This window comes from Mesoplodon mirus (genome assembly GCF_964341445.2).
Source record: "Mesoplodon mirus genome assembly, chromosome: 3".
Classification (NCBI taxonomy): domain Eukaryota; kingdom Metazoa; phylum Chordata; class Mammalia; order Artiodactyla; family Ziphiidae; genus Mesoplodon; species Mesoplodon mirus.
Window position 1 is genome coordinate 103,730,065 of NC_138978.1, and position 70,898 is coordinate 103,800,962.

A 70,898-nucleotide genomic window follows, 5' to 3' on the forward strand; every position below is an offset into this window, starting at 1 on the left:
CGCGCAGGCTTTCTCTAGTTGCCGCTAGCCGGGGCTACTCTTCATTGTGCGTGGGCTTCTCACTGCGGTGGCTTCTATTGTTGCGGAGCACTGGCTCTAGGAGTGCAGGCTTCAGTAGTTGTGGTGCACGGGCTCAGTAGTTGTGGCTCACGGGCTCTAGAGAGTAGGCTCAGTAGTTGTGGCACACGGGCTTAGTTGCTCCGTGTGGGTAGAGTTTTAGTATCAGAAATAGTATTTCATGAACAACGTATATAGAAAATTCCTTTTACAGTGGTGGTATGACATTTTCTTAGAGTAAGAGCAGCAAGAAATGGTATCTTAATAGTTTTAAATATCTCAGCGAGTAACTGTGAAGAAAGTATTATTGAACTTTTATGTTCAAATTATCATGCTCTACTAAATATGTGTATTTATAGATAATACTTTATAAACATTTCAACTAATATTTTAGTATTGAGGAATTATAAGTGGCACATACTTAGGCATTACCTTCTTTGGTCAGGGTTGGTGAATATTGGAAGACCTAAAAAAGTTCATTATCTTTAACAACTACATTATTGCATTATAGCAGATGTGTTTTGCGGCTTTAATTTGTTTGTTTTGATTCTTAGGTACTTTGCATCCTCTTTTTCATTTCAATCTAGATATTAAAAGTTTATGCCAGTTTGAGTTAGAACGAATTTATTATAAGATAACTGCGTACAATTAAATTAGCTTCGTAATCTTGTAACACTGCCAAGAAGCCAGGGTTGTCTGAAGGGGAAAGTGTAGGGTTTTCTGTCAGTTTGTGTTTGAGTTATGACTCCTCTACTTACTGGGTGTTTAATTACTTTGACCTTAAGTTTATTCATTTGTAAAATAGTCATCATAGTATTTTCTTCTAAAGTTTGTGAATATTAAATTAAGATTAAATATGAAATGTGTCTGCCTCAGTGACTAGTATGTATTAGATGCTGAAATAAAGTTCTTCACCAGCCTACTTCTCCAAACACATGCTAAGCCTGTTTGTTTCTTCTTTGTCCCATGGGATGTCTTGAGGGGGAAGGAGATAGAAAATCAGTGTACTCTTGCTTTTCTTGAAACCCTGTATCTGTCCGAGATAGTATGTCTAGATTATGGTTACTTAGAAATGTGTTAACATCTTATAATATTGTTCAAGGGCAGGAGTAAATGAATAGGAACATTTAAAGTTAATTGTTAATATAGTGAATACATTAGTTATGAAGTCTTTAGCTTCCTGTAGTCTAGGGAGTCAGTCTTTCTTGATCCACACCGCCCAGGTTTAGAGGGGCTATTAGCATGGAGTAGGATGAAGAACTGCTCTGTTGTGTAAGAGTCATAAAGCCTCTGTAAATCAGAATTCAACTTGGAGTTCTTTAGTTGGTTCTACTTTTACTGTTTTGTGGGTTATTTTTTTTTGGCCATGTGGCTTGCGGGATCTCAGTTCCCCAACCAGGGATTGAACCCAGGCCATGGTAGTGAAAGCCCTGAATGCTAAGCACTAGGCCACCAGGGAACTCCCTGTAGTTGGTTTTGCTTAAAATGTATAGTTTGCTTTCATAGGAGGAAAGAATCTAGTTGCCCTAGGTAGTTAACGTCTTTTGAGAACAGTTATTGCTCAAGAGGGAAGGGGGGACGGTTGAGAGTGGTTCCTAGTAAATCATTGATTTTCTTAATCTTGTGCTTTGATGTAGAAAGAAGAAGAAAGGAAATTATCAGCTATTGTGTATGAAGGGTATTTTCCTTGGTAGAAGTATGTTTTCATTTAATCCTCATAGTATAGCTGTGAGGTAGCTTGGTGGTATCCTCATTTTACAGAGGAGGAAATTGGGACTCAGAGAGGCTAACTTTCACGAGGTTATATAGTAACAAGTAGCAGAGCTTGGATTTATTATTTTTGCTGTTTGTGTGAGGTTGTACTGTTTCTGCTCTATTCATATTGTCTTACATCTGAAATGTAAAAAGAACGTTAGACATTTACATTTAAGTGTAAAACCTATACATTTTAAATAGGACCAACTACAGTTTTTAAGATAACCCAGATTAATTTGGTTCCAGAATTGGTGCTGGCCCTTGGGAAATACATCCATCTTGTTGATCTTGCAGACTGATGGAAAAGATTGACATGTCAGCTCATATAGTGCTCTGTTAAAAGTTAGATGAGATTACAGAGGAGAGAATGACAATGCTGGGGGAGGTTTTCCAGAGGCTTTTGGTGAGTCAGATTGTGAAGGATAAGTGAGACCTTGCCTGGTAGAGAACGGCAAGCCATTGGGATTGTAACTGGTGGCACAGCTTGTACAAAGGCACACGTAGAGAGTGAGAGGGCGTGGCATTTTGGAGCTAAAACCAGGCTTTCAGTTTAGGATTTTTCTCTATAGGGAATTAATAGATATTTCAAAGCAGAGAGGAATGGAAAGATGGAATAATAATAGTAATAATCGTCTTGAGGACCATTCTGAAGGAGATTCTAGAGGAGGTTGGTATTGCAGAGAACTCTAGGGTGGTCTGTTTTTCCATTTAAAATCACCCAGATAATGAAGAGTTCTCTATCCACATGTAGTTGCTTAGTCTAAGTGACATTAACTAGTTAACATAATTATTCCATATATATATATATATATATTTTTTTTTTTTTTTTTTTTTTTTTTTTTTTTTTTGCGGTACACGGGCCTCTCACTGCTGTGGCCTCTCCCGTTGCGGAACACAGGCTCTGGATGTGCAGGTTCAGCGACCATGGCTCACGGGCCCAGCCGCTCCACGGCATGTGGGATCTTCCCGGACCGGGGCACGAACCCGTGTCCCCTGCATCGGTAGGTGGACTCTCAACCACTGCGCCACCAGGGAAGCCCCAGCTTTCATATAAAACTTGTTCTAAAGATATGTCTAGATATTTAGCTTGAACATTCTAGATAATTAGATATAGTGAAAAAGTAACATTGTTTGGATGAGTAGGAATACTATTCAAATGATCTTGCAATAAAGGTTTGTTGTTTGTGGGGTTTTTCCTTTTTTTTAGCAGTTCTTATTTATTTTTTATTACATAGCAATACATGTTTATTATAGAAAATTTAAGAAACAAAATAATGAAAAGAAAACAAAGATTATCTCTAGTTAAGAAGCAAAGATAAACTATTTGGGGGGTGTATACTCTTCCAGTCACTAAACAATGTTTCAATGTTCATTCAGATTCCAGAGTTCAATGGCTCTGTTTAATACTGCTTTATATGAAGGAAAATGGTTTTCTGTCTTTACACATTTTTGCGACTGAATTACCATGGCACAACTGAGAGTTTGGTTAATTTATTATTACAGTACATTCTGATTTTCATTTAATATCTAAAGTAACTGCTTCAGCTGATTAAAATTTTAGCCTATTTGATTAAATACTAACAGTTTAATTTAAGTTGCTATTACTCTTTTCTTACCACCAGTTAGACATTCTTCAGAGTGCTAAAGCAAAAAGGAACCTTAAAAAATTATGTGGTTCACCTTCTTAGTTTACAAATGCGGGTACTTTTCTTCCATGCTTTTGTATCCAGTGACTTTTAGTTTAGACTTTCTTTTGTTACGCTCTCATTTGATTGCAGTCCTCTCTCTTTCTGGTCAGACTGTTTTTCCATCTCTCAGCCAATGGTACAAAGAAAAGGGAAACTGAAGAGAGGAGATAGCATATGCCCGAGAAGTAGAAGGAGCCGGTGTATGTCTGGGTATAATCATATAACCAGCCTATACGGAAGGAAGGATTTCTGTTAGTGATGCAAACCTTTCCATTAGTAGTTCTCAGACGTGAACCGTTCCTTGAAGGAAGGAGCCTCCTGTACTTACTAGTCTGTATTGTGACCCATTAGAAAGTTAGTCAAGCTGCTTACCTGTCTTATATTCTATTGTTGAAGTTAAATCAATACCATCTGAGTTAGGGGTTTAAACCTTGGGTTAAAAGTAATTGTGAACCCAGAGCCCATCTCCAGTCTTGTAATGGAAGTTGGAGAAAATTAGGAACACGTACCATTTCATTTTACAATGAATTTTATTAGAAGACCACTATACTTGTGAAGAAAAATATTGTGAATTACTATTTTCCAAAGAAAAAAGTGAGGACTGATTATTATCTTTTTTTCCTTCCCTGAACAGACATTTGAATTCTTTCTATGTTCCCAGCAACGTGCTAGGTGTTAAGGATATGATAATGAGCCAAAACAGACATGGTCCCTGCCCTCATAGACCATACAGTTTAGTGGGGATTTGGTATTAACCATGTAAATTACACCTGCGATAAAGGCTGTGAGGGGATGGATGGTTCAGGAGGTTATGAGAACAAATGAAAAGGAACTGACTTACTTGGCCAAGTGGGTTAAACAATGATGATAATTCTCCCTGAAATCAAAGTGCTCTTTTAAAGCAAGAATTGGGAGGGTCCTCAAAATCATTTGGCTAATGGCACATACTAGAACTTCGTAGGTGAAATGCTTTTTTTTTTTTTAAAGTGTGAGTTTGTGGTGGCAAAGAATATTTGTGCAAGGCACCAACGTTTATACATTATTGCAAAAGTCAACCCTGTGAAAAAAGGCAAATAATGTCTCAATATTGTTATGAAAATAGTTTTGACCTCAGGCTGCCTAAAAAGGGCTCAGGACCTCTCGGGGGGGGGGGCGTCACAGTCTTTTCTAGATTATTGTATGCATATTATGTTTGTAGATGCAAACTTACAATGTGGCTTTTATAAGTTTTTATATTTAAAATCTTGAAAACCTTAAGTCAAGGATGTTATTCTGATCATTTATTCAAAAAATTTTGGTACTCTATGCCAGCACAGTTCTGGTTACTAGGGGTAAACCCATGGACAAAAATGGATGAAAATATCTGTCTGCATGGAGCTTACATTGTATCTTTTGATTTTCACTTATATCTTGGAACATGATTTCTCACAGGATGTGTAGAGTATACCCTTTTTTTTTTTTTTTGTCTGATTGTGTATGTCTCTATCTCCTCTCCTTTTTATTCTCTTAATTGGCTCTGATAGAGACTTTCAATTTTTGTTTGCTTCATTAGCTTTTTGTTTCCTTTTCTCAATGTAATGAATGAATGGAATGTTTTATTTAAATTCATCTAACTTTAAGTTGCTTTTACTTGTTTGATCAGTGACCTCAATTAAATGTTTCTTGGAGTTAAGCAAAATAGTGAAACCGACTGGGACAAGTCTTTGTATTATGTTGATTGACCTTTAGATATCTAAGAAACGGTTGACCAATCTATCAGTTTTTCTAGAAATTTCTATGAAGGAGGAGGAACTGTGGAAAGCAGCAGCAACCCCTCTTATCCTTTGTCATTCTTGCCTTCGTCCCTTAGTATAGCAATTTACCAGTTTATATATAACCTGTGAATTGTAAGACAGGGGTATTTGAAGTAACACTCTAGGAAAAGACTTACAAACTCTTGGAGAGGGAGGTAGATAGTGCTGCTAAAAGGTCAGGAGGGTAAAGCTAAAAATAGTGAAACTGAGTTGTTTTATAAATCCTGGAGGGACTAAAACAGTTTAAGAGAAAACTGCTTATAAGCCTTTCATTTCACACACACTTAAAGTCAGAATGTTGTTTCTGAAATGTGAAAGATTAAGATATATTTAGTGTATTTTCTTACCAGGGCAGGGAATTACTTAGCATGCGTTAGAACTGTTTCCATGTATTTCCATGCAAAGTTTTTATTTATTTATTTATTTATTTTTGTCCTGTCGCACAGCTTGCAGAATCTTAGTTCCCCAACCAGGGGTTGTACCTGGTCCCCTGGCAGTGAGAGCGCTGAGTCCTAACCACTGGACTGCCAGGGGATAACCAATGCAAAGTTTAATGAAATAATTTGTTTTAAATCTGTTTCTCTCATTCATGCTTGATTATTGACAGATTAGTATATTTTAAAATTCTGTCCCTAAGATCTAATTGCCATTCCGTACGATAATAATGTGCAGTTGAGTATTTAGTTTTAAGATGTTATTTATAATAACAAATATGAGGTGAAATGTAAGATGCAGGACTATATTGTACTATTATTAATTAATTGTCCTGTGAAATTATTAGCTTCATAATCAAGCTTAAATTTAAGTGGCTACTAGGTAAGTTAAATTCATAGCTTTGCTGCTCTAACCAAACATCTCTACTTGGTTGGAATAATTAGCCTTTCCCCACCATTGAAAGTAAAAGAAGACTGTATAGGGAATTCGCTGGCAGTCCCATGGTTAGGACTCCTCGCTTCCACTGCAGGGAACGGGTTCAATCCCTGGTCAGGGAGCTAAGATCCCATATGCCACGTGGTGTGGCCAAAAAAAAAAAAAAAAAAAGAAGAAGACTGTATATTTGATCTGATTTTATTAGGTCTTTGTACTTTTTTTATAATAGCATGAAATAGATGTATACAAATGCACTTTCAGCCCTAAACAGTTTCAGGGTTATTGTTGGTAGTTCAGAAACCACTGCATTCTAATCATTTTCAAATGGAAATACACGCATAAGTTGACATTCAAAAGACTGGGTTTCTTTGTGGTCATAGCAAAAGCATTGTGAGTGGCAGAGAATACCAGCCACAGTCCAGGAAAGCGAGTAGTGATCTGAGCTTCCACTCCATGGTAAGGAACACTGTATGTAGCCAGCATTCTGAGGAGTACACTGCCTACTGGTGCAGACTTCCTAAGCTGAAGTCCCCTCTAAGCATTTCCTTGGTGTCTCCAGACTACCTGCATCAGATTCGCTTAAGATGCATGTTAATTGTGCAAATTCATTGGCTTCCTAAGCGTACTTCCTCCTAGGTGGCACCCAGTTGATTCTTACGTACAATAAAGTTGTTGTCCAAATTACTTCTTTATAGCTGTAACCCTTGTTCTGGGTAGGAATATCTAATAATGTTTCCTGTGATAATTTAAAACAACTAAGAAGATAGGCCTCAGCTTCCTTAAACAGTTTTGCAAACCAGTTTTCTTACAGTCAACAAAAAAGGGATTGGAATAATCTTTTAAGTTTGATGTTTAATATAGAATCTAATTTTTTTAAATGTCAACATTTTAAAAATGATAGGCTATATAATTTTATGGGTTAAGCCATACATGTTTAAAAATGAGTTTAACATCTTGTCTAAAAAGTATTCATATCTGATATCTCAGAAGTTGATTTTTAGCTGAGTAATGAATCCTTTTCAATAGGATTACTGCTGTAAGTTTATTATTGGTCATCTTGTTAAGATTTGAAATACCCCTAGAAGGCCCTTAATTCCAAAGTTCCTTGATGGTAGTTCACATTAGTTGTTGAGGATTCTGTAAGTGACTGGCCAGTGTTGAACCAGAGCTTCTAGCTGTTAGGCTGTAGAATAGTGGCAGACTTCCAAGGTGTGCAAAGACAATGAACTTCTCACATTCTTGGGGTCACTGGAGCTGCCCGCTGGCTGTTAGCAGCCTTGTCATTTTACTCTGGGTGTGCTGTACAAATATTCCCCGTACGTGCCATGAAGGGAAAGATCTTGGGAAACATGGTTTAGCAAATATAAACCTCAGTGCCTTTTGAGACAGGAATCCTCTAACGGCCTCATGATAGAAATTTGCCGTAAGATTTACTGGTAGTGCTGTAAGTACTGGCTCTGTGTTGTAAGGTTTATTAAGAGGATTGTGGACTGTGTTAGGATTTTGAAACTTGATTCCTTGGCCTTGAAAGGGAAGGACTACCTCCCCCCTCTCCTTTTTAAACCACAATAGAGAGCTATTTGGAATTTATTTTGGATGCTTTTGTAGGGATTCATTAATCCTAGGAATGCTGTATCAAAGTAAAATTCTGTGGGGTTTGTTGCTTACGGGGAAAATAGCCACTGGATAAAGAAATGATTTCCATTGTTTCCTCTTGCCTCTTCAGGGTATAATATATTCCTCAGGATTTAAAGGACAGAGTACTTTGTTCTGCCTTCTCACTTGTCCCCCATATCCCCAATCTCCAAAATGGATTTATAGCAGACCAAAAGGTTGAGTTGCTTGTGTGTTTGTTTTCCAAATAAAATTTCAGGCCGTAGAGAAATTCTCAACTGATAGGCCAAGATGACTAATAAAACTGTAGAGGGCATGGTTGATAAAAGGTGGAGTGAGGACTGGGTGGATTATTTGTTTAACATTGTATCTGAAATGAGGATGGAATAGAGATAGGAAATGACCTGTCATTTCATGAGGAGATGAACCTGTCTGTGTTAATGGGACAGAGACAAGCTTAGATGGATGAATTTCCATTTTAGCCATTGTCTTTTCTTGTAAAACGCAGATAAAGAGTTAATGCAGGACTTCCCTGGTGGCGCAGTGGTTAAGAATCCGCCTGCCAATGCAGGGGACACGGGTTCGAGCCCTGGTCCGGGAAGATCCCTGATCCCTCATGCCACGGAGCAACTAAGCTCATGCGCCACAACTACTGAGCCTGCACTCTAGAGCCCGCAAGCCACAACTACTGTGCCCGCGTGCCACAACTACTGAAGCCCACGTGCCCAGAGCCCATGCTCCGCAACAAGAGAATGAGAAGCCCGCGCACTGCAGCTAAGAGTAGCCCCTGCTTGCTGCAACTAGAGAAAGCCCATGTGCAGCAATGAAGACCCCTCTCAGCCAAAAATAAATAAATTTATAAAAAAGAAAAAAACTTGGAAAAAGAGTTAATGCAAAATTACCAGTATTGCTCCATGGTGTTTCTGATGAATTGTGAGGTTGAATAAAAATAGCAAGAGAGAGATGTACTTCTTCTTTAGGAACTAGTTACCTTTAGCTTATTCTGGAATACAGTCAACTTATAGTTATTTGGCATTAGAAATAACTTTCCTTGAATTTATTGAAAAAAATTATTTTTGTGAAATATCTGCTTGATTGAGTGAAGCTTTACTATATTTTAAGGTCATTTTTATTATACCAAAGCTTAGGGTGCCTTCATTTAAAGGTAAGAAAATGGAGACATGGGTTACAGTGGCTCAACCAAATTTTCAATTAATGAAGTGGAAGAAGAATGCAAATTCTAACAATTCTCAGTTTTAGACATTTTAGACTAAGTCCTAATGTTAAGCAGTGTATGTGGCTGACAGAGTGAATGCTATACCATGATCCAATAAGGTATGAAAGAACATTGAACAAATAATTTTGTCTTCTCTGTGTCCATGTGGCAGCTAGTAGAGTTCTATGCTAATAAGTTGATTAATAATTATTGAATGAATACTGAGTTATAATCAACTAATTATTTGTGAACCAAACAAAAACAAAATAAATGAACAAACCAAACCAAACAAACATGTAGATACAGAGAACAGAGTAGTTGTTATCAGAGGGGAAGGGGCAGGAGGGAGGGCTAAATGGATAAGGGAAATCACCTGTATGGATGGAAAATAAATTTTTGGTGGTGAAAACAAAAACAAAATTATTTATGGCATTTTAAGGGAGTTTTCAGAGATTTGTGATTTAAATTTTTTATATTAAAATAAATATTAGCATAATATATGCACTCATCAGTTGGGAAAGGGGGGGTGTATGTGGAAGAGAGGGGAACTACATTCGGTGGTTTTGTTTTATAGGCAGCTGATATGGGTTGTTGGTGGTTTTATTTTTAAATGAAACTGAATAGCCCTTAGAATTTTGAGCTCATACGTCAAATACCTCGGGTACAAGACTAAGAATTTCACATAAGTAACTTATATCTGTCTTGTACATTGGAGAATATGATTATATACTTGCTTTTTTTGCCCAAGGCACTATTTTTGTATTTAGATTGCTTTCTGCAGGTGTACTTTTGTTAACAGGGATCTATTAGAAATGTATATTAAGTTTTAAAAATATTAATACTTTTTATTTTTCCACAACCTTCCAAGGCTTCCATCATGGTGTCAGTGTTTAGTTCTGGATGCCATCTACCAGCAAAAAACAGCATTTGGGTTTGGATGAACAGTGACATTTGGCCTACCCTTGGGTCTACTGACCACTTACCTAGGTCAGGAAACTAGAACAACCCCAAAACTGATCCAGTCTGAAGCAGGCCATATTATTAACTAAAATTGAATTTGTTGCTGAGTATTGGCAAGAATAGGGAGGGCTGTGGGGTGGAGCGGGCAGGGTGGTCGCTTGTGGGGAGGCGGGGGGATAATTTTTAAACTATTATTTATTTCAATCCCTGTCAATTTTAACCGAGATCTGATGAAGAATTTTGTTGCCACTATATTTCTTATCATAATCACCATTACAAAAGATGTATAAATAATTTTCTTGACCATATGCTCTATTTATGTTTTTTTAAAGAAAAAAGTAACTTTAAAAAATCTCAGTTATATGATTCCTTGGGTTTCCTATGCTTTATTTTCCCCTTTCCTTGAATTTTTAAAATATGCTGTATAGAACTAATTTGTTTTTCTTTTTCATTTCCATACAGGAAGGAGAAAATTATTATTCATGTACCATTTTTAACTAGTCTTTTTTTTTTTGGTGGTACGCGGGCCTCTCACTATTGTGGCCTCTCCCGTTGCGGAGCACAGGCTCCGGACGCGCAGGCTCAGCGGCCATGGCTCACGGGCCCAGCCGCTCTGCGGCATGTGGGATCTTCCCGGACCGGGGCATGAACCCGTGTCCCCTGCATCGGCAGGCGGACTCTCAACCACTGCGCTACCAGGGAAGCCCTTAACTAGTCTTTTGACTGAGGACTATTGTGAAACATTTTACTGTTTGCTAGATTCCTCATTTTAAATGCCTGTAATCTTTTATAGGAATTTCAACTTTTATAATTTGGTAATAACAAGTCTAGGTAAGTAAAAAATGAGGATCTCATACAGTTCGGAAGATCTAAGTTTGGTTTAGAATTTAATATTTTATAACCAGTAAGCCTTTCGATTTAGTTAAAGCTAAAGACAGTAACATAACTTGCCTGTACCAGTTGACGGTTGAATGGATCTGTAACTCAGTATTTCTGACGTTCTTTACTAGTTGCTGCTGGAGTCAGAAGTTAGGAACAAATCTAATGGACTTTGTAAAACCCTCTTGTCACTTCATAGAGCAAGGACCTACAGCAAGGGCTCTCCCGAAGTCTCCCTTCAGCAAGAAGCCTAGCACTACATTGTAGTCAATGAGAGACCATGGTACAGAGCAGGCAACTTAACTGAATTATATATTATTATCATAATCTTGTTTAAGATACTCTGAGCAACTCCCAGACTAAAAACCTGTACTTAAGCTTTCAGCAATAGCCTTATCACTTCCTTTGACTTTTTTGTAGAACTTAAAAAATTTATGATTGCCTAAATAATATTTTCAGAGTTAGTAGGTAAAAATTCTACCATGAGCTCTGTCTTTATCCTCACATACAGTGCTAGGGTATCATGGACATTGGGTAATAAAAGGCTTGTAACTTTTTTTTTTTGACTCACTAATAGTAAGAAATGTGTTTTACATCACATATGTTTTCTGTTACACACAGGTGTGTGTGCGTGTGAAATAAGTTTCACAATAAAGTGATGCACTCTGATTTCTAATCTGCTCGTGGTCCTTTTTTATTAAAAAGAAAATTTTAAAGATCATGACCAACAAATTGGTTTCAAGACCCACACATACATCTATAGCTTTTTCCTTTTAAGTAATACTCCTCACAAAACTTGCTTTGTCTTCTCATACGTTGAACTTTTTAAATATTTTTAAATGTATACAAAAACATTTATCTCTAAACATGTTGTAGTTTTGTTATTTGCCTTCATCATTTGAATAAGATATTCTGTACCCTGGTATTTGTTACTTCCCTACACTTTCGGCCTAATAGACTTGCAAAGTTCCAAGGCATCGTTAGGACAGCCAGTGAAGAAGGGTCAAAATTGAAAAAATTCATCAGCAAACTGTATTTGAACTCTGTATTTCACTGACCTGGATACTAGCCATAGAGTAGCTAGCTCTAGCCACCTCTGGTGCTTGGTCTTTTACCACTCCCTGTATAACAGTTCTGGGCTATGAAATTCTAGCCTGTTTTCCAGTTACGAAGTATTGGCTGAGTTAGAGCTCACGGGAGGAGGTGTGTTCATAAACGCAAATAAGGACTTAGTTGTGTATTTGTGTAATTTTTTCCTTTAGATAGGTATATCTAAATTGAAAGATAGTGGTACATTGTTGTACCTTCAGTAATAATTTCTTTTATTAAGTTTTTATACTTTTGATATTTGCCTTTATGTCTTACGTTTATAGAGGTGCAAATCTAACGTCATTATAAAACTTAGTTAAAAAAATGATAGTGGGACAAGATCAGACCCTTTTTCTGTCTTACTTCAGGACTGAGGGAAGCAGAAGTAAGTTTTAGGCTGAATTCCTTTTTGTGGATGATTGGAAATACTGTAGTAATTTGTAATTCAACTATATTGAGAACCTATAGTGTAAGATACTAAAGCTTAAGTCTGTCTCCTAAAGAAATTTGTGTGAGTAGGCAGTCTTTTAATACTCTTAGATTAAATGTTCAGCAAGCACAAAATGTCCCAATAGGTAAAAAGTGAATGTAAAACAATGCTTCAGCCTTAAAGTTACCTTAAAAACAGAACTCCCTGAAGTTTTACTCTACTTGTATTTAATGTTCCCCAGTGGCCCCACATATCCTCTCCACAGATTCTGGCCTTTAGTCCAAGACAGCTTTTGTTTGTTTTTGTTTTTAACCATCATAGGTCTTTGGGCATCTGATAAAACTCTGGATTGTCTCCCCAGAGAAGTAGATATGCACACAATCTCTGTTTTAAGACTCCCAAGAGAATGTAGGAGTCTGCCTAGTGCACATCTGTTGAATTAACCCTCAGATTCTCCTGGATTAGTGATGGAGTTGTGAGAGTTGGTATAGGAACAGCAGAGATAATCATCAGTAACGTCCTTACGTGTTGCCATTTATCATGGATCAGCATTTTGTTTCATTGCTGTTGAAGTTTACTCAGAGTGTGGGTAAGCTGTTACCTGCTAAAGGTGGTCCAGAAAGGACAGCCATCCCAGCAAAGAAACTGGCAAGCCCCAAGAACCTGTGTACCATAGAATTCCCAGACAGATCAACCTGCAGGGATTAGAATCCAATGTTAGCCACATTGAGGGTGAAATTCTGTGGAGACCTTTTCCTACAGAGGGGCAAATACTGTGTATGTCATCTGAAACTGTGAACAGTTGACTTCTGAGGTGATTTGGATGGCATTTTACCCTGATACTATGAAAGAGCTGAGGCAGATAGGGAATAATTTCAGTAGGCAGACAGTGTTTTCATTTTATTAGTAAGGAACGTTGGTTTTTGTTTCTTTTTAAAAATCTTTAAATTGGTTCAGGGATACTTTTTTCCCCTGAACCTCACTGCTCTTCTCTGTTAGGAAATGGTATTTACAGTTGGAGCTGACAGTGGTATTATTGAATCCACCTATGGCTGAATACCAACCATTGGTTTATAAGAAATCAGATATCACAGGAGTTGATTTCAGCTTTAGCAAGTTTGCTTTTTGCTTAAGCCTCATATAAGATCCTGCAGCACTTACGCTAATATTGATATCAGGTCAGAAGATTCCGGGGGATTCTGTTGCAGCACACTGGGGGCCTAGTTCTAAGAACCCATGGGATTCCAAGAAAAACCCAGAAGTATTTGTATAACTCAGTTCCATTCAGGTCTAGGACTTTATGTCAATTTGGGGTAAAGATGGAGAGGAGTTAAAAACACAGCGTCCTTATTAAAGTATACAGAACTTCTCTCAACAAGAGAGAAGCCAGTGCTGGTCAGGAAGCCCTTTTTTCTTTTAAGGAACTCTTCCAAGATGTGTCTTAGAACCAAAGAAATTTCTGAAGCTGAAGGAAAGAAGTGAACTGAAGTCTAACCTGGGAGACTGATAAGCAAAATGGAATCCTTCTGATCCCTATTTTGCTCTTCTTTCCTGTCCCACGTGGATAGTCCTCTCACCCCCCGGCCCCACCCCCACCAAGGTAAGATGAATAGCTGGATAAGATATAGCTAAAAGGTTTCTGAGTATGTTTTTAATTATAAAATTAATCCAAAATATGTTTTCTCGTTTGGGGAGGTGATTGTTAACACTTTTACTAAATGGTGTAAGAACATTAATGAGTGCGTCTACTCACCAGTACAGGAAGTATCAATGCCAGGTAACCACCGGAGAAAATGGCAAAGAAGATGGTATAGGTCATAAGTAGTGGAAATGTGGTGGCAAAAGGAGCAAGCAGGTTAGTGATGCCGCAGAGGATGAGGTAAGACTTGTGGTAATGATACTTCTTGATCCAGTTACGATCAGCAACCCATCCGGAGATAATCTGACTGACTGTCTCAATGATACCTGGAACAATATTGAAAAGGTCTTATGAAATCCTAATTCCATTTTCCTAGCCCCTTTGAAAACTGTAAATGCATAAGGCATCTTTTCTTAAGTAATATGACTTCATCCTGAGGCTGGGACATAAGGGAAAAAAAACGGTTCCATTTGTCTGTCAATAGATTCTTTCATTTACTTACCTATTCCAGACACATCAATAAAATACCAAAAAGCCTCCTTCAGAGTTGGGTAGAGGACTCACCAGTTGTTTTTTCTGATTGTTTTTGGGAAACTCATACCACCAAACTGGGAATACCAGGTTATAGAGAACGCTGGGCTCAGGCCTCCCTTGAAGAGGTGAGGAAGTGAGATTTCTTGAAGATTAGTAAACCCACAGGTTAGTGTCCTGGGGAAGTTATATGGTGGATGACTGGAGTATAAATAATAAAGTCTTATGGTGAAGAAAAAAAACAGATGTTGAGACTCATAATTGTATATGAGGTTTTGGTAATTAAGTCCAAAGGCTATTATGCTTAACTTGAAAATATGTAGAAAGTCTGGAAATGGGAGATCATCTCTTGAACACTGGAACTATGGTGTAACTTGAATAAAATTTAAGAATAACATTTTTCACTTAGTTTTATGATAACAGAACATTCTTATCCTTTATCCTATTATATGTTAATATAGCAGTTAAATACTGAAAGAGATTTTCACCAAGAGGAGCATGAGCTGCAGTTGTTTTATACTTAAAATTCTTCCTATGGTTTAAACATAAATTGCTCCACAAAAAGGAATTAAAAATTCATACTACCATCTCTATATCTATTTTTACAGTTATTTCCTAGATTACATATTGAAACTTTATTACGTTCTTTGGTCCTGCTATAAAGCCCTAATCTGATCTAAATTGATACTACCAGACACTTTAGTGGAAAAAAAGTCAGTTTAGCTATGTATCTTTTTCTTGTGTACACAAGTTTTATTTGACTGAAGCAGTTGGAAATGGGGTGCAATCAGTTTTGAAAGGGCTTGGTAAATAGTCTTTTCCAGAAATTAGCAAGAGAAAAGTTAATGTTGAGCTACTGAGAATTTCCAGATAGAGCAAACCAGTTCTATTTCATTCATTTTCATTTTTTTAGACTCCCTATTTTGTCAGTTGAAAGAATCCATATCTTCTAGATCAAGCATTCTGTTTCCATACATTTTTATAAGTACTCAACTAAAATGATTGTTTTTTTCATCCTAGTTCATTTTAAATGTCAGCCTACCCATTAATGACTAGCCTTAGTATGCTTATTTATCTTATCCTCTTACTTTGAGTTAAAGGGGGAAAATTTTTTAGCTACAACTACTACTAGAACATTATTGAATGCTTACAGTAGTTCAGGTACTATACTGAACTCTACATGCATTACTTGCTTAATCCTAATCACCTTCTGAGGGTAGATGCTATTATTCATATATTACACACAAGGAAATTGAGACACAGAGAAGGCAAGTAACTTGCCCAAGGTCACACTGTCATACACTGCAAAAGATTGAACCTGGAAAGTCTAGCTCCAGAACCAATCCTTTCAACCACTGCACTGTGCAGCCTACCTAGGATTGTTTTTGCTTGCTAAAATGGCAGTTGTCACTGAGCACCAGGTTTCTAAAGTTCGGTATCCAACAAATACTTAGATACTGACATGAAAATAAGACTTGCTTTGGGGTCCGCTGTCTGGTAGGGAAGAGCCTGTGTGCAAGATGCAGTGACAGGTTGGAGGGAAAGTCCTGCTGTTCCCACCAGCCTCAAAAAACTTGCTTTTCTGGCCTTCCCAGAACTCCTTTTTTTTTTTTTTTTTTAAAAATATCCTTCTTAAGCTTTTTAAAAATAAAATTTAATAAATTTTTGTAAAATTAAGTTCATTTCTCCTTTTGAGGGTGAGGTTTAAGTAGACTTTCTTACCAGCTACAGAAACGAGGTAGGAGGCATCCATGATATTAATCCCCAGTGTTTTGGCTCTGGCTACCAGGTGAAAGGTAGGGATGAAATATGCCAACTGACTGAGGAGAAAAGACCACGTAAATATGTAGAAAAAAGGATTCTTAAGAAGAGAAAAATCAAAGAGTTTTTGTTTGCAGCTCCACAAAATACTCTTATTCCCATAACTTTCTTCATTAGTTTTTCGGAAGAGTCTGTTCCTGTTAGGTTCATTGTCGAACTCTTCATTTTGATTTTGTGAGACTGTTAAACTTATACCAGGTTGTCCATCCTGCATAGTATTGTCCCTGATGGCAGACTCTTGTATCTCATTGCAGCATGATGTTTCTGTCCCACACGCTGCCTCTGGACCACTTGCAGAAAAACTGCTACTTTTATCTTTAATATCGGAATTGCTCTCGCTTTTGATATGGGTGGGTCTCAAGAGCATACTAGAAGGCACCAAATGCAATGTGATTGCTCCAAATAATATAAGGGCACCTAAACAGGAGAGAGAAATTGAGAAGTTAAGCTAAAAATTACCTCTCTCATTTCACAATACTCTATATGCTTACGCTCAGAAGAGGCCCCACCACTAAATATTCAATCATAGTGCAATAATTCCTGAAAACCCTGCTTTGTCCTTGTATTTAGCTGAAAGTATTTAAATTCATTGACTTAACTGAGCCGTACACACTGCTGTATCCTTGTGAAAACAGGGAGTCCTTGGAGATGGAAAAGGGGAAAGCTGTGCCACTAGGGGGCATGGAAGGAGAGTTATTTGTGCTAAAGGAAAAAAATGGGGTGGGGGAAGTCATTTCAAATGTTAGAAAATTACAATGTGTTTTAAATATCCTGAAGTGAGGGTGTAGATTTAGGTACAGAAAATACAGAATTAGGTAACGGGAATCATTTGGAAACTGCCTTAGAAGAGGAGATAGCCTGTCATCCTGTGATGTTTTAAATTTCCTCGAAAGAAGACATGCCAGTGTTGCCTTTGAAGCTGAATAGTTGCTTGACTTCAGCATGTCCTGACCAGAGCTGTGACTTGAGTGTGTTGCTTCTAGAGATAGAATTAGCTGTAGGTTCTGCTATCCTGTCTTATGGATTTGTCAGCTGGTCTTGTTCACCATGAGACTACTGGTGTTTTTTTTAATCAGGAAAGGAAAAGTTCAACAAAACTGCTCTGTAGATAGGAATAGGCTTATATATTCATGTATATGTATATATACATAGATTTTTTCCCCCAATACTTTGAGGTTATTTTAATCCAAATGTTTTATCTCAGGTATGAAGAAAATTGTGGAGTGAATGGTTTTTATTCATTTCTGAAAATTTATAGTTGACAGTATATAAAAGGTTAAGTATTAAGGAACATAATCCTCTTTTCACTCAATTTTTTTCCATCTATTTTAGTGAATCTGATGGAGGAGACTTTTTTAAAAATGCAGATTTTTTTCTTAAAGAGAAAATTTGAAGAGAATGCTTTGAGTAGAGGATCCTTGTTTCCCCAGGAGTACCGCTTTCCCTGCAAAGGTGTGTTTCCCCAGCCGCATAGATTGCCCTCCATCCCCTCAGACTTGAACTCTATGGTGAACTTTGAGTTGCCTGCGTGGTGGGCAAAGCCTGCAAGTAGTTCAGAGTCTCCTTTGCCATATATTCTCCAAGGAAGAATACTTTACTTTAGAATCATGCTCACTTCCTCTGTAGTCATCAGAGAGAGGGCTCAACATTAAATCTTACAGAGTTGATGGTTCAGAAACTTAGAATGACTCACCTGTCCAGTCATATAGATCTATCAGGACTTTTGTGAAAGGCGCTAACAGAAATGTCAGTCCCATCCCTGAACGGGCAATAGCTGTAGAAAGAGCTAATCGTTTTTTGAAGTATTTGGTAGTGACCACAGCAGCGACTTGGTACAAGAAAGCAGAACCCAAACCTAAAAGAAAAACATAATAGCTTGGAATCGCTTTCACATTAAGTGGCTTGGTACTGGACAAGATATTCTCCTGGACCTGAGATAATATAAGTAGGCCTTTTGAACTCATGGAGAGTAAAAGGGAAGGTTCCTGCTTCCATTTTTTTTTAAGTCTTAACTTTTACAATGGACTCACCAGGTAAAAATCCCATAGTCACACAAAGAAAGGGAATGCTTGTAGCCCAGCTGCTGATCAGATATCCACCAGTAACAAGGAAAGCCCCAAGAATGGAGGCAGTTTTCTCTCCAATTATGTCACAAATAACAGCAACTAGGGGACCTTGGGAAAAGAAACAAATGCTAGTTAAATGTGCTCTGGCATCCCTTAGCTTCTGGTGTGCAATTTAAATGGGCAACTGAAGGGAAATAAGAGGACTCTACATTTGTGTATCCTTCAAGAAGGTGTCTGTATTGAGTTTCTTAATATTCCAAGCCCCACACTATTTTGCTTTTAGGAAGAAGTTTTGTTTTTTGTTTGTTTTAAAGAAAAGATTGTAAATAAGCAGGTTTGGAAAGGAAGCTTGGTGAAAATTCATTATGAGACCTCTGCAAAAAAAGGTTGCCTCTAGTGACCTATGACTAGAACAAAGTTCAGTTATTTATCTACACCATGTTCTAGCTCCAACTAGAACTAAAGGAAGAGGAATTGGTTCTGTCTTTTAGAGCTTTATGGTCAGAGCTTTATGGTCGACATTCCAGTTGAGAGACTGGCTCACTGAACCTATATTAAGACACTGTTGAAAGAAACAAGGCATGAAAATTGAATCATGGAATTAAATAGTTGGATTCTTCACCTTTCTTTGTTTAAGCACTAATTTTTCTAGTTTGTCCAAGTCAAGCGGAGGCTAAACACTGCAAGTCCTTTTCTCAACTTTACATATTGATAAATGAACCTGAGTTTTAGCAAAGCTTCAGTCTTGATTGACTGACAGATGAGTCTTCTTGGAATTGCCCTTTGGTGGTCCTTTTCCTTGGATAGCAAGCTTATTGATGGCTTTATACCTGCAGAAAAACGAAGTGATGACATGATGGATCCAATCCAACCAGTTTGCTCTGAGGTGCCTTCAAACTCTTCTTGAAAAACCACAAAGAAAATTGCAAAAGTCTTGGTCATCCCCATCACGAATACATTTACCTAAATCAAAGCAGACCAAAGAGTCCAAGTCAGGTGGTGAGTAAGCCATTACAGGGGAGGTTGGAACTGCTGGAGGCTCTGATTCTCTGTGTCACCTGTATTTTACCAGTTTGTTTGCCAGTTCCTCTTTGTAACATTTTATATTTTGGGGGCAGGTTGTCCACTTAGAGTGTCTAATCACTTTACATGAAAGCATCTCATTTAATTCTCATTACAAAGGCATGGAATAGGTGTGTCAATATTGTATTAGAAATTCAGGAAATTGAGATTTAGCTTAAAAGTTGCTCAAGATGGGAATGCTGGAGCTAAGACTTGAACCCAGATAGACTGACTCCAGACCAACCACTATACCATCCTGTTACAGTAGCATCTGTTAAAAACAGCTAATTCCAGTTACCTTTGTGAGAGATGTGTGTTGGTCCAAAAGAATTGTTCTGTCAGTCCTTAGGTTAGCTTTGCTTTAACTCTGCTTTTGAGCTGAGTACCCTCCCTCACCTGGTATATAAATACGGCAACCATAATAATTTATCACCCAGTTGAAGCTCTTTGAGAGTGAAAAGTAGCGCTATTAATTGATGCCTGGGCAGCAAGGGTAATGAGGATATATGGTCACCTTACGGTTGGGTCATGTGCCCCACCCTTTTTTTCTGTCCCATCTAACCCTTTTGCCTGCACCACCCTCCTTCCTTCCACTAGGGGGAGCTCCTCTTTTGAGGTCAGGTTTTCTTTCAGTGGAGTACCAGCATTTGTTTCTTGGAATTCTGATTAGAAGGGGGGCAGTGAGGAGCAAGGTTCTGAGGGGAACTAGAAGGGAGGCCTAGCCAGGCTCTGCAGTCAGTCAAAGCCCAGGAGCCACATGTACTCACTCTTGTCTCCAGGGGCTTCCTAGTGGTCCCTTTCCTTTTTTTTCAGTGGCCTTGGTGTTTCAAGGCCACTTTCTCTGCTTTCAAGTTGTCTATGCATTGTGGAAGGACCACAGATCCTGGGTTCCTTTTCACTGATTCTTTCTCTGTTCACCTGGTAAATATTTCCCCCTGTGGTTCTGCAGTCATCTCACTTTATACCTGCCCCATAGACAACCATTATATCTCAAGGTTTTAATTACCACCCTTGAACTCATGGTGTAGTTGTGAATACTGTGTTCCATCTGCAGTCAGCCTGCCTCGGCCAGAATCCTGGCTCTGCTTCCTATTAGGGGTGTGACCTTGGGCAAACCACGGAAGTTAAGCTTCCTCTTTTATAAAGTAGAGGTAAAGTAAATGTCACCTAGCTCATAGGACTGTGAAGAATGAGAAAATTCTGGTAAAGTAATACTTAGCACTTAATACTCAAACTATTAACTATGTTTTTGTTATCATGTGTAACCATTCTGCTTTCCCAAGAGCTCGAGACTCATATTAATGTCTACCATATCTTTCTAACTCAGGTTAACTTATCCAAAACTAAACTCATCTTTCTCTTATCCCATGCCTACTCTTCCTTTTCATTTCTCTTGATTGGTACCATCCACCCACTCACCCAAATCAGAGACCTGCCTCCACTTAGGAACCTCCTTCCCTCAGCCTCTACCTACTGAATAAAATAACCAAGGCCTTCCCCTCCATCCTTTCCGCTAGACTCTTACTTCAGACTAGTATTATTTCTTGTCTGGAGTAAGGGACTAGGAATCAGTGGTGGTGCTCCAAGGTTGCAAAGATGGGGTGGTGAGGAGGAAGTCCCTTAATGTATTTTTTCCCATTCTGATTTGATAGAAGCTACAAGACTTTCCTTATTTAGAGTGAACAATGCTATGGACACCAGGGCTATATACTCAAAAATGAAAAAAGCATTTTCTCAAGCACTTTGTAATCATAACGTGCCTCAAAGGCACCTCTATCAGGAAATGAGGCTAGAGAATATACATGAACCTTAAATGACCCAGACTTGTTTCTTTCAATTTAAAATACAGGGCGGTGATTGCCTCCTCTCATGAGCAGGGAATGTGACAATGAGGCGTCATTCTGTAAACTTACCCTTCCTCTTTTTCTGTGGACATGGGTTCTGTGCTGGCATCTACACGGTGCTGGCCTCTATGTTCTTAGCCATCTGAGTTTGGCTAGCTACTGGTCCCCCTCTCTCTGGTCTTTCCTTGGTGTCTGGGCATAGCAGCTGTAAGTGGATATGACTTGTCTCTAATAACTGGGTCTGTGCCTTCCACTGTGTATACCAAAAAGACCAAGGACATAGCCTTTGTAGCCATCCTGCCTCCCTCCCTTAACTTGTAACCTTCCAACTTTGTTTCTGTTTTGACTCAGAACTATTAAAAATCTTTTCCCCAAGGTCCAGATATTCCCTTAGTTAACTAAGCAGACTAGATAAATCTATATTATACTATTTCATCTCATGTTTTGGACCAAGGTTGATGGGTTTCAGTCCTGTTCCAGAGTCCACATCAGACACTGTAATGGGCTTACCCCATCATCCATCCATCCATCCTCCCAATTGTCAACAGGTATTTATTGAGTGCCTACTGTGTTCTAGGCTATTTACTAGGGCTTACAGTGGTGAGCAAACAGACATGGCCCCTGTGCTCATGGAACATTCAGTCCTGGGACACAGGCTGAATACAGAAAACAATCATGCAAATATGTAGTTATAAAGTATGGTAAGTTAGAATGAGTCATTTTTTTAAAAAAAGTAGGGAGCTCCTGAAGAACATGTTGTTATTGGGTTGTTCACTCACCTTTTCAGGAGCTCATCTATTATAGAAAAGTAGACTTGTAACTTATGCAGACGCAAAAGCATCGTCATCTTAAGTACCCACATTACCGCTGTGGGTGATTGGCCTGAGTTAACTGTTAACATTTTGAGGACCCAAAATGTTTTTTTTGTGTGTGTGATTTTATAAGTAGCATCACACCCAAAAAAGTGGGACATTGTTTATTAATCTGGTTGTTAGACAACTTTTCTTACCAGCAACTAAATTGGTCAAATAACTTCCTCTCCTCAGAGGATAATACAGGAAAAGGAAGGGTGGTTATTGGGGAGAAAGGTGGGAGAATTAGAGATCCTCACCAACAATGCCAGTTATGCAAAGCCTGTGATGTGGGGAGGTGGCCCAGTCACAGGAAGGCTCTCAGACTCAGGGTGTCCTTAGTTTCCTTTTTAGTAACACTTCTGGGAGGAAAAAAAAGAGATTCCACATTCTTTGGTAATGAAGCTAATGTTTAACAAATAGTCCTGTGGTTTGGAGTTTTGTATTATGTATATCCTGGCTGAGGACTTCTTCCCCTCCTTTCCCCTTCTCTGTCATAAGGGAGGAGGTGTGGTATTTCTACATTGTGGGCTTCAGGGTAGTTAGTAGTCACCAGGACCTGCACTCCCTTCCCTGGGAGCTTCTTACTATAGGGCTGGGCTGGGGAGGAGGATCAGGAGGGAAGGGTATCTTTGTGAATACATCTCAAAGTTAACTTACTTGGGAACACTTAAGAGGAATTGGGGAGCTGGTGCCATTCTCAGGGTTGTTTGGGATATAGCTGTGATGGGATTCACCAATCCCATCAGAATGAGCATGCTGATTCACATCACCACTGTCTCACATAACGACCCCAAGAGCTTCTGGGAGGATGAAGGAAAGAAGTTAATTAAAAAACAGAGTGCGGAGTCCAGCTGCTTATGGATGAAGGAGAAAAATCAGGCTCCAGTTTCAGAATCCACATCATTCTCTCCCTTTCCAGACATGTCAGAAATATACACTGGGCCTAACTCTAGCATAAGTTATGGTTGGCAGGGATGGGTTGGGAAGTGGACAGCAGGCAGAACAGAAGAAAAGTCCCTGCCCCCTAGGAGAGACGGAGGTTGCTTCCAGCACGGTTACGTCTATGCTGGGTTGAGCTGGGGAACCCCCTCCCCACCCACCCCTGCAAAAGCACTTTTTAGCAGTTTCCAGTGCTACTTCTGGGATGGTTAAGTGTACGATTGTCCCCAAATCCTAATTGCCATGCAGCCAGGGCAGAGCTGCTGATGGTAACCGGAGCACTCTGTAGGTTTAAGGAGGGGTAGGAGACAGGATGGAATCCTTCTGCTTTAACTCAAGGAGGACATTTTCAACTTTCTGTTGGGTTCATTGGCAGTTCCTGGCCTTGCTGTAACCCCCTTTCCATTCAAATGTCAAGGATTTCATAAGTGATCTTAGTCTGCTCTGAGCCTTTCTCAGGGAGCCTTCTTTCAGGCAGTAGCAAAGGGAAAGTAAATTCTTACCAGGAAGAAATGAAACACAACCATCCATCCCCAACCTCCATCCAGGGTTTTCGTGTAGGGTCGGACCTTCCCCTCCCTCTTCAGCATGATGCTTCGTTTGTTTTAAATGCAGAAGATCCCTGTGACGAATCCAAGACAGAGTTGACTCAGTTGACAAAATGTCAACTTTTATTTCCACTTGTACTGCAATTTTTTTTCAGCCTACCTCTAAAAATAGATGACTTCTCCTCATTTCTAAAGTTTACAGACTCTCTGGAGTTTATAGGCTCTCTGATCTCAACCTCAAAAATACAAGCAGGGCTTTATACCATTTGGGGGATTTTTGTGGAGGTCTGCTGCCTGGCTTCCCCTGGAAGTCCACAGGGAGCTGACAGTTCTCTTGGAGTATGTCCTTAGTTACATATAAAGTCTGCCCGACTAGACTGTCCCCTTATCCTCGTTTATTCCATAATCATGATCCAGGCAGAACCATGGGAGAAATGAGAAAAAGATAACAAAAGGCTGTGATGTGAGGGACATCAAAGCCACCACAGAAATCTCTCTTCCACCAGTTTGAATGGCCTCTGAAAGATGACCACTCAGTTCACTTCAGGCAGGAATAGCAAAAGAGTTGATTGCAAAGCCTGACCTCACTGATTGTAGAGTGGCCATTCCTTGCACTATTCTCCCCCCAGGTCTGCAAACCAAATCCTAGGGCAAGCTGTGCACCACCCTCTTGTCCTCTGGGTAAGCTCTTGACTTTAGAGAAATAAAAAAGGGATGGGGAACTTCAGGTTTGGAAATTCCCTTTCACAGCACTTGCTAAAATGAAAATATTCTAATGGACTAAATAGACATGACAACAGCATGCAATGACTGTTCCTCGAAAGGATCCCAGGCCAGAAAAAAGTTGGAAAGGACTTTAGGAGCTGCGTTGGGGAAATTGGAATGAGGACTGTATAGCAGACCAGGTTAGATCTCTTGGGGGTGATGGTGGTCTCGTGGTTCTGCCAAAGAATGTGCTTGTTCTTAGGAGGTGTGTGCTAAGAAGCTCAGGAGTGAAGTGTCATAGAGTCTGCTACCTTCTCACAAGTGGTTCAGTAAAATAAATATATATATATAGAAAAAGCAAAGAGAAAATGTAAATATTCTGAGAGAGAGGGCGGCATTCTTTATTTGCCACCGGCAGGTAGGCAGGCAGGCTGTTTCTTCCTGGGAAGGAGAATCTGCCGGCACGGTGTGTGATATGGCTGTCTGTCTGGTGAGCAGGCCGCGCAGGGAGAGATGCCGGTTGTTCAAAACATAGAGGACCAACCCCAACACACAGTCCCATTTTCATCCTACCTTTGATGTGGTGTAGCAAGGGAATCCTCCACAGACTTGAGACAATCTGGGAAGAAAAAGAAACTATACAATTTTCCAGAATGTTGCTCTTTTTCTAAGGCGTTTCATTCTTCTGCCCTGTGAAAACAAGCAAGCATTGTGAGAGCCCAGGGTTAGAGCCAATTTAGGCACTCCTGCCAGTGGACTTTACTTCCTGAGGGGAGGAGGAAAGACTGTAATTTGACATCATCTTAGGCCCTCCCTCCACCCAAAAGCAAGCATCAGAGTAAACCAAGTAGAAAATCCTTTGGGTAACTGTTGTTGATTAAACCTGGAGGCCGTCACACTAAGGTGGCTCTAATGCCAAGTTGGCCTATGTCAGCAAACCAAAATCGAAACAGGGTTATGAAATGGAAACCTAAGGATGACCAATCACAAACAGCCAGTCAGGAATTAAGCTGTGGCCCATTAATGACTTCCTTGCTTCGCTTCTCCTTTCTCTCTATAAAAGCCTCTCCCTGAGCTCCCGTTGGTGGAGCGCTCCTAACGTCTTCCAGTTTGACACTGCCAGGTTTGAATCCATTTTTGTTCAAATAAACTCTTAAAATTTTTAATATGCCTCAGTTTGTCTTTTAACAGTTCTGGTGTCAGAAGAGGGAACAAAGGAAGGAGACCCCGAGCAGCCAGAGGTAGGTATCTGCAGAGCCCATTGGCTTGCTGGTTTCTAGCTGCCTCTGGAGGTGTGGGTAAGTCCCTCTCCCACCCCAGCTCCACAGCTTTTGCAGTATGAACTGTCAGACTTTAGTTGAGCCTTTCTTTTTCCAGACTGGGTCCAGAAACTGGTTGGAGTCAGCCTGGGTCTGGGGTCAGACTGGGTTGGACTTAAACTGGGCTGGTCCTGTGTGAGGTCTCAGGTGAATGAAATTTTGTTTTAAGGTTGAACAAGTAGGCTGTCCTTACCCAAGATAATCTTGTACTACAGTAGCCACAGTTTATCCACTTATGAGGTGCCCTAGAGAAAAAGGGATCCCAGCCAACCCTTAACGATAAGGGTAGAGGGAAAATTATTCTTTCTCCTCTACAATTTCTGGTGACCAGGATGACACCTGCTGGGACACTCCACTTGCTTTAGAGCCTGCTGATGGGATCCCGGGAAAGCTGGCAGAAGCCCATAAAGGGTGAGAATTCTTACCAAAGTCAGTTCTCCTGGATCTCCAACTGTGGTGCCTGGTTGAGAGAGGAAGGTACAATTTCACAGTGTTCCTTCCATTCTAGATTCAGTTTGGCAGGAGAAAAATGTTTGTAAGAATTAGATCTTTGGGGGCTTCCCTGGTGGCATAGTGGTTAAGAATCTGCCTGCCAATGCAGGGGACATGGGTTCGATGCCTGGTCCGGGAAGATCCCACATACCGCGGAGCAACTAAGCCCATGCGCCACAACTACTGAGCCTGTGCTCTAGAGCCCTCGAGTCATAGCTACTGAGCCCATGTGCCTAGAGCCCGTGCTCCACAACAAGAGAAGCCACCACAATGAGAAGCCCGCGCACCGCAATGAAGAGTAGTCCCCACTCACCGCAACTAGAGAAAGCCCGCGTGTAGCAACGAAGACCCAATGCAGCCAAAAATAAATAAATAAAATTTATTAAAAAAAAAAAGAATTAGATCTTTGAATGGTGGCCTGTGAACTTCCATTTAAGTCCCCACTGGTTCTTGGTCTTTTTCCTCCCAGGGACAGCTATAGCTTTCTCATTTATTTTGTTTTATGTCCTGAGAACTTGGCTTGGCTTTCTGCCCATCAGGGCACACAGGTTGGCAGTTCTTATGTGTTCAGGCAGCTCAGCTGTCACATTGGGGACCCCCAAAATATGGCTGGACAGAAATGTGGGTCACCAGCTACCAGGGGAATTGTCTAAGTCTTTCTTTATTTGATTATCTTTGGGAGTGGCTCTGGATCTTGGGGCTGGGGGAGTAATATCTTTTGCACTTTTCTTTGGGGATGCCTCTTGCATTCATGTTAAACCATGGTTTTGTTTTTGAGTCATTTGATAGGGATACCTTTGGTTTAAAAGTAAAAGAAAAGTTTGTTCAGTATTGCCAGGAATAGTTACTGTTTGTCCCACCTAAAACGTGTTAATAAAATATTTAAAAGGATTTTTTTTAGTGAGCTTTGTGCTTAGAAGTTGGCCACTCTGGGGAGTTCCTTGATGGCCTAGTGGTTATGATTTGGTTCTTTCACTGCGGAGGCCGGGGCTCGATCCCTGGTTGGGCAACCATCCCACATGCCATCCCACTTGCTCCGTAGCGTGGCCAAAATGCAAAAAAAAAAAAAAAAAAAAAAAAAAGTTGGTTACTTTGGAAGCTGATATTCAGAGCCTGATAGGAACTGTTTTTAAGGGCTTCTCCATCAAGCTGAAATGAAATTATGTACCCAGAGGGAAAGAAAAACATTCTGAAGCCACTGTGGAAGAATTTACTAAAACATTCAAAAGATGCACAGCTCCAAATCTGGAACATAGGAATCTTTTAATTTTCATCTTAGTTGGAAATCTCCCTGACATAAAGAAGCAAATTGAAGATAATATAGTTGGATGGGTGGGTTCACTGGGCCTCTTGATATTCAGCTGGCAACCCAGTTCTTTTGGGAATAAAGAACAACTACTTGTCTTACAAATCGAGTTTTGACAGGAACAGAAATGCAGCTCTAGAAACAATGAAAAGTCTGTCCTTTTTACCAATTTCAAAACCTCCCCTATTCAGCTCAAGAGGCTTGCAGATATTATAAAACATCTAGATTTAGGGAATAAGAGTCCTTCTTGGTGGAATTTACATCCTTTTTCTGTGCCTTTGAGCTTTGAGATGTAAGCGTTCTGCATCTCAAGTATTTAGAGCCATTTCTTTGAAAATGTAGACTTCAGGGAGGTGATTCTTATTAGAAGGACAAAAACAAGTATGTGGGGGGCGATTTGGAAACTAGGTGAAAGTTCTACTAAGTTAAATTATGGATATTCATTGACTAGATCATTTCCAAGTAAGATAAAATACTGAAACATTAATTACTGAACACAAATTTATCTACTTTTGGCATTTTATCTACCTTGGCTTCTTATTACAGAGGAACTAAAGATATTTGGGTTTATCGGTAAACGTGTTTTATGCCACATTGAAAAATTTACTGTGAGGAAGAATATACTTCTGGAAATTATGAAATGTATTTATAAATGTGCCAATCCACAGAATGCTAGTGTAACAGTCCACAATTGCTTGCTTCTTAGTTTTCACTAGGAAGTAAGGAGTCTAAGGGTTACGAATTCTCATCGTTATATGTAATTTAAAACTACTAAAATAGGCTGTAGGCCGGAGAGGTTGCTGCCGACATGGGCAAGTTCATGAAACCCGGGAAGGTGGTGCTGGTCCTGGCCGGTCGCTACTCTGGAGGCAAAGCGGTCATCGTAAAGAACATTGATGATGGCACCTCAGACCGACCCTACAGCCACGCTCTGGTGGCTGGAATTGATCGCTATCCCCGCAAAGTGATAGCTGCCATGGGCAAGAAGAAAATTGCCAAGAGATCAAAGATCAAGTCTTTCGTGAAAGTTTATAATTATAATCACCTCATGCCTACAAGGTACTCTGTGGATATCCCCTTGGACAAAACTGTTGTCAACAAGGATGTCTTCAGAGACCCTGCTCTCAAACGCAAGGCCCGACGAGAGGCCAAGGTCAAGTTTGAGGAGAGATACAAGACCGGCAAGAACAAATGGTTCTTTCAGAAGCTGCGGTTTTAGGTCTGTCTTGTTTCAGTCATTAAAAATACAAAAATACAAAAATACAAAAAAAAAAAACTACTAAAATATAGGGGTAAAAGGAAACAACTGTGTGAAAAGTAGGAAGGAAAGTAGAATGTGTCTAGGGGGTAAGGAAAGGTATGGAAGGACTTTATTAAAAGTCTTTTTGTCATTTGCAGAGAGTTATTGTTTTACTCATGCTTTCACAGAAATGCTTTGTCTTTAGAGATTCATGGAAAGATCTAGAATACAGGTTTCTGATAAGTTTAAGAGCATAAAAGTGAACTGGGTAAGAATTTTCAGAGCTAATGAAAAAACTGGATTCATCCTGAACAAGAATTAATAACATATGATTAAATGAACTGATGAGGATGATTATAATGTTTTTTACAACTTTTTCTTTGAAACACTGCCGATTCCTTAATGTTTTGTTTTCCAAATTTAAGGAAACCTTTCTCTCAAGCTGTTTATGACTTAAAGCAGTTTGGTAAATTATACCTTTGTAAACAAAAGTGAAACGTTTTTTTCCCTACCTGATCCCTCCAGAATTTGGAAATTGGTTGTGTAGTCTTATTTTCATGGCAATATAGTGATTTACATAAGCCCAATAAGAATATGTTCTTATAACAGGACACAATTGGAAGCCTTGGTTATATTACCACAGCTTTGACTGGAATGTCATATTTGAGAATATGCATAAAATCAGATATGACCAGACAGTTTTAAGGAACTAAGGTTGACTTTATGGAGGCAATAAAGCTCCTAAGAAAAACTGGCCTGGCATCTTGTTTATAGGGTTCCAAGAAACCTTACCAGGTGAGTAAGGAAGGTCACTTCCTGGCAGGCCCGAGAACCTCAGGATATCTTGGGGACCTTGAGAAGAGAGGAATTCACCCAAATCTATAGGTATTCCAGATGAAGTCTGAAATGACAAATCCTTGACTTGACTTCTTAATTTGGAGAGCCTTTAAAAGTTCAATCTAAGATTCCTTATGAAAAGTCCTAGCAAAACAGATTTTAAAAGAGCCTATATGGTCAGTTACTCTCCTACTGCACCTCTGTAAATAATCAGCCCAAGTTGTGAGACTAGACTTATTTTGCAAACAAATTAGTCTTACTGTGATTATCTTTGATAGAAATGGGGGTCATTTAATATAAATTTTTATATAAATTATATAAAATAATATATAATATATAATAATAATAATAATATAATATATTATATATATAATATATATATATAATATAATAATAATATATAAAATTTATATAATTTATAAATTTATAAAAAAAATGATTAAAAATTTATTTTAAAAAATTATGTTGCAGTACAAAATTATAATACGATCTTGTGGATATCAGATTCTAGTCCTATTCACTGTCTTTGAGCTTTTGTTATATACTTGTAAACCGGACTGGATCCTGAATTGTTCTAGTTTTCTCAAATATCTGGCTACTCTCCAAACTAAGATTTCCAGTTTTCTCCTACCCTTCTGATTTGAAATCACTAAGAACAAAGACTAACCTTGAACCTCCTTAGAAGGGACCATACCAAGTCAGCAGTCAAACTCCAGGGCCTTAAACCTTGGGTCCATATCTCCCAGTTAAAAAGGGCTCCTGCAGACTCTTGGAATTGTACAACTGGAGACCTAAAATTAAAATTGGCTTATGGAGGTTCCTCCCCAGAAGCAGATAGCATCTTGAGATGGACAGCTCTCCCGAGATCACGGATCAAGATCTTTATTTCCTATTTGAAACCTTTATAACTTTTGTCTTTTTTCTCTCTTGCTTTTTTCTCTCTTGCTTTCTCTCTACTTGCTTTTTTCTCTCTGTTAATGCACGGCAAGACAATGCTTCTCTGGCAACTATCGCTGAATCTTGCTAAGGCCATACCTACAGGAGTCCCTAGGTTTTCTTGGTAAGATGATTTGACATAGTAGAATTGCTTTAGATTACTTGTTGGCTAAACAAGGAAGAGTCTGTGCCATAGCAAATACCTCTTGCTGTAGCTGGATCAACACCTCTGGTAGTGTAGCAAAATGCAAGAAATTAAGCCACTTGGCTAAGGCAACAGGAGGCCATTAGACTGAGGTGGCTCTAGTGCTATGTGGCCTACATAAGCAAACCAAAACCTAAGCCTGTAAATGCCTCAAGGTTATGAAATTAAAACCTAAGGACAGCCAGTCACATACTCACATACAGCCAACTAGGCTTTAAGCTGTAGCCAATCAATAATTTCCTTGCTTTGCTTCTGCATTTTCTCTGTAAAAGCCTCTCCCTGAACTCCTGAATGGTAGAGTGCTCCTAACCTCTTCTGGTTTGTCAGTGCCAGCTTCAGATCGATTTTTGCTCAGATAAGCTCTTATCATTTTTAATATGCCTCAGTTTATCTTTTAACATTATGCTCAAGGCAGGGAGTGGGGCCCCAGAGTTGGGCAATACATTTCCTGGGCTATAAATGGCAATCTGCAGCATATTTGTGTACCTTCTGTGTAAGGACTGAAGATTCTGGTTAGTACTTTGGAGTTCCAAGCCCTTTTAATTACTTTTCTATACATGTTACCTTAACTCCAAACACCTCCCATGAAAGGTGTATACTTATATTTAATTTTAATGAAATCTTTTTTTTCTATTGCATTTTGGAAATGGTTAAGGCTGTGTCTCCTAGAACGTTACTGGGACAATTCAGTTTTCTTATCCCATTTCCTTCCTCTGCTCCACCCTCCACATCAAAAAAAAAAAAAAGTCAACAGGAAATTGCCTTTCATCTTCCCAACACCAACGTTCCAGGTTTTAAACCAGAGTGTATTTTAGGCTGATGTGTGTTTTTCTGGTTTTATCTGGAAAATCTGCACATATTTATGCATGTTCCTTAAAAGGTAAGGGGCTTCTCAGGCTCTTAAAAACAACTCTATTATATTTTTGATTCAAGCGCTAGCAGAAGCACAGCTTAGTGGTTTGGGAAGGTGGCCTCTAAGTTAACAATGGAAAAGATTATCCAATTATGTGGGTCTGTGGTAAGGATCAAACCAACCTTCAGCAGAAGACAAAACCCAAAAGAGGGAAGGTGAGTGTTTTTCAGAGAGTTATATGTAGTTACTAACGTAATCTAGAAAGCATTTTTTAGTAAGCATCTGTAAGACTTTGTTTTGTTTTTGGTAGGTACTTGTTGCTCTTTTAAAGCAGGGCTATCTATGATTCTGATCACAGGATCACATGAGGCTAGCTTTGTATTGCTAGAGAGCTCTGATGCTGAGGGCTGGGTCAGATTTGAAATGTGGCAGAACAATGAGTCATTCCCAGAGGCTAGGAAAGCTGCAAAGATGCTGTCAGAGATGAACCCCTTGAAACATGTCTTTCATACAGAAAGCTTTGAGGTCTAGTGGGAAATGCAGACTTGGTTAGAATCTCAACTTTGCCATTATTTAAGCCTGCACACTCTGGGCAAGTTACCCTCTCTGAATCTGTTTCCAAACCTGTAAAATGTGGCTAATGTTATTTACAGGTTTGTTGTGAGCACTATGTATATACAGTAACTGCACATTAACAGACCTGCTATTGGTACTTAGTTCATTAAAAATGGTTCTTATTAATCATGTGGGGCTTTATATCAAGAGCAAAGAGTTCTTAAGCCACCATTGGGATATTAGTTAAATTTTTACATCTGTACCCAATCGACTTAATAAAGCTTATACGATTTTTAACTAAAATAATTCCCTCAACCTCTGACTTTCTAACTCTTGGCCCTAAAGTTATTCAGCAAGGATGCAGCATGATTTTCTTGTCACCACTATTACCCTCACCCCACTGATAAATACAGTCCATGAAACTTTTTGGCACTTAGGGACTTAGAGTATAATACAAGCACTACCAAGATTTTATTTTCCCTGTCCTCACTCTTTGTGAAGAAATGAGTTAAGATTTGGGGAGGGTTCCCACCATTCCTTAAATTATGAGATCACTGTGCTTAAACTAGCACTTTATATTTGTAGGTGCTTGATATTTTTGAATAAATGATATTATTCTGGAGATTTCTTTGTATACTGTCAAATATTAAATTGCTAGAGAGCAATACGAGCTGCATTCAAATTCAACAAAATGAAGTCTTTTGTATCTTCTTATGCACCATTCTGTTGAGAATGATAAAGTCTGAAGAGAAGATAATGTCCTATACTTTCAAACTGGTAAATTTTCTTCTGGCCAATCATACCTACTTCTGTAGTAGTCTGGCTGTTAAAAGTAAGGCTCTGACTTGGAGGCTTGGGTCCAAATGGTGACTCTGCTAATTCCTTATACTTAGTTACACAAATGCAAAATGGGACAAATTAGAGTACCTACCATACAGGGTATTTTTGACAACTATTTATGAAACTTTTATGCTTCCCTGTAATATTAGAAAAGTTTGCCAAGTTTACCAAAAAAAAATTCCTACTGCCATCTTTATTTTACAACACACTGAATTCGGGAAAAATTCTTTGCAGATTTGATATCCTTTTGTTACATTGTATTCAATATTTTGTATTTATTTAGTTCTGCTCAATTTTTAATCCTTAAGAGTTTAAACTTTTTCTCCATACAGGTTTTTTTTCATCCTTTATTAATTCCTAAATGCATTATTGTTTTTGTTGCTATTGCAAATGTTTTCTTATTTTCTATTTTGAGGTATAGAAGAAGCTTTTTCACTTTTTGTAAGTTGATCTTCATCTTGTAATTCTGAATTTTTTATTAGTTCAGGTGGTGTTTTTATTAGTTCATGTTTTTTAATTAAAACTGTTTTATTGTGGTAAAATACATAAAACAAAATTTACTATCTTAACCATTTTTTTATCTTAACCATTTTTAAGTGTACAGTTTAGCGGTATTAAATACATTCATATTATTGTTGCCACCATCACCACCATCCATCTCTAGAACTCTTTTCATCTTGTAAAACTGAAACTCTGTACCCATTAAACAGTAGCTCCCCATTTTTTCCCCTCACCCTAGCAACCACCATTCTACTATCTCTATGAATTTGACTGCTCTAGGTACCTCACGTAGGTGGAATCATACAGGATTTGTCTTTTTGTGACTGGCTTATTTTACTTAGCATAATGTCCTCTAGAGTCCTCCATGCTGTAGCATGTGTCAAAATCTCTCCTTTTTTTTAACACTGAATAATATTCCATGGTATGTATATACATTTTGTTTATTCATTCACCCATCAACAGACATTTGAGTTGCTTCCACCTCTTTGCTATTGAGAACCCATATAGGGTTGTTAATGAGAACTGAATGTGTTCCTGGCATATAGTAAGTACTTACGATATCTACTATTATGTTTTTATTATGGCGTAGGAGTATGCTTGACTTGTTTTATATATCCATGGATGTTTCTGTGAGAATCTATGTATTTCAGGAGCTTCCGAAACAGAATGGTTTGGAGCAGTTACCTTTTTAAGAAAAAATACAATTTGATAATTGAAAAAATAAACATTTGATAAGAGTTTAAAGAATTCAGAAAAGATCCAAGCTTTCCTCCAACCAGTTTTATTAAACATAACAAAATTCTGTATACAAAGTGACCTAAACTTGCTTCAAAACATACTTCCCTTAACTATTTTGATAAGTCAATCCACAGAGTGTCAAAAAGCAGCTTACTCTAAAATTAATAGAAAAGTGCCCAATGCACGTTACATGAATGGCCTAATTACTGGAACTCTAATAGCTCTATAAGATAATTAACATAAGGTACGATTGAGTCCCCATGACAAGCTGCTGGAGAACTGATACAAGATGTCAAGAGGCCATTTTGTGCACTGCCACTGTGATGCCATCGTGTTTCTGGATCATAATGTTCCTGAAAGGCAAAATGGAAGATATTCAGTAAAGTGTTGCAAGTGGGAGTCAATGTAAGATTAAAGATGCTGTTTGGTTTAGGACACAACTAAAAAAATAATACTTTTCTATGTATGAAAGCAATATCTAAACACAATAAACACTTGGGAAATACAGAAAAGTATAAAATATAAAAATGAAATTAATTCTATAATCCTATCACTCAAAGACAACCACTACTGGGGCTTCCCTGGTGGCGCAGTGGTTGAGAGTCCACCTGCCGATGCAGGGGACACGGGTTCGTGCCCCGGTCCGAGAAGATCCCACATGCCGCGGAGCGGCTGGGCCCGTGAGCCATGGCTGCTGAGCCTCTGCGTCCGGAGCCTGTGCTCCGCAACGGGAGAGGCCACAGCAGTGAGAGGCCCGCGTACCGCAAAAAAACCAAAACCAACCACTATTAATATTTTCCTTTTTTAATCTGCATGTATACCATATATACATTTTTTCTCACTTTACAGAACTGTGATCATAATGTGCATAGTTTATTTATTTAAAATTTTTATTTATTTATTTTTGGCTGTGTCAGGTCTTAGTTGCAGCACAGTGGGATCTTTCATTGCAGCATGAAGGTTCTTCATTGCGGCACACGGGCTCTCTGGTTGTGGCACGTGGGCTCAGTAGTTGCAGCGTGCAGGCTTAGTTGCTCCGCGGCATGTGGGATCTTAGTTTCCTGACCAGGGATTGAACCCACGTCCCCTGCATTGGAAGGCGGATCCTTAACCACTGGACCACCGGGGAAGTCCCTGTGCATAGTTCTGCTTTTTTCATTTACTATTATTCGGAGGACACTCACTTGGAATGTCTTTGGTATTTCTATTACTACAGACATTGTTTCTGTTCTTTGTTTAGTCTTCCTCTGTGTTATTTATTGCTTCTTTTATTGATAGTTCATGACGACTCTTACTCTTCATTTAAATGTCTTTGTGGTGTGAAAGCACATTAGCTTTAGATCAATCCATCTGCTCCTGTGGTCCAAAGGGTGGAACCTTCCTCCAAGTACTTTGAGAAATCACTGATGAACACAGGGCAAGCCCCAGTCAAGTTTCCCAGGGATTGATTGTTCTGAATGAAAAGGAAAGGAAGGGATCTGCTGCCATCTACTCACCCATTATCTGATTCTAGACACACCACAGGAATATCAGTGGGGTCTGAGGTTAGCTTAGCTGCTTGCTGGGCTAAAACAGATATCACCCCAGCATGCTCATCTGACAGGGTTCCGCGGCCTGGAAGACAGAGATGATATCATGCTGCCTGACTGTCCAAAAATGAGTATAGAGGTATAGTAGAACTGAATTGAATTATTCACAAAAAGAAGGTTCAGCTCATGGTCTCTTAGGTTAGGTATTGACATAAAATGATTCTGCCCTGATACTCAGTGGTTACATCAGTAAGAAAGCCAATAACAGCTTTTAAGTCAGTAAAAGGCCATAACACTCAATTTTCCAGGTCATTCCCATCACCATCTCTAAACACCTTCTCAAGCATATAAGGAAGCTGTTAATTCAAGTCAATCTGAAAGCAAACTGAAACGAAGAAATGCAGAGGTAAGACTGACAAAAACCAGTAAGGGCAAGAAACTTGTTGAAACTAATTAATTCCTCATGGAAAATCTGATTTCCTTTTACTGAGATCAACCTCAAAGGATATAAAGATCTTTACTCAGGAGTTTGGCTGTAAGATCACCTTAACAGCAAGTATAAATATTCTGTGAGCAATTGTTTCCACTAGAATAAACTGGTTTTTCAAATAGCAACAGAATTGGCTTTTTACTAATGTTTGTTTTAGCCTGTAGATAATAACTAAATCTTGGATGTCAGGAACAAAACGTAATTACTAAGTTTACAATATCTTTCTGTATATAAAGGCAACACAAGCCCATCTGCCTGAAACTAACTCAGGTAATAGACATGACAATATGGCAGAGTTGATGGATTTACTGTTGTTACATAAAACATTAACTGGGCACACAGTGCAGTCTTTTGGGCCTTGAAGTTTCTTGAAGGAATACATTTAGTTCTACATTTCCACACTTGAATTTCAGCCTTTCCTTTGTGAGCCTGGCAAGTGCCTCAAAAAAAATCTGCCTTTTTTCTTCCAGCTAAACTGATTTGTGTGTAAAACCTGAGTTACAGACTACTTCCTTCAATTACCATCCCAGCAAAAATTCAGAGCTTTAAAAAGTCCTGCAGTACAGAGGAGTAAGGAGCAAGGTGTCCTGGGTTTACTAGTTCTGACATTACTTAGCTGAAGGCTTCCATTGTTTACCTTTCTGGATTTATTTTCTCATTAATTGTTACCATTTATTGAGCATTATGCCTAGGTTCTGTGCTGAGTGTTTTACATATATAATTTTATAGTATTCTGATTAAGAGGCTTCAGAGCCAGACTCAAATCCTAGCTCAACCACTTACTAGCTGTATGACCTTATAGGCAACTCAGTCAACCTCTGTGCCTCCATTTCTTTATCTGCCTAACAGGGTTGTCCTGAGGATTAAATGACTTAGTATACACAAAGCACTTAGAACGGTGCCTGGCACATAGTAAGAGCTCAATAAATGCAATTCCATAATAATAATTATTATTAAGCAACAACTCAGTAAAGAAACTGAGGCTCAGAAAGGTTCTTTTTGGTCCAAGCTGACACCACTAGTAAATGGAAGAGCAAGGGGTTGAAGCTAGGTGTGTCCAACCCTGCAGCCCCCATTTTTACTACCTACTCACTTACTCTTAAGTGAAGTTGGACTAAAAAGTAACACCACCCATCTAGCAGGGTTATTGTGAAAATTAGAGATAATGTATAGAAAGCTTCACAGTCTCACCATATGGCATAAATTCAATAAATGGTAACTGCTGTCATTATCAAGTCCTTTCTAAACCCAATTTAAAATGATTCAAATACTTTAGTAGAAACGACTCTGTAGTACTAGAACTGCAAGGAACATTTCTACCTTTATAAACACCAATTGAGAAGTTTCAATTTCCTAATTTTGTTATTTGGGGATGATCTCTACGCTTGCAAAAGTCCCCAGAAAGTGGCAGGGTAACAGGAAATAAAAACTAGAGAATAATAGCACACTAGGCTCCCAGTCAACATCAGATGCTGTGCAATCCACCAAAGGGTCGATGTGAGATACTTACAGCCCAAATTGAGTCCTTGTGAATCTGTGCACAGGACTCCAACGATGGATGGATTCTTCATTCTAATTCCAGGAATGCAGGAAGAAGAAAGCAAATGATGTGGGAAAATGAATTTAAATAATTATAACACAAATATGCTTTCTCTGTACCAGGCATTTGTTGTAGTACTTTAAATCAGTGTTAATCTTTTTTCACTATGGCCCACCCCTGCCCCAAGAAAAATTAAATTACAATTAACTGATTTAAATTAAATAGTTAAACCAGTTTCTCTCTCATGAGAATAAAGACTGTGCCAGTTACTGTTGAGCTCTGGAGGGCCACAAACATTGCAATAGTTGGGATTTTGTTGCCTTCGTTAAAAATGCATATGTTAACATACTAACTCACTTGAAACAACTGTTGAAAAACTCTTCAGTAACACGGGCTGCCTCCTGGAGGGGTAGTGGGAAGCTGAGGGGCACTGATGCGAGGGAGGTGTTTCCCTGTACGCCTTCTTGTATTTTTCCAACTTTGGATTTTACGTAGATACTACTCATTCGAAAAATTTAACGGATGCCTTTCAGCAAGTAACTGGTTACACCCGGAAGGAAATACGCGTGTGTGTTTATATTTATAAGGCAGGGCTCTGCACAAGTGGTACTTCCTTCCCCCAAACGAACACGGTTCCTAAAACTCCCGAAGAACGACCCTGTCCAGACAGACAATTTCAGCACGAGAGTCGGGTTTGGGCTCTGGCCGCGGAGACCCGCTCGGGAGAGAGAGTGCGGAGCCCCGGCGGGATTTAATTCCGGGTCATTTCGCACCCACACCGGAGGCCCCGGGACAGGGCGTCCCCAAGACGCCCGGCCGGCGCTCGCAGCTCGCGCCCTCTGTCCCGTTCAAATCCCCCAGCCGCGACCCCAGGACAGGCCGACGAGAATACTACTCACGTGTCCTCCAAGTGCTGCTCTAAAGTTGCCTCCATCCCGCCGCGAGTCGTCTCCTTCTTCGCCGCTGGTCTCGGGTGCCCCTCGGTCGTTCACATGACGCGAGCGGGCCGTGGGCAGGAACGGTGCCTCCAAAGGGACAAACTTCGCGGCGCAGCCTTCGCGTTGTGTCCAGGATGACATCTTTACGCGCCCGCCGCCGCGAGCCGGGCGGAGGTTCTGCTGCCTGTGCAACAGGCGAGGGGACGGCGCGGAATGCCGCCGCGGGAGGGAGGTCTGCAGTCGTCCCTCGGAGCCGGCCTCCTGGCCTGTCCCTTTGTCTCCTCCATACAGACCTTTGGATTCCAATTCCACCGACTCCAAGAAGTCGGGCCAGACCCTGTTGAAGTTTTACAATAACCCGGCCTGTCCGACGGGGTCTCATCCAGGCGGTGGGGCAGAGAGAGACAAGAGAGACACAGGACCCCGGTGAAGGGTCCCCAGGCTTGTAGGGCAAAAGACTGGACACAGGGACTAGAGGACGAGATGGAACAATGCTAATAGGTATGGGGAAAGTGTCGGGATTTTAACGAAAACGTTGGTTCTTCCCCTTTGGCGAGGGCTTGGGAAAGAACGTGTCACTTGTGATAAAGACTAGGTAGGACTACTTAAAAATAATCTTTAAAAAAGTTAATTATAAAAGCAGTTTTAAAAATAAGGAAAGAAAGCCCACCCATAGCCTCTGTCCAGAGATGACTATTAATCCCTTGGAGAATATTCTTTCAGCCAATTGTCTTTGCAGATGTATGCTCTTAATGTTGTTGTTGTTGTTTCTTTTTTAAGCAAAATTGACACACATGCTGGACATACAATTCTGTAGCTGACCCTTTTCACAGAATTTAGCATAAATGTCTTTTCATGTCAGTAAGTATTCATTTACACAACCTCTGTAACACTTACAAAATAGTCCATATTATAATTGTTAATTGAGTTAACCAACCCATATCAATGTGCAGTTAGGTTGCTTATAGTTTTATTGTTATTTTGGGTTCTTTGGCTATTACAAATGCTGTATGAATATCCTCATAGTCAAATATTCGTGCAGTTTAAAATTTTCCTTATGAGTTACTAGAATGGAATTATTGGGTCAAAGGATATTGACATTTTTAAGGCTTTTAAAATACACTTACAAATTGCCCCGCAGAAAGGTGGTAACAATTTACACTCAGATTGGTAGCATTTTTTTTTTTTTTTTTTTTTTGGTGCGGTACGCGGGCCTCTCACTGTTGTGGCCTCTCCCGTTGCGGAGCACAGGCTCCGGACGCGCAGGCTCAGCGGCCATGGCTCACGGGCCCAGCCGCTCCGCGGCACGTGGGATCTTCCCGGACCGGGGCACGAACCCGTGTCCCCTGCATCGGCAGGCGGACTCTCAACCACTGCGCCACCAGGGAAGCCCAGATTGGTAGCATTTTGATGAAAATGGGAGTATGTCCAGAGGTCACCCATCCCCCATAAGCCAATACCCACTCCCTGTGCTTAAATCCTCCTAACATCACTCCTGGATCTACCTTTTCTCCAACCCTCTCACCTCCAGCTTTTACTCACAGCCCACCTTCTGTTCTGGGGTCCAGCTTCAAGGCTTCTCTCGACTTGAACTCACAGTCCCTCTTCATTCCATAGCTGTGATGGTGAGAAACTTGCAGCTGCCTTAAAATTCCAGCCTTGAATATTGTAATTCAGGAGTTTTAGACTCCTGCCCTAGAGAAATGATTTATATTAACCTCGGGGTCACATAATATGGGCCATTTAAATTTTAGAAAAAGCTGTTTAAAACTAACTGTTTTAAAACTGTGCCCTTAAAACATAGCATCAGAAAATGTGAGAAGCCGGGCTGCTTGCTGTTGAAGTCCTGCCCCAGGCAGCTCGGCACCACAGTACCGCCCCCCTTGTGGTCCCAATGTGGTGTAAGCTTTGCTGGACTGGGGCATCTTAGCTCTGGCTTTCTAACCCTCAGGGCAGCGACGTCCAATAGCAACGGAATGTGAGCCAGCCACAGCTGTAATTTTAAATGGCCTGGTAGCCACGCTAAAAAAAAGTAAAACAGGTGAAATTAATTTTAATAATATATTTTATTTATCCAAATACTATGTCCAAAATATTATCATTTCAACATGTAATCAATTTTTAAAATACAGAGATGTTTGCATTCCCCTGCCCCACCCCGGACTAAGTCTTCAAAATCCGGTGTATATTTTACACTGACAGCGTGTTTTAATTCAGACTAGCCACATTTCAAGTGCTCAATAGCTATGTGTGTGATGGGTGGCTACCATTGGTTAATGCAGCTCTAGGATATCTCTGATTATCTCAAAGCCAGATTAGTGATTATAGGATTCCCGGAAAAGCTGGTGATCACTTTTTACGCTGCTAAGGAAGGCCTCCGAGGGGAATATGAGCATGTAGGAAGAGGATGGCTGCTGGCTCAAACATCCTTGTTGCTCCGGAGGTGGGAAGGCAGGCTATTCCACACCACCCTCTCTTTCTGTGTCCTCTTGCTGTTTTGTCCCTGCAGAAGGAGCGGTGGCTTATATAAGCTGGGGACATGCTGTGGGCTGGAGTGATGGTTAGTTGGACAAGGTGTCTGACCCCTAATTGTTTTCTACTTCAGCTTGTGAGGTATTTGATGATTCTTTATTCTCAGTTTTGAGTACTGATAACCATTTTGGGTGTGACAGGAGAAGTCCCAGGACACCCATATCAGAGTACTTGCCTCATTGAATTGTAATTTTTTATATGTTTACTTTTCAAGACAGAAAGGGTGTTTTCTCCATTTCTGCATCCTGAGCGCTGCGGAGCACAATAGGACTCCAGTAATATTTACTGAAGAACCTTGATGGTTTTTTTGAGAAAAAGACTCTGTGTTATGTAAAGAAGCTTTAAGTCCTCAACTTTAACCACCTTTATCCTCTTCTCCTTCCCCCCCTCCATAAACTAGCTCTTGGAAAATGGAAATCCCAGGAGGGTGCTGCAGAGATTGCCCATGCCCACATGTCCTGACTGGGAAGGGGGAGATGAGAAGCTGGGTGGTGTGAACCAGACCTTGTAGGTCATCTCACGGCTGTTGGCCTGAGACCCTAAGCGCTCTTCTTTGACCTATGAGGAGCAGAATCCTCGGGGTGGGGGCGGTCCATTTAAAAAGTGACACTCTAGTAGAGGGTCTATTCCTTCCCTGGGTGCAGAGGGCCCTGCTGCGCCAGGGCCAGCCCCCTTGGTCACTCTTTCAAGTGCTTAGGGTCGCAGGCCTGCAGTGGAATGAGCCTGAAGCTGGGCTGGGAACGAACCCTCATATGCCACCAGGGGGCACCAAGGCCATGGAAAACTCTGCTCAGGCTGGGTTACAGGGACCCACGAGCCTCCTGAGCTGGTACAGCTTGCTGAGGACAGCACTAGGCTAGATTGGTGGCCTTGGAGTCAGACGATGTAGAATTGGATCCTGGCTTAGCCACTGCCTACACATGTGACCCCCAAGCCTCAGGGGCTCATCTGTGACATGGTAACACCATTACCTGCCTCATCAGGTTGTGGGGAGGATGATATGAGATTTTTCATGTAAGCGGGCCGGTGCATTGTGGGAGTCAATCAATAAGGTTTGCTAAATCTCAGTAAGAAGACCCATTTGTCTCCTCAGGTTGCTTACAGTCTAGGCAAGGACACACATGAGCAAATAACTAACAGTTCAAAGAAGATAAGAGCCGAATGACCACTACAGACCTCAAGCAATCTAGTGTTCATGTGGGTGTGAAGTCGCAAGGCTGCATTTAAATGAGATGATGAAATATGTTTTATTATACTTTTCTAGGGTGTGTAAAGTTAATAAAACTGTGAGAAAAAAAATCACCTGGAATCCTAGCCCTAACCTTAATGACATGAATGTGAAAAGCTAAATGGAATGGGATGGGATTTGGAAGGTGGAGATGGGGAAAGGCATGTCCCAAGGTTCACAGGAGTCCTGCCAGCTAAAGCCTCTCACTCCACATGAGCTACTGGATAGGACACTGGGGTGCAGACCCCTGTCTTCCGATCGTGGACACTGCCTGAAAGCTGAGTCCTAGATCCAAAGCCTAACTCCTGATAGTAATAAGAGCAGTAATACCCTTAGCAGTTCGTACACACGGAGTGACAGCTGCGTGCCAGGCATGTCACAGGCCTTATTAGTCCTGAGAACCTTTTTGAAGTAGCTATTGTCACTGTCCTCACTTAAGAGTTAAAAAAACACTCCCTGAGGCTCAGAAGATCAATCCTTGCTCAGGATCAGCCTGCTTGTGAGTGGTGGAGCCTCACCATTAACGTGCCCCCTGTGCTGCCTCAGCTTCTCTTACTTCATCAGCAACACAATCGCGGTGACGTGAGAGGGTTCTGGAGGCCCAGTCCAGCTCTCTTATTCTCTAGAGAAGAAATCTGAGGCACAGAGAGGGGAAGTGGCTAATTTAGAACTTGAGCATGGAATTCTTAACCCTCCATGCAGTGTTCTAACTATATTGTGTTGCTACAGGTTGTCTTAGAGCTTTAGTTAAAACAATTTTAGAGACACTCTTGTTGAATTGTGTCTCCCCAAAATTCATGTTGAAGTCCTAGCCCCCAGTTCTTCAGAATGTCACCTTACTTGGAAACAGGGTCTTTACAGAGGTAATCAAGTTAAAATGAGGTCATTAGGGTGGGCCCTAATTCGATATGACTGGTGTCCTTATAAAAAGAAATTTGGACACAGACATTCATAGAGGGAAGACAATGTGAAAAGACAGAGGGAGAAGACAGCCATCTCCAAGCCAAAGAGAGAGGCCTGGAGCAGATCCCTCCCTCACAGCCCTCAGAAGGACACCTTGATTTTGAACATTTAGGCCCCAGAACTGTGAGGCAATAACTTTCTGTTGTTCAAGCCATTCAGTTTGTGGTACTGTGTTATGACAGCCCTGGGAAACCAATATACTCCTATATCCATAAAGTCTACAAGTCAATGTCTGTGATCACAGGCATTTGGCAGCCCTTAATTATAGAGAATCTGGTTGGGAGGCTCACCCTCTCAGAGGCAAAAGGATAGAGCAGATAATCATTCCAGCTTGCTCCCAGCCTTGATACTTGGCTAACGAAGATGTTTTTCTTGCATTTGCCAACAGTGGTGGCATGACCCGTTTGACTGTGGCCTTCTAGAGCCTGTTTTATATCTCCCTGAGCCTGGCCTATAAAAGGTGCTCAATAAATGTGTGCAGAGGGGATAGTGGGAAAATAGGCTTCTGGCCACTCTGGTCCAAGCCTCTCCAAGCAATGGGTTGGGCAGGGGAGTAGGGTGCAGGCTATCAGTGGATGGAAGTTGAAATTGAGCACTGCCTCCTAAAGTTTATAGCTAAGCCCCAATTTTGGAAGACACAAGCAAAATGTATCTTAGATGACTCAGGGTGGGGCAAGGACATTTCAGTTCAGGAAGCTATTTTCCTGCTGCTTTATTAATTTTGCTACTGAGGATAGATGAGATGCAGACTTCCATATCCAAGTCTTCATTAGATGCCCAGTTAATGCAGCCATGACAAATGGGCATGAAACCCTTATGAATAAAAAAAAGATCAGCCCAGTATAAAAAATTGTAGACTAGAGAAAAGGAAATTTAGAGGAGCTGATAAAATACCCTATCCTTAATTAGACTGTCTGCATCACACATCAAATCAGCCTTAATGCCAAGATTTATTGGCCCTTGGGATTGTGTAAATGAAATAAGTGCTTGAAAATGAATGGAAAAAAAAATTACCTGTATTAAAATGTATTTACAGTGCCGACCTGCACACTGATGCTTTTAGTTAAATGCAGGCTTTCAGCTTCTTTGGCTACGCCTCACTGTCTACCCAGCATGGACTCCCTTAGCCCCTGGGGAGTTTCAGAAAGCATGCTTGTGGGGTAACAATGTGTTCCCTTGTCAATCATCTCTGCCACTGTCCTGGAAAAATCCTTCTTGGGCAGTGAAATATCTTTGTGTCTTTATTTCAGCGTCTATGAACTTAGTGAAGTGTTACTGGTCCTTACTTCAGAGTAGAGAACGTTGTGAAGACAAGATGACCCACCTCGTTCTGCACATCCTGCCATGAAGAGCAGAGCGAGAAGCTTTTTTGTTGGCTGCCACCGTCTCTCTTGGAATCTGAATTTAGCTTCGGGAGCTTACCTATTGTTACAACACTGAATTACCCTCTTGTAAGACCTTGGACAAGTCCTCTAATGCCTGATATCTCAGATTTTTTTCAATTCTCCCTGAAGATAAGAATAGTATCCACCTCATAGCGGTGGTGTGGGAACTCCATGAGACGATGCATGTGAAGCCCCTCACACAGTCTCTGGGGCCACCGCAGACAGCGAACAGGTGAGAGCTGTTATTGTTGCCAGGACCTCAGGAAATGATAGCTGAGGCAAAGTTGAACTAGACTGTCATTCAGGGCTCTTAGCTGCAAGCAACAGAAGCTGACTTTGGCTTATAGAGTAGGAAAGGAAATTTTAAAATGACACTGGGTAGCTCACGGTTACCCAATTGTTGGGAGGGCTGGAGAGCTCAGTCTAAGCTTCCAGTGACAAAGCTCCGAGCCCACCATGCCACCCCTGCCACTGGTCTTGTGGCAGCCCACGACAGCTTGCGGCACCAAGGCCATTACTGTGGCAGGAACCTAACCCTATGCCCTCTACGCCCCCGAAGCCAGACCCCCTCTGCTGCTGCCCTTGCCAGCAAAGTGGAATTTTCCCAGAGCCTCTGAATTGAAGTCTTGTGTGGGTAAGTTTAAGCGATGCAGCCTGGATCACATCCCTGGCTTTAGTTGCAAAGGAGGCTGAAGAGGAAATGTCTGCTTTCTATATCTGTTCTGCAAGTGCCTGAGCAAAGCAAAGGCATTCACCTGGGGCCGGGCAGCAAGAGAGCATTTCAAGTGTCTCTTACAGGGAGGGGGCTTCCTTCTTTGCGTGAGGGAGAGCTCTTAGGTGAGGCACCCACAGCTCCTTCCATACCTCAGAGAGCAACTTTACCGGGCAAAGTTCCACGCCCTGGCAAGGGGAGGGGAGAGCTATCTGCCCTTTCTTCTGCTTGAGTATAAGAATATGGAATTCAAGAGGTTGGTCGTTTTGCTTTGTGCTTCTAGAGATAAGGGCCGTAAAATGCATCTCAGGGTATGTATGTCCACCAGCTTCGTGCTGTGTCCTCAGTGTAGATCTGTAATTTCATTTTTAAAATCGATTTCTCACTCCTAGTTTGCCAAATTCCATGTGAGTAGTAGTAATAAATCAGGCAGAGCTTCCTCACTCAAGGAGTTTATGTTCTATACAGTAAATAAGCTAGAGATCATGGAAAGAAAAAAACAAAACCCAAGTTTTATTTTGGGTAAGAGAAACTGTTCGAACCAATGATCATTACCAACAACAGCCTGAGTGTCTGGCCCAGCCCCGAGTCTGGGGCCACATTGTAAGGAAAGGACTCAGTGGGGCAGGCAGAGCTGCTTCTGGGAGGGAGAAGATGCACGAACGAGTGAGCGAAGGGTGAAAAGAGAAACACCAAACCCTCAAGGTCGAGGGCTTATCAGAACTTAAGTGTATTGTCTTTGCCCTCCACGGTCCCTAGGAAAGCGTCTAGCACACAGAAAGTGTCCAGCAAATGTTCTGTTAGGCGGGGAATCCCTTTGAAAGTCTCAGGAAAGTGACCCTCTTCAACCCTTCATCTGTCCATTATTCTAGCTCCCAAGGAACCAGTAGAAAGTGGGGGGCAGGGGCGCAATCACAGTGTGAAAAGCAGTGAAGGCAGTGGACAGTCTTCCTAACTTACCTGACTGAAAATGGATTTCATCTCTCTAGTCCTCAGTTTTAATATCTGTAAACTTGGTTGGTTTCTCACTCAAGAACATTGCATTTACTCTTGTACTTAAAGATAAAAAATTAACATTTACGAAGCACATCTCTTCACACACATTATCTCTTGTTAATTCCACAGTCATCCCATCAGGGATCTCCATCCTCATTTTGTGGATGAAGTAACTGAGGTCTGGAGAGGTCTATAGCTTGTCAAGGTTGTAGAACTTGAGAGTGTCCATGGCTTTGGGACTCCAGAGCTCGGGCCGGCCAGTCCCCAGGATGTAGATCCCAGGCGAATCAGTCTCTCTGCAACTGTCTCCTCAACCAGTCTAGACAACACAGGCCTGTGAGCCAGACCCAGAAAGTGGCCAGAGGCTGCTGTCTCCCCATCTCCCCTCCCAGCAGTGGGAGGACTTGTCTTGTGCCTTTAGACACCAGGAGTAAATCAACTGCCACATTAATTCTGGGCTGTCAACATTTCCCCCAGGAGAAAGTCAGAGTCAGGGAGACTAATGTCTCATTGATCTTTCCAATTGCCAAAGGGGAAGGGAGATGAATGTAATCCCATCTGTCAAGGTGGAGAAGGGCCCGTCTGAAAGCAGACTGGATGACTTTAAGGAGATGACAGTTCATCATTCTCTGGACAAGCAAATATGAAAGTAGGCCAGCCTTCTCTGTGAGTTGGTGGGAACATTGGTCAGCAAAGAGAAGGCCTGGAGAAATGAGTGGCACCATCTCTGGCCTTTGTTCCACTTGTCCTTCCCCTAGGACTTTGTGTTCTTTGTGTACACACAACCGCACAAGTGGGACAAAACCCACCCCTGACCCCCAAGAAATAGTTGACATTTGTTGAGGATTGATTATTGCCAGGTGCTGTACTAAGTGTTTTATATTTACTATCGAGCAGCTTTCTGAGGTGTTATTATGAGCACCATTTTACAGATGTGGAAACTGAGGCTCAGAGAGGTTGAGTGAGTTGCCCAAGGTTGCTGAGCTAGTGAAGGGTGAAATCAGGTGAGCCTGCCCTCAACCACTCACAGAACACGCTGGTTACCCAGCCAGGAAAGTAGCCCAGCAGCCCTGCTTCGAGATCACTGAGTCTTCACTCTACTCACTGCTTCCTTGGTCAGCCCCTTAAGGAGCCCTGCTGACCCCAGCAGGTAAGTGTCTTTACCAGTGGTAGAGGCTGAGCCAAGTCTGAGGGGCTGGGATGCCTGGAGGCCTCAGTCAGGGTGTCTGGACAGCTGAGGCTCTGGGAGCGGTAGAGGAGTGGGCGGGCCCAAGGCCGTGGGTTTCAGCAGCACGCAAGGCACAGGCTCTGCTGAGGCTCCTCTGGGTTACTGCTGTGCACGGGTTCCCATGGAGGAGGGAGAGGTCAGCGACAGCCTCTCAGCAAGCCAGAAGCTGGGACATCCAGTGTCAAGCCACCGTACAGGCTGCTGTGGCCGCCGAGAGCCTGAGGAAATGCCATGGCCATGGGCTAGGAAGCTCAGGTGGGAATGGCCTGGGGCCCGCAACAATGTGATCTCAAAAACCCAAGGAGGAATGTGCACACCTGAGATCCTCAGGGAACACAAGTCTCAGCATTAAATTCAAGCAGGGCAGAAGCACCCTGCAGAGTAAAGATCCCCAAAGAGAGGGGCTTTGCCACCAGCCGTGGCTGGGGACACTCTGCCAAGGCAAAGGTCACTTGAGGGCGGCAGTTCTTATCCTCTGTGGCCAGAAGTTAAGGTTTCTAATTAATACAACTTTGGATCCGATAGAGGTGGCTGCTCTGTCCCGGGCTTGTTTGCAGTTTATCGCTGTGATTGATGCTGGTAACATTTAGAGTCTGTCAGGGAGATATTTCATGGATGTCCCATGTGGTGGGATGGAGACAGCCAGGAAATGCAATTCCCTAGTTAAGGCAGAATCAGAGATGAATCTGAAGTATGGATGGAAAGGCCTAGGCCCCTTCTAGCCTCTTGTCAGGTAGGGGAAGGGGGTGTGGTGGAGGTGGAAGCTTGAGAGGAAGGCACTGACCTGGAGCTGTAGCAGGGACCTGTAGTGAAGAGAAATGACATATGAAAGAGGCCAGAAGCTTTTTTTCCCTAAGGCTTTCTCATGAAAAGTGTCACATCTGCGTTGGCCAGTAGACACACAAGAAAAGAAGCGAACAGGAAGGAAAACACTCTTCCTGCTGTTCCCGTGGTCTTTAATGTTCGCTCCAAACCACCACGTCTATCTGCCGGAAGTCTACCCATTAATCATAAGGCTGATTTCAAAAGTGAAAAGGTGTTTGAATCCCTCGATTAGAAATGATCTTCACTCTGACACCCACAGCACTTTGTATGTTACTGTCAAAGCATAATGTTCAAATATTTAAAAACATGGCTCTCATAAAATATGGAATGGGCAGGTGTCAAAGATTTAGTAATTCATGAATGAGGGAACCAATAAGATGGCAAAGCTGGTTCAAAGAGCATTTTGAGGAACTGGGTATTTATAAGCACTTAAAAGGAAATGTTCAAGTAAAATATCTAGGTTAAGAATAAAACCGGTTGCCCTCACATGTATGGTCAAATGATTTTTGGCAAGCATGCCAAGACCATTCAATGGGGAAAAGACGGTCTTTTTTAACAAATGGTGCTGGGAAAGTGGAACACCCATGTGTAAAAGAATGAAGTTAAATTCTTACCTTATACCATGTACTAAAGTTACCTCAAAGCAGATCAAAAGACCTAAATGGAAAAGCTAAAGCTATCAAACTCAGAAGAAAACATAAGGGAAAAACTTCATGACATTGGATTTGGCAATGATTTCTTGGATATGACACCAAAAGCACAGGAAGCAAAAGAAAAAAATAGATAAATTGGACTATATCAAAATAAAAACTTCTGTGCATGGAAGCACACTATCAACAGAGCGAAAAGACAGCCCATGGAATGGGAGAAAACATTTGCAAATCATGTATCAGATAAGGGGTTAATATCCAGAATATATAAAAGAACTCTTACAACTCAACAATAAAAAACCCAGACAACCTGATTTAAAAAATGGGCATAGGACTTGAATTGACATTTCTCCAAAGAAGATATACAAATGGCCAATAAGCATATGAAAAGATGCTCAACATCACTAATCACTGGGGAAGTACAAATCAAAACCATAATGAGATACCTTATACCCATTAGAATAAAAAAACCAAAAAGTAGTAAGTGTTGGGAAGGATCCGGAGAAATTGGCACCTTTGTGCACTGTTGGTGGGAATGTAAAACAGGACAGCCACTGTGGAAAACAGTATGGTAGTTCCACAAAAAATTAGACGTAGAGTTATTCTTTGATCCATCAATTCCACTTCTGGATATATATCCACAAGAACTGAAAGCAGAGTCTCAACAGATGTTTGAACACCCAAGTTTATAGGAGTATTATTCACAATAGCCAAAAGGTGGAAGCAGCCCAAGTGTCCATGGACAGACGAATGGATGAGCAAAATGTGGTGTACATGTACAATGAAATATGATTCAGCCTTAAAAAGGAAAGAAACTCTGACACATGCTACAATATGAATGAAACTTAAGGACATTATACTAAGTCAAATAAACCAATCTCATGGACAAGTACTGCACGATTCCACTAATATGAGATATGTAGCATAGTCAAATTCATAGAGACCGAAAGTAGACTTTGGTTACCAGGTGCTGGTGGGAGGGGAGAATGGGGAGTTATGTTTCATGGGTGTAGAGTGTCAGTGTTGAAGAATGAAAAGAGTCCTTGAGATGGATGTGAATATAGTTAATGACACAGCTGTACACCTAAAAATGGTTAAGATGGTAAAATTTTATGTTATGTGTATTTTACCCCAATTAAAAATAAAACAACTGGTTAATGTCTTACAAGGCAGTTAAAAAAATCAGTCTTTATTGTTATGCTTTCTATTGAATAGACATTACATATATCTTTACTGGACATGATCTACAAGTTAACATGTAACTTCACAGAGTCTGAGCCCTAAATTAATGGTAAATAGCCATTAAACAAAGATACCTTCCCCTGGGTGATTAAATAATCCTTGGGTGGATTTGCGAAACAATGACCAAATGACATTGAAGGGACTTACTGTCCTCTTGTGGCCTTATTTCCAGGTTTTGAATTATTAGTATTATTTCTTAACATCACAGTCATGTACATCCTTGCTTTTCCCACCAGTCCCTCAAGGGTAGGGGCTCTGTCTTATTCAGCTTTGCCTTCTCACTGTGTGCTCTGGTTTGCTGAATGGAACTGAAGAAGGACCAATGGGATAGAGCCACTTGGGAGCAGAAGACCTGCATTTAACTGTGTCTGTGACCATGACCATAGTCTCACCCATCAAATGAGGACATGGCACCTGAGTCCTGGGTGCAATGCTGGGCACTGGGGGTGCTGTCTAATCTCAGGGTTTCCTTCCAGCTCTAAAATGCTCGGATCCTAGTTTGGTCATCATCACACAAGAAAGGATGCAAACACATAAATGAAACATATAATGAACACACACAAGAGTTTTTCAGGTGCACATAATACATAGAGGCATTTTTTTCTAGCTTTTCTTAGAAGAGCCATCCTTGATGCCATGTGATGTCTGTGGCCCTGGCTCCTGGGTTGGGAGGTGCACAAAGATGTGCTGTTTGTAGCTTTGCTGGAGAGGGAAGAGCTACAGTTTGCTGGAGGCAGGAGCACCTCCTCCCAGCAGCTGGGGGGCCCTGGGTCAGCAAGCCTCAGAGGGACAGTACCCGACCTCCAAGGCTGCCCTTGAGAAAGGAATTATATTGTCTTATATTGCTGTTTTCAATTAATTTCTTGATAGATTCTGGCTGTTCCTCTTCTTGTTTTTCTTAGGACAGGAGGAGTCCCGGTGATTTATTAAGAAGGTGAAATTATGTGCCCAGTTGGGAACTCTGGGGAGCTCTTGCTGAAATTAACTTGAGTGTTTTGGAGCCAGATTTACATGGCAGAATGGACCTGGGACTGCTCCTTTTGGCAGAAGCTGCTGGGCCACTGTGGATGATCTTTCCCATGTTGCACAATGTCCCCAAAGCCCTTGGAGCCATGCTCAGCCCCATCCTGGCATCCCCTGTGTCCCTCGTGCCTCTGCCATGGAGGTCCAGCCACTTTACTTCGCTGTGGGTCTCATCAGCTTGCAGGTGAATCCATCTATCCCCCCTCCCAGCCTGGATGGGCCCCCTACTCATAAGCACTTACACAGTATTTCACAAAGAAAATGTCTGCTGGCTGTGTCCCAGACTCTTGAATGTCAGCTCACATTAGTCATGGCCACGGATGCGTCTGGAATCTTGCTGACCAGGTCCCAAAGGTCTCTGCTGGTCTGCACTCCCCATGCTTGGTTTGGAGGCACTGCAGAGGATTTGGATGGTGAGTGTGGGCACCTCCCAGCTGCACCATTTCCTGGCATCCACCAGGCTGCCTCATGTCCACTCTAGACCCTCGGTCTCAGCAGGGGAAACCAAAAATCTCTCCCTAGCACCACAATCATCTTTTGCTGGCTGCTAAGCACCCTTGCTCTGAAAACAATAACCAACCACCATAAAAACAGTAGGTCTGTCTTCTCTGTCTAAGCATGTACTGTGTAGGTGCTTTAGGGAGAGCACCAGAGGCCAGGGAGGATAATTTGTCCAAGGGCACCAGCTAAGATGGGACAGAATGAGGATTATTATTAGTTCTATAATTCCAATAATAATAATTCCAATAATAATTCCAATACTCATGTTCTTTTTTATGTTTCCCTTTCCCACCCTTTTATAATTATTCTAAAGTAACATTTACTTCATTTTCTATGACAGAAAGAATGTGTGCGCAAATAGAAAACAGAAAATGTAGAAACGTATGAAGACGAAAGAACCACCAAGACAAATAAACCAAACCCAGGGTCATTAGCAGTTCCTCCTTGCCAAGATAAAATGTGAACATTTTAGTTCCTTTCTTTTCCACCTTGTTCTTTTTGTGTGTCCATGCATTCACACACACACACACACACACACACACACACACACACGTGTAAAATGGGGATTACATTGTATATTCTTTTTTGTTTCCAGCTTTTTCCACTTAGCCATATAATGTTAACATTTCCCCACATCAATAAATGAGCTTCAGTCCTGGGCTCATTAACTCATCCAAGGCATGTTCTGCCCAACTTTGTTTTCTTCTGGGTCCAGTCATATGCCTCCTCTCTGGGCTGCACCCCAGGGGGACACTGAGCCTTTTCCAGCAGATTGAGCTTGTTGGTACTGAGGGGCTTGCTTTGCAAGTGACACATACTCCTTTTGTCTGTAAATCTATCAAACTGTATTCAGGATGGGCCTGTTATCTTGTTCAAATCCTACGAGAGAGAGAGAGAGAGAGAGCGCCTTTCCCACAAGGATGCTCCACGGCTGTGTGCACACCCCTCTGTCCATACTGGATTTGGAACCAGAACAGCAAGAGCAGAGAATGGGGCACAGCCCTGTTAGGATGGCTGACCCCCTTCCAGCCACTCCAGTCCTGTTTCCTAAAGGGAATTAGTTGTTGGCCTCGGGGAAAGAATTCTCAAAAGACTGTTGCATGGACATAGTAGGAACTGTTGACCTTGAGACCTGCATGTGCTAGGTCTTATTTTCAGCTGAAATGAACCACTAACTGAGGGAAGAGAAGAGTATTTCACTTTGTGGTGAATCCTCTGAGCCTACGGGAATCATCTTGGCCCATGTTTATGTGTCACCTGGCCTCCGCCCAGGGTGGCCACCCAGGGGGGCCACCTCCTTAGAAAGGACTGGCAGTCCAGGAGGCAAGCTTCCTGGGCAGCCTTGCCAAGGCTCAGCCCTGACCTCCTTGCCAAAAGGTGTTTTTTTGTTTGTTTGTTTGTTTTAAGCAGTTTATTTCATGAACCACTAGAGCTGGGGAAAACGTTGATGAGTCATAACCCCATTCCCAGCACCAACAATCTATAGCTCTCAAAGGAAGAACTGTAATTCCAACTTGTTGACCTGAACCAGGAGGCTAAATGCACTGCTAGAATTCATTTCTGTGGTTAGAGACAAAAACACAACTGGGGCCTCCTACTAGGAGATGAAACTCCCTTGATCCCGAGCCTTCGGCTGTTATCTCATTGATATTTTCCAGGATAAATCCAGTATAAATGGATTATTTCTGAACAGTCCCATGATTAGAAAATACATGGCACATGTGCCAACAGTTTCCCATCCTGTAAGCATGACAGACATCACCAATCAGTGCTGGTGCTCTCTCCCACGGAGCCCAGAGATGACTTCAGACCCAGTCTCAACACATTCCTCTAGGCAGCCATTATAATCAATCAGCATTGGCGTATGGAATGAAATCATTTGACTTTCCTGAATTAGTTTATAATCATAGGCAGGATTTCCTTTTTTGTTTGTCTGTTTGTTTTTCCCAATAAGAATGAGGGCAGAGTATGGAGGTTCCTTAAAAAACTAAAAATAGATTTGCCATATGATACAGCAATCCCACTCCTGGGCATGTATCCAGAGAAAAGTCTAATTCAAAAAGATACATGTACCCCAATGTTCATAACAGCACTATTTACAATAGCCAGGACATGGAAGCAACCTAAATGTCCATCAACAGATGAATGGATAAAGAAGATGTTACATATGTATACAATGGACTATTAGCCATTAAAGAAAGAATGAAATAATGCCATTTGAGGTGACATGAATAGACCTAGAGATGATCATGCTAAGTGAAGAAAATCAGAAAGAGAAAGAGAAAGACAAATATCACATGATATCACTTATATGTGGAATCTAAAATATGATACAAATGAACTTACAAAACAGAAACAGATGCACAGACATAGAAAACAAATTTATGGTTATCAAAGGGGAAAGAGTGGGGAGGGATAAATTAGGAGTTTGGGATTAACAGATACACACTACTATATATAAAATAGATAAACAACAGGGTCCTACTGTATAGCACAGGGAACTATATTCACTATCCTGTAGTAAACCATAATGGAAAAGGATATGAAAAAGAATATGTATACACTTTGCTGTACATCAGAAACTAACACAGAAAGGTGGAGGAAGATGGAGGAAGTTGGGTTAAGGAGAGCCACGAATCTTTTTCTGCTCCTACCATTTTCTGATTTAAGACTTGATACGACTCTTCTCACATTGCCACAGGCAGCCTCTGTTCCTGCCTGTTCCTAATCCAGCCCTAGGACTTTTTCCATCTCTAGGCAGGGCAGCTTGAAGTGGGGCTGGAGTTTCCTTCTTCCTGAGGGTAGGCAAGGGGCAGAGCTCTGTCCCTGGTGATTTGCAGCTGGCCCATGCCCTCGGGTCGAGTAGTGACCCCTGGCTGGCTGTGCTTCCCAAGACCCCCTACTTTAAAGGATTCCACTGTGCCACTCCATACCCTGCTGATCTCAAGATGTTCTCAAGAAAAGTTATGTTCAGTCGCTAACTCTTACATGAGAAAAAGAATAGAGGGAAGTAGAAAATGTCCCTCGGCTGAAGAGGGTCCCCAGTATGCCACCAAGAGAATTATTTGTTTTTCATTTAACTGCTTTTATTTAATGAAATATTTCAACATGGGTTGAAGAATAATATTAAAACTATCACCCACATACTCTCTGAGGCTTCAGAAATTGAAGGATTATTCTTTAATGAGAAGAAGAGAGTAATACAGGGCCTGAACTGGGCCAGGGGCCCCCCAGGGCTCTCCAGGAGGATGCAGCTGACTTATTTCAGTGGGAAATTGGCCAGCTCAGATTTATGACCCAATATAGAGCAGCTTCCATTTATTGTCTTGTTCATTCGGCACCGGCTGGAAATGATACCTGCTTCCTTTCTGTGAGGCCCTGCCTCTGTGTCCTGACAGGCTGCACGAGCAGGTGGCTCTTGCAGCTGTCTGCTCTGATGCTCCATCATTGCCGTGTTCGGACCATCCTGAGTTTTTACTTTCCACGTGTTTCCATGGCTCATCCTGTGTGAGGGATTGTGGAGCTCACTCTTCTCCAGGGACTGGTAAACAACCATTTGCTTCCTCACGGCAACTCACAGACCACAGGCTTTTGGGTTTTTAATGGCAGAGCACAGAGCGGGCAGAGGGCTGTGTTGGGTCTTGCACTTATATTAGCTCTTCCAGGTGGATGGGTTCCTAGTAGGAGAAGACGAACTGTTTCGTTTTTTCGTTTTCGTGTTTTTGCCCTCACCAGGGACCTGGATTTTGCATCCCAGCCAGGTGGGTTGGCACCTTGCTAGCATTTGCAAGTACAAAATCTGCACTTAAAGAAGCTTTTCACAGTACTTATTATTAGAACGACCATCTGGATGATGCTTACTAACCTTCCCTCTGCAGCAGTCCACTCCAGAACACACCTGACTATGTTCTTCTCCTCTCAAAACACTTCAGGGGTCCCCATTGCCTTGAACTTGATTAAAAGTCCAAGTTTGGGCACTCAGTTCCTTCATGAGCTCCTGCCTGCTTACCCACCAGATCTGGTCTCTCACTCCTTGCATTGAATTTTTAACTAAATTAAAAAAAACTTTAAATACTAAACTGAGTTCATTTCTGCACATTCCCCCGCACGCTCCCCTCTCCCTCCAAAATCAGGCTCTGCTCATTCCCAGTATGCTTTTCAACTTCCCTCACCTTCCAACCTGCCTAATACCACCTCCCCACCCCGGCCCCGGCCCCCATCCCACTAACAACGGTCTGCGCTCAGTGAAGCCATATGGATGGCTCTGTTGTGGGGAACTGTCACGCTTACCCTGGTGGCCATCTCTCCGAGCACAGATCAGAGCCTCTAGTCTTGAGCACAGTGCCGGTCACGTGGTAATCCTATTGCACAATAACTAATATCAAGGCTGCAAAGAACAAAGAACTTTATTTGGGGTCTTAAGAATTGCAGTTTGGGAGACAGATTTGGGTAAAACTGAAAAAGTGGTCTGGGGAAAAAAAAATCAGAGGCTTATAAAGGCAAAAGCCATGAGGCTGCCTTCTGACACAAGAAAGGAAATATTTGTCCTTCAGGGATAGACCATCATGGGTTGTTTTAGGGTTAGGGTCTGATAAGCATCTTGAGTTTCTGGCAGAAGTTCTGGATGTCTTTGTCAGGACACTAAGTGGTCAAAAGGTCAGCTTCCACCCAGGCTGGGACGTGCATAAGTCACACTTCCTCAGAGGCCTCCTGGCTCTGTTTTAGAGAGCTCTCTTACCAAAACCGACTCCATTTTGATTTCCTTTTCACAATCCCTAGTAGGTGTCCATCAAGTGGACGCAAGGTCTTGGGGTCATTCCTCAGCCTGAGACCCTGACTCCAACCCCAGGTTGTCTTCTACCTTCTGCTGGAGCCCACTGACCAGTCCCCCAGTTCTCAGAAGCAGATTCTTCAGTGTTTTGACTTAGTCACTCAACCCACAAGGACTGAGTAGGTGTCAGCCTAGTTGGGCTGGGGTGTGGGGACAAAGGTGCTCACACTGTGACGGGAGCCACGTGGAAACAGTGACAACAAAATCCAGTGAGAGAGGTTGAGGGATAAGTGCTGAGGAGCCCAGAGGAGGAGGCTGCCCACTCTCTGTTTGCTCCTTCCCAGCCTCCTTCCCTGGGCTTCTTCCTCGGGCTCCTTCCTCAACCTCCCCCAGGTCCCCAGTCTCTCCGCCCCTACTACACATTCTCTAGGAAATGGTGGCCAAACCAAGGTGTCTACCTTTCCACTGATGACTCCTAAGTATTCAGGCCCAACCTCTCTGTGAGGATCAGAGAGGTTCAGTGACTTGGCCGAGGCCACACAGTGACAAGCAGCAGAGACGGGGCTTGCTCTCAGGCAGAGTACTGCACCCCTCGAATCTGCTCTTTGCTCCTCAGGACCACTCCCCCACTTCTTTGCCTTGCTTTGCATCCTGGAGGCTGACCTGGGGAATGGCATCCATGGGCTCCTGTGCTGGCTGGTCTCCAGTTGGCTTTGGCTAGTAGGGCCCTCACACCACTGGAAGAAAGGAAGAAAATGGAACTAGGCATTTATTCCTCTGGCATGCTCCTGGTGAGGTCACCTGGGTTGGCAGTCCCTTGGCCAAAAGGTCACAGAACCTCTCAAGAGAACTCCTCTACGTGGCTCTCTCCTTCTGGTCTATGCAACTGTCTTCTCCCTTGTCTTCTGGCCTGGAACTCCTCCCCTCTGCCGTTACCAGCCCCAAGTTGCTGCACTAGCCCTTGTCTTTCCCCTACACCAAGCCCACACACACTTTTATGAGAAAACTCTCCCTGCACTATCCTAATTTGAGTTCCTCCCCATTTCTTGTGGGGACCCTGACAGATGAGTGTTCCTTCTCCTGCACACCCTGAACTGGTGAATTATATCAACTCCTACACAGTTCTCCAAACCTGCATCATCTGCTACTCTTCCTTCCCCTTCACCCTACTCTCACACCCACAGGTTTCTCAAGTCTGTCCCATGGTCCCACCCCACCTCTGCCACCTAAGGCTGGGCTCTCTCCACTCTCACCCCATCTATTGACACAGCTCCCTGGTTGACAGAGCATCTCCGCACTTGACTCCGCTCATCCATCTCGTTCTTGCTGAAGGTTCCTTCAAATATAATAGTTCTTCATCATCCACAAGAAGAAATCTACCTGTATCAGCATGCCTGACTCGGCTCCAGTCTCACCCCTGCTGCTCGTCTCTTCCAATCCATATCCCTGTGCACCGCCCCCAAATGCACTGGGCTCTGTCTTTCTGCCTTCATAAACTTGACTTATGCTGGCTGGAGCTTCTTCTCTCCATGTCTGTTGAGTGAACTCCACTCAGCCTCTGGCTCCAGCATCTCCTCCTCCAAGGGGCCTGTTCATTTGGCCGCCGCTGAACCTGGTGCTTTGATGATAGCCTGTCCATTTCCTGGAATGGATCGTCTGTTTGCTCACCAGCTTCTCCACCTGCTGTATGGCAGAGCAGGAGTTGAATCCAAGAGCTGATTCCCAAGCTTACATCCTTTCCACCACCCTGTACCCTCCTCCCCACAAGAATAGCTACTTCATGGGGTTATTGGGGATAATGCCTGACACACAGCAGGAGCTCAATACATCCTGTTATGAATGAGAGACCAGGCTGGGAGTCCCCCTATCTCATCTCTTATTTTCTGTGCCTCTCCTTGTCCTTCTGGTCTCCTGCCTCCCACACCTAAAGTACGTTTCTGGACAAACTGCTGAGCCTCTAGTCAGAGATGAAGCTCCATCAGGAAGATTGGATACTGGGCCAGCTGTCAGGAAGCCTGGCTTGTCAGGTCCGAAATTGAAAATGTTAGTGATGGGCCGCACTCCGGGTGAGTCTCTGTGTGTGTGCGTGTGTTTGCGTCAACATGCTGAGGAGGTGCTATCTATCAGGGGCATGATGATGGATCTTGCCCCCTAGCAGTCTTGCCTAGCTGCTGGCCTCACTCGACTCTATCTCTAAATTCCTACTTTCTTTGGAAATCCCACATGGGTCCTTCCCAGAACCAGAAAAATTATTTTTCTTTCTTTCTGAAATAGGGCACCTTAATTCCATGACTCTACTTGCCTAGCATTGAGAGACCTCGACCACCTCCCATGTTTTGTTATATTGTGGTGGAATTTCATTTTAGGGGAAACCCCTACAGTTCAGCCTGTAGAAGCTGAAGGAAAGAGCAGATAGCTGGTCATTATGGGGACATAGGGAATTACAGGACTCCTTCTCCTGCTTAGTGGGGATGTAGTTGATGAAAGGGACAACTGGTATTAACCTCATCTCCTCTATCCTCCCAAATACCAAGAACAGAGAGGAGCTGCTTCCTGAGCTCAGCCTTGCTGCTCGCACACTGGAGCCCATCCCCTTAGAGACCCGCATTTGCCAGGCTGGGCTGTTGGGTGGAGTGAAGGGAGATCGTGCCTTCCTCCCTTTTTTCTGATGTCCCTCACAAGCATCAGTATCTGAGTAAAACCAGAGAGCCCCTGCCTCAGATGGCTGGGACCTGGGCATCCTTTTCCTCCTTTCCCTCCTCCTGGCCCTAGTAGGAACCTGCAAGTTAGAGGTGGAAACAAGTCAAGGGCTTCGGTGAGACTGTCATTTTTCTTAGTCCTCTCCATCCTCCCTGCCCTTCCTGTCATGGCGCCTGCTGACAGTAATTTCCCAATAGATTGTTTCTCCTGGATAAAGAAGATGTGGTGTACATATACAGTGGAATACTACTCAGTCATAAAAAAGAATGAAATAATACCATTTGCAGCAACATGGCTGGACCTAGAGATTATCATACTAAGTAAAGTAAGTCAGAAAGAGAAAGACAAATATCATATGATACCACTTATATGTGGAATCTAAAATATGATACAAATGAACTTATTCACAAAACAGAAATAGAGGCACTGACATAGAAAGCAAATTTATAGTTACTAAAGGGGAAAGAGGGAGAAGGGATGAATTAAGAGTTTGAGATTAGTAACAGATACACACTACTGTATATAAAATAGATACTCACCAAGGACCTACTGCAGAGCACAGGGAACTATATTCAATAGCATGCAATAAACTATAATGGAAAAGAATATGAAAAAAGAGTATGTATGTATGTATCTATCTATCTATCTGAATCACTTTGCTGTATACCTGAATCTAACACAACATAGTAAATCAACTATACTTCAATAAAAATACATACATACATACATACATACATACATGAATAAATAAAAGGATGCTCCTCCTGGCCTCCCAGTTCATGGCAGTGTTGGTAGGGGTAGGGGTGTGATGTGGAAGCCTGGGGTGTGGGAGAAAGAGGCCTACTGGAAGGGTCTGGCTTTGGTTGCTGCTACTGACTCAGCCCCAGGCCTTTCCCCGTATTTCCAGCTCATCAGCCTAATGTCCCCAGAGCCAGTCCCCACCCAGGCCTTCCTGGAAATGAAGTCCTGTCAACAGACTCGCAGGAGTATTTCATGGCTGCCTTTCTAAGGAGGTTATGTAGGATGTCAACATGCTCTCTCTCTGCCCTGCTGCCCTCAGAGCCCCTCACTTATCTCTTTTCCCTGCTTCTCCTTTTCCTTTTTGGTGGTAAAATATACATAACATAAAATTTATCATTTTGATTATCTTTTGAATACACAATTCAGTGGTGTTAAATACTCTGTTTTCTCCTTGCTCTTAGCAGCCTGAATGAGAAACTCCTTCCCGGGTCAAAGGGGAGAGTCAGCTTGGATGTCCAATATCTCCCATTTAAGAGTTTCCATTCCGTGTTAAAAAGAAACTGAGGCACATTAGAAATTTTTGAGCGTATTTGAACATATATCCATCCAAATCAGGCAGCACAAAACCAAAGGTGGTTAAGAGTGCACCACTGACAGGAGCTAGGGGCAAACTTTTTATAGAGAAGATGCTGAAGCAAAATGAAGAAATTATTTGCTTGGCTATAACTGAAGCAGTTGCCTTACTTGGGAAAGCTCAGTTGGCTGTTTGTGATTGGTTGTCCTTAAGTGTCATTTTCTCAGATTGAGTACATTGATTCTGGCTTAGGCTTGGGGGTGCTTATGTAGCTACCAAGGCATCAGAACCACCCCAATCTAATGGCCTCCTCGTTTAATTACCCAATAATAGCCCATTTGATAGATGTAAATTTCCTGCTGAGCCTGTCTTTCATCAGATGAAGGCTAATGGGAGGCCTTTATATTTTTTAAAGTAAAAAATTGAAGTGAGTTGGTCCTGATTTCAGAGTGTGCCAACCTACTCTTCCCAGCATGTGTAAGGGAAGACTCAGAGCCTACAATGCCCTGAAGGTCACTGGTTTCTGTAGCGCGGGTACCCCTGGGGGAGAGGGGCACTGGTCCGTGGATGTGGAGACTTGAGGCCTCAGCTGCTTAGAGTGAGGATGGGTCTTTCGCCGGAAGCTTGAACCTGTTTGGAATGGAGCAAGGTTCCATCTGTGGATGGAGACCCAAGCCCCCTGACGGGCAGCCCTGGTGTCAGGGTACTTTTGGCCACAAGAAATAGAAAGCACTGACTTGAAGCAGCTTAACATGTGGTCAGATCAGGGATCCAGATTCTTTTCATCTTTCCGCTCTGTCATCCTCGGCACTGGGTCTTTCCGAAGACTGGTTACCCTGATAGGCCCAATCCTCCAATCCCAATGACGGGAGAAACAGGCACCATGCTCCTGGGTATCATCTGGGAGAAAGAAAACATCCTCCAAGCACAGACTTTACGTCCTTCTCTTTAGGCTGATTGGGCCAACTTAAGTCCTGCATCCAACCTGGAGCCACAGTGGTTACCGGGTGAGTGACGTGATGGGCTGATTTGATCTATGAATACCCAGCGCTGATACGAGGAGTAACCGTCACTTTCCCGAGTCACAGTTTATAAGCTCCCTGGGAGTTGTGCTACATGGAAAAGAGGTACACACTGAATGAAATTTGGTTTCTGTTAGGAGGAAAGATGTGGAAAATGGTCTCCTAGAGCAGTGTTTTTCAAACTATGGTTTAACCCATTGGTGGTCATGAAATCAGGTTAGATTATGGCCCACAGGCCAAATTTAGCCCACCACCTATTTTTGTAAATAAAGTTTTATTGGAGCACAGCAGGGCCCATTTTTTCCTGTCGTCTATGGCAGCTTTCCCACCACAATGGAAACCTTGAGTAGTTGCAGCAGAGATTATATGGTCCTCAAAGCCTAAAACAGTTACTAACTGGACCTTTACAGAAAAAGTTTGCTGATCCCTGACTAGAGAGTTGCAACAAGCATTAAAGGATGAAACAGACTAGAGTATCAGAAAATATCAGAGTGCATTGCATGTGACAAGAATGAGTATTACTGAATGAAAGCTTTCAATTTTATATAAACATACATCCATACTTGTGGGTGCTGGGCTATAATTTATTTCTTAAGGTAGATCATGGTAAAACAGTTTGAAAAGCTGCTCTAGAGCACTGATCATTTTCCTCCTTTCTTTCTTTCTTTCTTTCTTTCTTTCTTTCTTTCTTTCTTTCTTTCTCTTTCTTCTTTTTCTCAAGGTATAATTGACATATAACATTATATTAGTTTCAAGTGTACCATGTAATGATTTGATGTCTGTATACATTGTGAAATAAAAGCACCATTCATTTTTCACATAGAAATAGCTTCTTAAGGAGGTCTGTTTGTAATAGTGCTGTCCCTTGGTTTGGGTGTCATCTACCTACCTGAGAGGCTAGGTGCTGAGAGGCTAGGGCAGATGCCTTGAGTTAACAAGAGGGGCCATGAAACCGGTTTTTGGTAGTGACCTGGGAGTGCCGGCTGAACAGGCAGAGGCTGAGCAGGAGTCTGGTAAGAAGAAAGCTGGCCGACAGAGTCAGACTCAGGAGGGTCCGTGCTGGGAGGCGGAGGCATGCTGGGCAAGGGCAGGAGTCCTGGCCCTCACTGTAGGTTCCACCACAGCCCAGCCCAGCAAGTCCCCTGCCTCTTGCAAAGTGAAGGAAGACCTCTGAACTGCTGCTATCCTAACAGTCTGTGACTTTCAGAGGGACGTCCACCTCATTCCATGGATGGAAAACCAAGGACCAGAGGAGACCCCCCTCCGAGAACTCAGGGGCAGGATTCGGGGCTCTAGCCACTCAAGGGCTTTCTACCCACCTTCCTCCTGACCCTGAGTTTTCTTTGGTTCAAGCTCCATCTATGCCTAGGAAGTTGCTTGTGTGGACTGGACCAGATGGGAACTGTCTGGGAGTACTGATCGCCGGGTTTTCCTCTCCAGAGAACCCTGCTCTGACCTGCACAAAGGGGAGGAAATCTCTCCAGCTGCCCAGGAAAGGGGGTCTGGCCCACCACAGGTTTCCCTGTTTCTGGGCCTCTGGCTGTTAGCAATTGTCCTCCTTGTTCTCCATCTCTGGGCCATCCTCTTGCTGAGCTGGGAGTAATTAGAGCGCAAGCAGGCTGAAGTCGCCCACCTGTCTCCCAGACCTCCCTGCCCTGCTGTTAGCAAGGCAGCATGAGCCTGTTTATGGCTGTTGCCACTTCAAAGACATTGCTAGGCTCCCATAGAGGGGTGGCTTTGACATTTATAGGGGAACCAACCAGTTAATGAACCAGAGAGATTTCTGGTGCCTGGGGGATACTCTTATGGGAAGAAGAAATCCATCCCAGATAGGAATGTTCAGAAATTTGTTGGTAATATCCAGCCAAGGGCACATACTAACCCCATGCTTCTTTTTTTTTTTTTTTAACATCTTTATTGGAGTATAATTGCTTTACAGTGGTGTGTTAGTTTCTGCTGTATAACAAAGTGAATCAGCTATACATATACATATATACCCATATCCCCTCCCTCTTGCGTCTCCCTCCCACCCTCCCTATCCCACCCCTCTAGGTGGACACAAAGCACTGAGCTGATCTCCCTGTGCTATGCGGCTGCTTCCTACTAGCTATTTTACATTTGGTAGTGTATATATGTCCATGCCACTCTCTCACTTCGTCCCAGCTTACCCTTCCCCCTCAAATTCATTCTCTATGTCTGCATCTTTATTCCTGTCCTGCCCCTGGGTTCTTCAGAACCTTTTATTTTTTTTTTTAAGATTCCATATATATGTGTTAGCATACAGTATTTCTGATGTAACCTCATGACTAGACAGGCAGAGGGCTCTGAGCATGTCCATGGAGAGGAGGCCTCAGTAATGCCACCCAGATGAGGAGGCTCCACCTCAGCAGGTGTCCTGGGGGACTGGGCTCTCCTTTCTAGAACTGCCTCTAGGGCTTTAAGGGAATATTCAAGACCAGTTGCCCAGTGGTCTTTTAACAAGTCAAAGCACAAGTCCTTTGAAAAAGTGAACTGACATGGAACCCCAGGATGTGATGGCTGAGGGTAGCTGCTCTGCGGGACAGGGTAGGGGCCCTTGGCTGGACCTCACTAGCCGTGGGAGCTCCCCCTCCCCCAGGAGACTCCCTGAGGCACTGCATACTCCTATTTTGTGGAGGATGCAGATGAAGTCTGAAGATGGTGAGTGGCATCCTGGCTTGGGTTTCCCCAGAAGCAGAGGCTGAGACAAACATGTGGTTGCTGGTGGTTTATTTGGGAGGTGATTCTAGCAAATAGGAGTGAGGAGTGGGGGAAAGGAGTCAGGGAAGGAGGGAATGCTAATGAAAAATGTGTTATCTCTGATGCAGCCTGGATTCTTCCAGGGTCTTCTAGGTTGGTTGGAGCATTTATCGGCTGTCTCCCATCCTCCTGGTTGAAGGCTTCCTAGGACTGGGTGGAAATTAACTCCCTGTACTTGCAGGTTGAGCTCCTGCAGGGCAGAGAAGATGTTGGGGTCTCAGATGGGAAAAAGTGGTCTTCCGGAGACCGACCCTGTCAGCACAGGTAAATGTGAGCTCGTGTGGAACTTTCCATCTCAGCTGACCCTGAAGTCAGAGACAAGCCCAGGGGATGTGACATCCGTCATGAGGCCCCAACAGAGCCTGCTATGAAGGTCAAGAAAATCAGTGAGCTGGGCCTAGGAGCAGGGCTCACCAAGCAAGAATAACAGGAGGTTTCTGCGTATGTAACTGAATATGCACCATCGGACACAGACATAAAATCACAGACCCATCTCTCTCCCTGTCTCATACACACACTCAGACATTTGACCCTTAGCATTTGCAAGGACTATGGAAATGAACAAAGATCAAAGGAGGAAAGCAGAGGCTATTTATTCTGAGCTTACTATTGCAAGGGAGTCAGCCACCAGCCTTAGGTTTTGGCAGGGACACAAAGGCAGGCAGAAGAGTGGGAAAGCTCTATAGTGGGACAAAGAAGGCTTCAGGTATGCCCTGTTTGGAGACCGCTGGCTGAGGGAAGCTATAGGTGAGCCGACAGGGGACATCCTGTGTGATCGGCTAGGGGAGTATATTTGGCTTTCTCTGGTTGGTCAAAAATTAGGGAAGCTGTTCGTTATTAATCCAATCCTGGGCATTTGGAGCTGATCGTTTATGCAGGTTATCGTTGGGCTTCTTGGACTATTGTTAGAGAGAGCAAGCACGCTTCCTACAAGCCTGACTACCAACCGGCTTCCTGGGCCAGTTACTCTAGCTAAGGGGTGAGTTCCTGGGCTGGTGGCTTCAGATATTGGGGGTCAGAGTTCTATTTTTATATATGATCTGGCCACTGCCCATTTGTATATTCAGTCTCTTAGGATCTTAAAAGCTACCAAAGACAAGAATTGTTTCTGCCTCTCTCCCAGACAGTAAGCCGTGTTCCTGTTTGTTTGTTTTTTTTTTGCGGTACGCAGGCCTCTCACTGCTGTGGCCTCTCCTGTTGTGGAGCACAGGCTCTGGATGCGCAGGCTCAGCGGCCATGGCTCACGGGCCCAGCCGCTCCGCGGCATGTGGGATCTTCCCGGACTGGGGCACGAACACGCGTCTCCTGCATCGACAGGCGGACTCTCAACCACCATGCCACCAGGGAAGCCCCGTGTTCCTGTTTTGAACACATTCTGGGAACAAGAGGCTCCCTGCCTCTGTGCAGCTCATATCTCTACCTGCTGGAATCATCTTCCTTGTCCTGGGCTCAAACTTTCTCCCAGTAACTTCCACACTGTCATCCCACTTTTCACCCTCTGAAGCAACACAGAGTGAGCTTAAGCCACCTTCCTTCTAGCAGCCTTTCTCCTATGTAAGAGGTCGTGTAGCATGGTGGTCGGGAGTAGGCATTTAAAGTCAGACTTGGGGTCAGATTCCAGCCCTGTGACTTACCATCTGTTTGACTTGGATAATTACCAAGCTTTCATCTTCTCAGCTATGAAGTGGGTAATGGTACCTCCTCAGGACTGTGGTAAGCATTAAATCAGGTGATACTGTAGATGGCTCAGTAATGGAGCGCGACTGAGGTCGCCTTCCTGCCTGCTTTTCCAGGCTAAGCATCTAAAGCCCCCTCACCTCTCCCTCACTTTGTTGCTTGGTTGCCATTTCAAGACCTGCCCTAAAACAGCCCACATACCCACTCTGGGGAGCCAGCACGGGTTCTGGGACTCTGCCATCTAGGGCTAGAGGGTCTGAAAGCTGAGGGGTGAGGGTGGTGGGAGAGAGGACAACTCATGGGCTGTCTGGGGAGACAGGTGGTCAGGAGATTAGCAGACAGCACTTCTCGGTGGGACCCAAGGGCTGTAAGGCAGGTGGGGTAGGAAACTGTTCTGCCCATCATCTAACCTTCAAACTCAACTCGGATCCGCACAGTTTGGGAACACAGTCTAAGAGAGAAGGGCCCCCAGGCATTCTCCCCAAGTCCAGACCGTGGAACAAGCCTCTGGGCTCAAGGCCCCTTGCTGTCCTGTCCCTCTTGTGTCCCAGAGTCCCTCGAATATGAACCTCCATGGAGCAGGGAAAGGGCTGGACTGGACAGCAATAAGCCTGGCTTTGTGGGTGGGTGGGAGAGCCCCAGAGTGGAAGAGGGGAGGGGCCATGGGATGGAATAATGTGGTGGGGCTGGGAGAAGACAGTGGAGTTTATTGATCTCCTCTGTGTCCCTTTTTCAGTCCTTACTGGCTGATCTGCCAGCCTGGCAGTTCCCAAGTGAGCCCGTATCCTGGGTCTGATGCTGGCCAGGCACTGAGGCTGTACAAGCACTGCTTATGATGGGCGGGCCTGGCTGCCTCCTTTCCAGGCTTCTGCCAAATCAACACGGATTTTCTTTAACAAGAGTCCCAGCCCCAAGACCTGAGAAGATGGTCATGTTACTGTCGTTTTCGACTTTAGACCTAAATGATGGGGGCTCCCTCTGGGCTGAGGACCGATGTCCCACTTCCGGGAAAGACATCACAGTTGGCAAGTGTGTTAGCATGCTCTCTCCCTTTGGGCATCTCAAAAACACAGGAGGGGAAGAGTGAGGGAATCCTGGCTAATGTAAGTGGCGGAGCCAGGATCCAAAACTAGGCTTCTTCATTCTACACCTCCTTCTCTTCTTCCTCTGCCATAGCTGGATGGAGAGTTTGGGCTCTGCTGCTGTCTTGCGATGTGGCTTCAGGAGATTCCATAACCCTTCTGAGCTGAGCTCCTTCTCTGTGGAGTGAGGAGGTAGGGAGATATTAAGTTGCCTTGGGACTCAGACTTGAGAGTGAAAATGCCAAGTGGTACCTACAGTGGATGCTGGCAAGAGTGGAACGAAAGCCCTCTCCTTCCCATAGCTGGCTTCTCCCAGATGCCGTCAGCCAGCCCGGGCCTATCGTAACTCTGGGCAGTGACACCAGTGTCCTTACAATGCCTGGGACTTTAAACTCCTATGTAGACCTTGAGGAATCGTGATGGAGGATTTTAGTCAAAATAATCAGATGCCCTCAGATTTCCATGAGAAAAAAAGTGTTCCTTTTTCTTAGAAGAGGTTAAGAAATAAACAAACAGGGGCTTCCCTGGTGGCACAGTGGTTAGGAGTCCGCCTGCCAATGCAGGGGACACGGGTTTGAGCCCTGGTCTGGGAAGATCCCACATGCCGTGGAGCAGTTAAGCCTGTGCGCCACAACTACTGAGCCTGCGCTCTGGAGCCCGCGAGCCACAACTACTGAAGCCCACATGCCGCAACTACTGAAGCCTGTGAGCCTGGAGCCCATGCTCCACAACAAGAGAAGCCACCGCAATGAGAGGGCCGCACACTGCAACGAAGAGTAGCCCCTGCTCACTGTAACTGGAGAAAGCCCGCATGCAGCAATGAAGACCCAACCCAGCCAAAAATAAATAAATAAGATAAATAAATTTTAAAAAAAGAAAAAGAAATAAACAAACAAACATAAGCTGTAAATTCCTGGGGCGTCTTCAAGAATCCAAGATAAATGAGGACTAGTCATCCTGCCCGGCCCCTGAGCGGTGAAGCTGGTGGACTATCTGTTTATTTCTGGTCCCCTGGGTTCACTTGCTCTGGACCATCTGAGAAGCCTGTTCGCTTCCTGAGGTGAGGGCAGAGCAATGTCTCTATTCAAACTTGCTCTTCAGAGAGGCCATCTCTGTGGCGATTTCTTGTAGAGGAAATGCGGTGTTTTGATGTGTTGTCAGGTGGCCAGAACCTGGCCATGTGGGTCTCCATTCCAGGAGCATCCCTGATGGGACCCCCACTGGAAGAGATGAGGAACAGGAAAAGATGGATAGCCTTTACGTGAGTGTCTGTGCTAGTTTCCTATGGCTGCCTAACAAGTTGCCCCAAACCTGATGGCTTAAAACAACAGGAATGTATTCTCTCACAGTTCTGGAGGCCAGAAGTCTGAAATCAAGGTGTTGGCAGGGCCATTTGCCCTCCTAGGCTCTGGGGGAGAATCTTTCCTTGTCTCTTCTAGCTGCTGGTAGCTCCTAGCTTTCCTTGGCTTGTGATAGCATAGCTTCATCTTCACATGGCCTTCTCCTCTTTTCTCCCTAATAAGGACACTTGACATTGGACTTAGGACTCACTGGGTAACCCAGGATGATCTCATGTCAAGATCCTTTACTTAATTACATTTGCAAAACCCCTTTTTCCAAATAAGGTCACATTCACAGGTTGGAGTGGGATGGGGTCATGTCTTTTGGGGGCCACCTTTCAACCTGCAATAGTGTCTAAGCACTCTGCCCGGTTATATCATGTACTTTTCACAATGCACCTGGGAGGAGGGTATCATTCTCATTTTTCAGAAGAGGAGACTGAGGTTCAGAGAGGTGTGATAACTTGTGCAAGTTTATACCCATCAGTTAGTGGCTGGACTGGGATGGAAACCTAGGGCTTATGCACCTAGACAAGAAGGAAGGAGACCAGCATGTGGAAGGTATGGAGGAACCAAGCAGATTGTCCCAGGGAGGAGCTGTGAGCGGTTTTGTGTTGCTGGAAAGGGGAATGTGTGAGGGTGGGGGTGATGGAGATGAAGCTGGAGGGGGAGCAGGGCTGGGTCATTCATACCCTTGGCTGCCGACCCGAGGAGTTTGGGCTTGATCCTGAGGTTGGTGAGGACTCCTTGGAGAACTCTGAATCTCCAAGAGTGAAGACCAGATCTCTGGGCTGTATGGAAGATGTGTAAGCCTGGAAGGAGGGGACCAGTCAGGAAGATGTTAGGAGACACTGGTGGTGAAGATGGAAATGGTGGTAGAGTCTGAGGTCCAGGGGAGGGCTGAGTGACAGGATGACATGACTGATGAAAGCAGGGAAATTCAGGAATCTAGGGAACTCCCAGGTTGGGCCACTGAGTGTGTTGTGGTGTCACTATTGGAGAAGGGAACACAGCAGGAAGGATGGGGCGGCGGACACCCATGCTTTGTAGCTGCCCGAGAGCTTTGAACATCTTCCCTGTATTCAGTTATGAGTTGATTACTTCCCAGGGTCCTTGCAGAGGGGCACGTGTGGGACCTGCGTCCTATAACCAGCCCATGCGTGCCTTCCCTTCTGTAGGAACGAAGCAGCAGGAAGAAAGTGGCTCTGCGTGGGGCCTGGATGTCAGCAGATCTGCCCCAGGGGAGACGCTTTCCTTGTTAGCCTATTCTGTGGTTCTGGGCACTGTTCCTGGATGTGAAGCTCCATCCTGTTTCTCCAGACCCCAAGCCATTCAGTGAGCTACTTACTAATCTTTATTAAATTCCCTTTTGCTTAAGCCAGATGGACTGATTCTGTTATTTGCAACTGAGAACCCTGAGCAATATGAGTGGGTTTAGGCGTGAGAGTGATAAAGGATGCTGGAGGACAGGGGCATGTGAAAGTGAGGTGTCTGGGTATCAGCCTGTGACATCCAATAGGCTGCTGGTTAGACAGGCAGGAGCTGGGGTGGCCGGGATGGAGAAAAGTCGGGGGTCATCAACACGTAGGTGGCTGTGAAGCTCCCTTGGGTGCGGGTGGAGGGACAGGGGGCTAGTGGGAGTGCAGCCCCAGGGCACCTCTGGAGGAGATTGAGAAGGGTGGGGGGACCTGGAGAAAAAGATGTCATGAAAAGTAAGAGAAGGATTTAAAGAAAGAGTAGGTGTCTGTGTCAACACCTGCAAGTGTGCCAGATGTGGATTGAAAATGGTGCTTTGTATTTGGCTTTTTTTTTGCTTTTTATTTTTTATTATTTTAATTTTACTTTTTATCTTTTTATTTATTTATTTATTTTTGGCTGTGTGGCATGCAGGATCTTAATTCCCTGACCAAGGATCAAACCCGCACCCCCTGGATTGGGACTGCAGAGTCTTAACTGCTGGACCGCTGGCGAAGTCCCTATTTATTTTTTTAAAAAATATTTTATTGAATTAATTTATTTATTTTGGCCACACCTCATGGCTTGTGGGATCTTAGATCCCCAACCAGGGATTGAACCTGGGCCCTCAGCAGTGAACATGGAGTCTTAACCACTGGACCACCAGGGAATTCCCTGTTTTATATCTTTTAATTAAAAAATGTTATTGAAATATAGTTGACTTAACAATATGGTGTTAATTTCTGCTGTGTATTTGGCATTTAGGGGACAAGGGCAGCTTAGAGGAAGTGATT

General features: G+C 42.8%; 3 protein-coding genes and 1 long non-coding RNA gene across 5 annotated transcripts; 2 read left to right on the top strand and 2 right to left on the bottom strand.

The window, feature by feature from the left end:
- Positions 1–3,531: 3,531 nt before the first annotated feature.
- Positions 3,532–25,136, bottom strand: SLC16A4 (solute carrier family 16 member 4). Its single transcript, XM_082616186.1, has 9 exons — positions 24,934–25,136; positions 23,611–23,729; positions 19,239–19,371; positions 18,373–18,516; positions 18,036–18,197; positions 16,244–16,759; positions 14,105–14,316; positions 12,953–13,046; positions 3,532–3,729 (listed from the first exon to the last, which is right to left on the bottom strand). The coding sequence occupies exons 2-9, from the start codon at positions 23,695–23,697 to the stop codon at positions 3,569–3,571; spliced, it is 1,509 nt and encodes a 502-aa protein (XP_082472312.1). The 5' UTR covers positions 23,698–23,729; positions 24,934–25,136; the 3' UTR covers positions 3,532–3,568.
- A 3,115-nt stretch (positions 25,137–28,251) lies between these two features.
- LOC309801084 (large ribosomal subunit protein eL27-like) lies at positions 28,252–28,749 on the top strand. The gene has a single exon (XM_082615527.1). The coding sequence runs from the start codon at positions 28,286–28,288 to the stop codon at positions 28,694–28,696; it is 411 nt and encodes a 136-aa protein (XP_082471653.1). The 5' UTR covers positions 28,252–28,285; the 3' UTR covers positions 28,697–28,749.
- Positions 28,750–34,209: 5,460 nt separating this feature from the next.
- LAMTOR5 (late endosomal/lysosomal adaptor, MAPK and MTOR activator 5) lies at positions 34,210–38,727 on the bottom strand. 2 transcript variants are annotated; one of them, XM_082614102.1, is made up of 4 exons: positions 38,641–38,727; positions 37,712–37,773; positions 35,679–35,796; positions 34,210–34,535 (listed from the first exon to the last, which is right to left on the bottom strand). In XM_082614102.1, exons 1-4 carry the CDS (start codon positions 38,673–38,675, stop codon positions 34,475–34,477), a joined length of 276 nt encoding a protein of 91 aa, XP_082470228.1. In that variant the 5' UTR covers positions 38,676–38,727; the 3' UTR covers positions 34,210–34,474. The 2 variants fall into 2 exon arrangements, with proteins under 2 accessions (XP_082470228.1, XP_082470227.1); XM_082614101.1 differs by lacking the exon at positions 38,641–38,727 and adding an exon at positions 38,099–38,465.
- Positions 38,728–38,852: 125 nt separating this feature from the next.
- On the top strand, positions 38,853–52,533 carry LOC309800185. Its single transcript, XR_014293412.1, has 3 exons — positions 38,853–39,180; positions 44,653–45,019; positions 52,305–52,533. It is a non-coding gene; the product is annotated as an uncharacterized lncRNA (long non-coding RNA).
- Positions 52,534–70,898: the final 18,365 nt, after the last annotated feature.

Bases quoted from the DNA above. Each gene is read 5' to 3' on its own strand.
- SLC16A4 (XM_082616186.1), bottom strand. From the start codon at position 23,697: ATGCTGAAGAGGGAGGGGAAGGTCCGACCCTACACGAAAACCCTGGAT. The intron at 14,317-16,243 runs GTAAGAAAGTCT...ATATTGTTCCAG, and splicing joins CTACCTCGTTTCTGTAGCTG to GTATCATTGAGACAGTCAGT. The intron at 3,730-12,952 runs GTAACAGCTTAC...CCTTCCGTATAG, and splicing joins TTCTGGACCACCTTTAGCAG to GCTGGTTATATGATTATACC.
- LOC309801084 (XM_082615527.1), top strand. From the start codon at position 28,286: ATGGGCAAGTTCATGAAACCCGGGAAGGTGGTGCTGGTCCTGGCCGGT.
- LAMTOR5 (XM_082614101.1), bottom strand. From the start codon at position 38,247: ATGAGTAGTATCTACGTAAAATCCAAAGTTGGAAAAATACAAGAAGGC. The intron at 37,774-38,098 runs GTGAGTTAGTAT...TCCTGGAATTAG, and splicing joins TTTTTCAACAGTTGTTTCAA to AATGAAGAATCCATCCATCG. The intron at 34,536-35,678 runs GTGAGTAGATGG...TTTGCCTTTCAG, and splicing joins TGTCTAGAATCAGATAATGG to GAACATTATGATCCAGAAAC.